General features: G+C 42.1%; 1 protein-coding gene across 2 annotated transcripts; it reads left to right on the top strand.

The window, feature by feature from the left end:
* Positions 1 to 25,232: 25,232 nt before the first annotated feature.
* FUNDC1 (FUN14 domain containing 1) lies at positions 25,233 to 44,585 on the top strand. 2 transcript variants are annotated; one of them, XM_051827039.2, is made up of 5 exons: positions 25,233 to 25,451; positions 26,148 to 26,304; positions 31,041 to 31,116; positions 38,975 to 39,103; positions 43,089 to 44,585. In XM_051827039.2, exons 1-5 carry the CDS (start codon positions 25,247 to 25,249, stop codon positions 43,164 to 43,166), a joined length of 645 nt encoding a protein of 214 aa, XP_051682999.2. In that variant the 5' UTR covers positions 25,233 to 25,246; the 3' UTR covers positions 43,167 to 44,585. The 2 variants fall into 2 exon arrangements, with proteins under 2 accessions (XP_051682999.2, XP_051683000.2); XM_051827040.2 differs by lacking the exon at positions 43,089 to 44,585 and adding an exon at positions 41,009 to 41,147 and having other exon boundaries at positions 25,242 to 25,451.
* The last annotated feature ends 27,504 nt before the right edge of the window (positions 44,586 to 72,089 follow it).

Below are 72,089 nucleotides of genomic sequence, written 5' to 3'. Positions count from 1 at the left end.
GATACATCATCTGCAATTTGATCTGAAGGCCCACAAAAGCTGTGGTATAATTAAGAGTTCTGGCCTGAGAACCAGGACAGCTGATGCTGTAACTCTCAGTCCAAGGTCAAAGACGTGAGAATATGGGGAGCTGCTGTGTAAGTTATGACTCTGAAGACCTAAGATTCTGGAGCTCTCTTCTTCCTTTGCTCTGTACAGAACCTCAATGGATGGGATGAGTCCTGCCCACATGGGTGAGAGTACATCTTTTCTTCTCAGTCCACTGAATCAGTCTCTTCCAGAAACACCTCACAGACACACTCAGAAAATAATGTTTTACCGACTACCTAGGTATCCCTTAATCCAATCAAGTCGACAAAGCTAACCATCACAAATCCACTTGTCATCTTGGGGCCTGTACAGGTCACTTTAAGCCATACTTAATCTCCAAATAAAGACAATAGCAAGGTCATGAATTCCATCTAATACTACACAAGTATCCTGCATACAACTGAAAAAGTATGAATCCCTTCTGCCATGCGAGCCCTCAGTGACAGTGCACCCTCCAGGAGGAATGGCCCCTCATTAGACACTGAATCTGCCAGGGCCTTGACTGTGGACTTGTCAGGCCTCAGAACTGAGAAATAAATTCATGCTGTTTATCCACCCAGTTTATGCTATTTTTATTATAGCAACCCAAACAGATGAAGACAGAGGGATAACAAAGGGCTCAAGGAAACCCTCAAGGGTGATAGATATATTCATTATTGCTTGTCACAATATAGTGATGGTTTCAAGTGTTCTTAATTTTGCACATTTTAAATATGTGCACTCTATTATTTCCCAAGAAGGCTGTTACTATCCACCAAAAATCAAACAATGATACTGTTTCAGGCCCACCAATTCGCCCTCCCCCCCAAAATACCAACTGTTGGTGAGGGTTTGAAAAAATGAACTTGCACACTGTTAATGGGAACATGGAATGGTATACACAGTTTCTAGGCAATTCAGCAACAGAGTAAAATTAGAAGTGTTAATCCTCTAAGATCTAAAATCTCTACTTCTATGACTACAACTTAGAGATGCTCCTCATGCAAACACCATGGTGTTCAGTGGTGTACTAGTAAATATGTAGCCATCAACTTTCTGAGATGACAAAAAGCCCTGTTTTCTAGCATTTACCAGTGTTGGCTGTGTACACACTGCCACTGTGGTTGGTGTCTAGCCGCTGACATCTTTGAATTTAGAGTTGAGAAGCGATACAGTAGTTAGTCTCTCTTATCTGCAGGCAGTATGTTCCAGTCCCGCAGTAGAAGCCTAAAATGGGGGATAGTACAGAAGCCTGCATGTGCTATGTTTTTTTCCTGCACCTATGATGAAGGTAACTTGTCAATTAGGCACAGTAAGAGATTAACAATAATAACTTACTGCCAATCTTAGCATCCTCAGCAGACAAGTTTTTTTTTTTTTTATTATTTATTAAGTAAAAAACTTTCACCTTTTCACTTAAGGGAACACTTCATAGCTTCTCTTTGGCAAGTTTGAATTGCCAGCATCACTACTCTTGTGCTTAGAGACCGTTAGGAAGTAAAATAAGGGTTACTTGAACACAAGCAATGAGATATTGTGACAGTTGCTCTGATAACTGAGACACTACCAAGTGACTAATGGGTAGGCAGCACATAAAGCATGGATATTCTGGACAGAGAGACAACTCATCTCCCTGGGAGAATAGAGATGGACAGCATGAGATTTCATCATGCTACTGAGAATGGGGCATAATTTAACATTTCTGAATAGCTTATTTCTGAAATTTTCCATGTGGCATTTTTGGACCGCAGTTGACTTTGGATAACCAAAACTGCAGAAAATGAAAATCTGGATAAAGGAAGAACTGCTGTACATACACCATCTGTATGTCCATCGATAATGGAATGGATAAATAAAAGTAGTGTACTTGTACAATGGAGCATATGGATGGCTCTCAAAAGCAACACTGAGAGAAAAAGGCCAGTTGTGCAATATGTAAGCCATTTATGTAATCCTAAAAACTCATAAAAGAATAGCATACATTATGTTCAGTAAGTATGCAAGAGCTTTAAAAAGTTCATGGAGATGGAATGAAAAGATAAGTTGAGGAGGTGGGCATTTGGCACCAGAGTTAAAATGCCTTTCGGGACATTTGCATCTCCTGTTAGAGTGCCTGGGTTTGAGTCCCGGCTCTGCTCCTGATTCCAGCTTCCTGCTAACTCTCAATATGATGGTTCAAGCAGTTGGGTCCTTGCCACACACATGGGAGAACCAGACTGAGTTCCCAGCTCCTGGCTTTGGCCTGGTGCAGCCTTGCCAGTTGCAAGCATTTGGGGGGGTGGGGGTGGGAGGGGTGAGCCAGCAGATGCATGATCTTTGTCTCTGCATTTTAAATAAATACAAATAAATAAATAAGATTTTTGAAAGATAAGTTTCTTTGGTGCAAAGTATTTTTTAAATCCATTCATTTAGTTTTATCACAATATGCACTTTCGTGATTTTTTTGAAAGACCACTGTTCAGGTAAGAAAGATTTTTCAGGGGCCGGCACTGTGGCGCAGTAGGTTAATCCTCCGCCTGCGGCACCGGCATCCCATATGGGCACCAGTTCTTGTCCCGGCAGCTCCTCTTCCAATCCAGCTCTCTGCTGTGGCCTGGGAAAGCAGTAGAAGATGGCCCAAGTCCTTGGGCCCCTGCACCCACGTGGGAGACCTGGAAGAAGCTCCTGGCTCCTGGCTTCGGATTGGCACAGCTCCGGCCATTGCAGCCATTTGGGGTGTGAACCATCGGACGGGAGACTTTTCTGTCTCTACCTCACACTGTCTGTAACTTTACCTCTCAAACAAATAAATAAAATTTAAAAAAAGAAAGATTTTTTTCAGCATGAGAGCAAAGACATATACCCAGTACATGATAGTACTTAGTTTTGGAGTAGAAGGAGATAGGGAAAGACTGTTGTGTCAGTTATTTGGTATTATGTAGCAATGTTATCATAAACTGAGTGGCATCATACAAGTACACACATTTATTATTTTACAGCCTCTGTGGGTCAGGAATCTGGACAAATATGGGGAGTTCCTTGTTTATGTTTTTAGGGCCTGGGAAAAATTCTCTGTGGCTCTTGGTCTCCCTCAAGGCCTTTGCTTCCATCTCCCTTTTCCAGTTGTGTAGTTTGAGCAGCCTACTTCCTGCCAGTAGAATTTTGCGAGTCCAACAGGCTCCCTTTCTCTGTATTCTCCGTCCATTTCAGTCCAAGATGGCAGTGTTTCTGCTGAAATCATTTCCTCAAGAAGCTGTTGAGACTTGGGTTCATTTGAACGGATTCACTCCTTTAGATAAAAGCCATACCCATGGATCTTGGCTCTCCCTTCTGTGATCCCGTCTTTAGCTTGTTGGATCCCGGTTGAGTGACTGGGCGGCAACACCCTTAAGCTCCCGAGAGGCTCTGTGATTTGATTTAGAAGATCTGAGAGGCAATACTTTTAATGGCATTGAAAGACCCTTTGGATGATCGAATACACACGTTCGTCCAGGTAGGATAGCATCACATGGCAATACACTCATCAAAAGTTGGGCGTATCTTAAGAGGTACAAGCCAGCTCAGCAGCACAGAGCACTGTGGTGACTGCCAGGCTACCTGGGAGCTGTGCTGGCTGCTAACCAACATCACCAGACAGGGACTGACTGTACGGCTCTAGCTGGGACAAGACCCAAGTTTCAAACTCAAAGCACTACTTCTACGGAAAGCGTATTGCTATAGGTCCGTAATAAAGTCAAGAAATCCTCAAACCATTGTACACTGGGACTCTCTGTACTCAGACCTTTTAATGTTTCTGAGGTTTAAGAAAAGGAAGACCCTCAGCTTCTTCTCTAAAGCATTGTCTTAATTAATTTTATTCCCTTTGGCCTGTGGATAGGCTGAGAATTTCCTAAGTCATCAAGTCCTGTTTTTTTTTTTCCTTAAAAAATATGTATTCATTTATTTGAAAAGTAGACTGACAGAGAGAGAGGGAGACACACAGAGAGAGAGAGAGAGAGAGAGAGAGAGATCTTCCATCCACTGGTTCACTCCCCAAATGGCCGCAATAGCCAGAGCTGTGCCGATATGAAGCCAGGAGCCAGGAGTTTCCTCTGGGTCTCCCATGTGGATGCAGGGGGTCCAAGCACTTGGGCCATCTTCCACTGCTTTCCCAGGCCACAGCAGAGAGCTGGATTGGAAGAGGAGTAGCTGGGACTAGAACCGGCGCCCATATGGGATGCCGGTACCACAAGCAGAAACTTAACCCACTATGCCACAGCACCAGCCCCTTCCCTTTTTATTTTAAAAACTTTAAACTGATAATGCAAAAATCATACATGTTTATGATGTGATGTTTCATACATGTATACATTGTGTAATGTCCCAATCAGGGTGAATATATCTGCTTTCTCAAATATTTATCATTTCTTTATGGTGAAAACATTAAAAAAAACCTTTCCTCTAGTTTTTTCTAAAAATACGAGTGTACAGTGTATTATCATGATCTATAATCACACTACTGTGCAATAGAATACCGGAACTTCTTTCACCTATCTAACTACAACTTAGTACCCATTAATCAGCCTTTTGCCATCCCTTCCTTCCTCCTTCACTTCCTTTTGAGCCCTCACAGCAACATCTTCAAAGTTCAGATTTCTGCCAACAATTTGTACAGGTGACTTAGGCTTTCTCCACCATACTTTTTAAAATCCCTCCATTATCCACTCACTACCCAATTCCCACATTTTTAAGGTACATGTTACAATAGCACTCTACTTCTCGTACAAAACTTTGTATTGGTTTTCTGTTGCCTACATAACGAATATATTTAGCAGCCTACAGCAACACCCACGCATTGTCCTGCAGTTGGTATGGGTCAGAAGTCTGGGCACTGCTTAGCTGGGTACTCTACTTAGGGTCCCACAAGCTACAATAGAGGCTCTATTATGGAAGCATTTTGTCCCACATTCCCAAGGTTGTTGGAAACATTCAATTCCTTGTGGTTGTAGCATTCATGGCAGCTGGCTTCTTCAAAGCTGGCAAAGAGAACGAGAGCCACTCTAGTCTAGAGCTAGTTTGCTAGAAAGATGGAGTTCTGTGGCATAATCTAATCATGTAGGTGATATCCATCACTGTTACAGTATTCAATTGCTTAGATACGAGTTGCAGCTCCCACCCACACTCAAGGGAATATAAAAGGGTGTGAATCTCAGGAGGTAGAGATCATGGAAGCCCTGCTAGAATCTGTCTGCCACAACTGGGGTGAGAAACAAAGAGATCTTAAATTTAGTCTGTAAAGATTTACTTTTTAAAAAAAATCTGAAATATAAGAAGAAAACTGAAAATCTATATATACAGTAAAATATAATCAAAGATAGCAGGAATGAGAAAGTAGATGCATAGTTAGTAGAAACTATAAACCTTTGACGTGGCTTAATAAAAACATATTGCTTCCTAAAATACTACTATTTAGAAAGTGATCTCTTAGATTTACCTAAATTTTCTCTGAAAGGCAGAGTTACAGAGGGAGAGGGGGAGAGACAGAGAGAGATCTTCCATCCCCTGGTTCACTCTCCAAATGGCTGCAACAGCCAGACTGGGCCAGACTGAAGCCGGGAGCTTCATCCAGGATTCCCATGTGGGTGCAGGGGCCCAAACACTTGGGCCATCATCCACTGCCTTCCCAGGCACATTAGCAGAGAGCTGGATTGGAAGAGGAGCAGCCGGGACAAGAACCGGCGCCCATATGGGATGCCAGCCCTGCAGGTGGCAGCTTTACCTGCTACGGCACAGCACCAACCCCCAATTTAGCTTCATTTTCTGACACAGCTTATTCATACCACAGATATCTCTGCTTATGTTTTCAGACTGCAATTCCCTCCAGGCAGTGACCATCTCTATTCATTACTGCACTGTTCAAAGTAAGAAACCTTTCATTAGGTGAACCTGTAAAGCAACCGGTATTTTGGATAGATTGCTATCAATCCTTCCAGCCTCTCTCTTTCTCTCTGTCTGTCTGTCTGTCTCTCTCTCTCTCTCTGACTCCCAAATCTTGCAGCTGCTTTGTGGGTTGCAGTTATACTATATATACACATACACATGTACTGGCATAACGTGCGGAATCAGTTTTAAATAAGTTTGTCGTTGCATTTCAATTGGAATTTCATTTTTTCCTTTGGATACAAATGAAACCCTTTACCCTAATAAGCCAAGTGTTGCCACTGCCTTCTCAGGAGACAAATGCAGCATTCTTTTAATTTGTTTACAGTCTGAAACTCACAGTGACAAAATGGATCTTTGTCTCTTCTATGTTTATCACATCTGTTGTTCACGCTGCAGCCTGCATTTGTTGAACACAGCAAACATCTTGTTGTATTAAAGGCAAAACAGCATGACATACGATGTCAGTTCCGATAGAAAATTCTACTGTTTTCAACTTTTCTTCATTAGCATGTGAATATGATCTTTTGTTGGAGAAAAGAGAAATAATGTTTTACCCATCAGTATTTGAAATATTTCTTCGGTAAATTGAATTGGACATAAAAATACAGAAAGCACTATACCATGTTATAAATTGTTAGAATATAGCTCTGCTGTCAAATCTGAAACATAAGATTAATTATTATTTTCACTAAGCTCCTGCGATCTTCTTAATGAGTATTTCCAACTTAGTTCCAGTGCCAAAAGGGAAACAATTACTTAATAAATTTATAATTTTTGATGAAGGAAGGAATCTGTTGTGTGGAGCAGCTGTTTGGTTAAATGGACAGCTAAAGCCGGCGCCGTGGCTCAATAGGCTAATCCTCCACCTTGCGGCGCCGGCACACCGGGTTCTAGTCCCGGTTGGGGCGCCGGATTCTGTCCCGGTTGCCCCTCTTCCAGGCCAGCTCTCTGCTATGGCCAGGGAGTGCAGTGGAGGATGGCCCAGGTGCTTGGGCCCTGCACCCCATGGGAGACCAGGAAAAGCACCTGGCTCCTGGCTCCTGCCAGGATCAGCGCGGTGCGCCGGCTGCAGCGGCGGCCATTGGAGGGTGAACCAGCGGCAAAAGGAAGACCTTTCTCTCTCTGTCTCTCTCTCTCACTGTCCACTCTGCCTGTCAAAAAAAAAAAAAAAAAAAAAAAAAAAAAAAAAAATGGACAGCTAATTAACTAAGTACAGGGCTTTCTAGTGCATTACAGGAAGGCAAAAACCTATTGTACTCTCTCTTACTGGGAAAGCCGCTGCTAACATTTGCTCACGAGGGAAGGCGTTTGGCACAGCGGTTGAGATACCCCTTGGGAAGCCAGCATCCTACACTGGAGTGCCTATGTCCCAGTCTTGCCTCCAATTCTGACTCAGCTTCCTGGGAAAGCACACTTCAGAGGCAGTGGTGATGGCTCAAGTACCTGTGTCCCTGCCACCCATTTGGGAGACCCTGATTGAGTTTCTGCCTCCTGGCTTTAGCCTGACCCAGCTCAGCTGCTGTGGGCGTTTCACAAGTGAACTAGTGGATGGAATATCTGCTTCTGTCTCTGCCTTTCAACCAAATAAAAATAAGTAAATACAGTTTTAAAAATCCATACATATTTGCTCACAGTGTAGTACTCTTTCACCATAGAAACATCTATAACGTTATGATCAATGGTCTTTTTACAAACATGTAGACACTTGACATATAAACATTGAGGGTTTATATAATGGGAAATGTAAATATGAGCGACATAACACCATGTCCTAAAGAAGTTTATAATCTAGCATGGCGGTGATGTACATAAGTAATGGCAACGTCATGAAAACAGCTGCAGGAGTAGTAGAAACAAGAATATTGTAAAAGTTCAGAAGAGAAGCAACACTAGCTACCATATATTTATTGAGTCTTATATGTCATGTGCCTTACAAATTATTATTAATACTAGTACCCCAATGCTAACCATTTGAGTATTAAATGGAAGATAGGAATTAGATACTTACTCTCTGCTGGGCACTATTCTTAGCACAATACCTATAAGACAGTAAACTCTTTTGGTCCTTATAACAGTATTGTGGGCTAGTTATAGTTATCTCCATTTTATGGGGAAAAAAACAGAAGTTCAGACAGTTTTAAGACCTTAACTAAGGTCATACAGCTAGTGAGTGAATGACCTAGGCCGAACCCAGATCTGTATACTCAAAGTTGATGCTCTCTGAAGTGACTTTGGTTCTTGTCTTCACTATGCCAATAATTGTACTGCAAAGCACTATAACATTTAGTGGATCAAATTCAACAACAAGTTATTATTTCTCTTGACCCAGTGGGTTGGCTGGCCAGTCCTCCTGTCAGCGTGACTGGGTCATTCAAGCTGCTGCAGTCACCTAGATGTTCGGCTTCCCTTTACTTTTTATTTATTTATTTACATTTTATTTGAAAGGCAGAGAAACAGAGAGACCCATGCAGAGAGATCTTTCATCTGTTGGTTCATTCCTCAAGTATCTGCAACAGCCAGGCGAAAGCCCGGAGCTGGGAACTCAATCTGGGCCTCCCACATGGGTGGCAGGGACTTAAGTACTTGAGCCATCACTGCTGCCTCCCAGGGTGAGCATTAGCAGGAAGCTGGATCAGAAGTGGAGTAGCCAGGATTCAAACCAGGTACTCTAATATGGGACACAGGTATTCTAACCCTTTCACCAAACACTCACCTTGGAGTTTCCTTTTTAGTAGATTTCTGTTATGCACACCTACCTCCTACCCAACTGCACCCATTCTCCTAATATAGTTATGTGGTCACTTTGGCCAGATCAACTAGGTATTTATATGATTATGACTATGTAAATCCTACTGGCATGAAGTCATGTCATTTTATATATTCCTAATAAACAGAAAAATAATATTCTTTCTTTTACAGTTTGGAAATCGAAAAGAATTTATGCAGGCCACTTTGGAAATGTAGGTATCTCATCTGTTTATTATATGGAAGTTCATGGAATTAAAAGATAAGTTTATTTGAGTGCAAAAAACAGCTGAAATCCATGCATACAAGGGGTCTTCAGAAAGTTCATGGAAAATGTGTATTATGAAAAAACTATGCATGAATTTCAAAAAATTGTTGTACCCAAAGGCAGTTATATTTTAATCCCATTTCTCCACCTAATTTTTGAAGGCTCATCGCATTGCTCAAAGACTGGGAATTTAAGAGAGCTTTTGGCCTGACGGTCCATCTGACACATTGCTGGCACTCAGTAATTAGCTGTAGAATGATTAGCCACAGACGGGCTAGCCCTAAAGTGACATGCTCAAAATGAAACTTGGGTTCTTCCTCTGTCAATCAAGGAGATAGAGCTGAGTTGTGTCTGAGCTCCAAGTGTCACCTGCGATTGGAAAATAGAGGACATGGGTGCACTTGAGGCCTTCCTTCTGCAGCTCAGCTCCATGATCTGTTGACACCCTTCCCATTAACATCTTCCTGTCCCTCCAAGAGAGCCTTCCTCATCCTTCTCAATAAGGTCTGAGACAAAAGGGGCAGTGGTGTCTGTGGATATGTGGTATGGCGGCTTCAGAGGAAGAAGCAAACAACAATGTCATTCTTTCACTTTCATCAGACTTGAAAAATACTATTTTAATTGAGCTCCTTGTGAGCTTCTTAATGAGCATTAGCTGCTTGGTGTAGCTAGGAGAGAAAGAAGTGGTAAGCAGGGAGGATTTCAAAGCTGAGCCTTCAAAAGGTTTAACTTCTTAGCAATGTTTATGGTATTTTGCTGGCTTGATGGTTAATATTGTGATGAAATGCTGTCCTGGCATGTTCATTTTTAAGCAGCTCCCTGCTAAGGCATCCTGGGAAGGCAGCAGGTGATGGCTCCAGTACATGGGCTCCTGTCATCCATGTGGAACCCATGTGAAATTCCTAGATCCTGGCTTGAGCCTGATCCAGCCCTGACTATTGCAGGTATTTGGTGAGTGAACCAGTGGATGGAAGATCTCTCTGTATGTCTGTCTCTCTCTCTCTGTTACTTTGCCTTTCAAGTAGATGAAAATGAATAAATCAATTTAAAAAAAAATTATTATACTGTTAGATGAAGGGGTGGGCAAACTAGACTTTGGCACAGAAGCAGGTAGTTAAAGGGTGTAACCCTTTTCATGTGCACATAGTGTGCTCATTTTCCTACCAACCGGTGATATGGGGTCAACCCGGTACTCCCTCCAGCTCTGCCTTTGGGTCCTCATGTGCTGAACTTGCATGTGAGTACTTCAAAAAGTGTGTGGAAAATGCAGTTAAAAGGAAAGTTTATTGTAGTGCAAAAAAAATTTTGAAACCCACATACAGTTTTTTTCATAATACACATTTTCCAGGAACTTTTGGAAGATCTATCATGTATGTTTGGATAAACACATTCTGCAACTTAGTCAGTTTCTCACTGCTAACATTATCCATGTTGTTGGACTCAGCTTATATTATCTCATATTGTCTCCAAGCTGTTAAGTACATTTGTTCAATTAGCATTTTTCCATGGTCATTATTGTGTTGTTATGTTGAATCCATAACGTACAGAAATGGGTCAATGACTCACAAGTGGTTTATTTAAAAGCAGTGATGAAAAACAGTGATATAGTGATAGGCTCCAATTTAAAATAATATCATAAGTACAATCAACAGGGACCCAGTCTAGTTTTTTACTATGCAACATGATGATTTCAGTCGAATAGCTGGAAAGGAAAAGTTTGAATCAGGAGTACAATGAATAACATCTGAAAAAGGGATTTTTATTAGACTTACGATTTAAACCACCAGGGCGTTGGTATGTAATTCTATTAAATAGTGCAATGAAGGCATTAAAACTTCTGTTATTTCAAATGAGAGTCACCTGCCTGGTAAATTGATTGTGTTTAGTCAAAATAAGCATAAAATAATGCTTTTGCATTATGCAAATGATAATTTTATACCTAAAGATAGAGAAGAGATCAATCTAAAAAAGCATGATTCAAAATTGCTCTTCTTGTGGCAAATGCACATATACATCCCATTATTTCTGGGAGCTTATAAAAGCAAACTCAAAACTGATGAGCTATATCAGGCTCAAAGACAAAGCAGAATTAGCTACTGGCAAAAAATAATGTCATGTGCTAGGTTGATATTTTGCTTTACAGTGAGGTGAAACCGCTGAAGTGCCAAGTATGACTCAGCACTTAGCAAACATGTCACACATACATGAAGAGGAAGGGCTGGATGACAGCTTGTTCTCATTATAACTGAGAAATCACGCTATAGGAGAAGAGGTGTTTTGTTCACTAGTGGTTATTTTACGAGCCATGATGTGCCTGGCAAAAACAGAAGTGTACCTGGGGCAATAATGTGGCTTGGTCTTCAGGTACAACCACCTTTATACATAGAGCAAATTCAAGGTTGATGTCAATTCACACACCCTGCTGTATTCCAGAAAACAACCCACACTAAACAAACCAACCTCCCGACTTTGGTGTAAGAAAAGTGAAAATTGCTTATGATTAAATCGTGTTTTTTTCAGCATCATGTGTGAAGTAATGAGCAATCTGCAAAACAGCAGAAGACTGCTCTCCACGCTACAGCATGCTCCTGCTTGGGGAAAAGGCATCCAGAGTCTACAAAATTCTTTGGCACATTTGTAACCCAAGTAAAGACTCTTTCAATGACCTTGAATGGTTTGTTTGCGTAATGGACCTCAGTCAAACAATCAGGGTCTTGAACAGGTTGAACTTGTCACTTGAGGACCCGTCTGTGTTTAAGCCTTCTATAACTACTTACCGAGTGCCAGCAATGAGCCAGAGAGACAGTCAGCCACAAAGCTCTCTTAAATTCCCCGTTACTGAGTAACATAGTATGCAGATGAGCTACCCACATTTCCAAAGTGGTCTGTGTAAATTTCTTTTCTTCAAATTGTATAACAAAGACTATCATTTTGCTGTAAGGCAGGAATATATAAAATACCATGGCTTGGTGATCAATAGGACTTAAATACCTAATTGCTCTAACCAAAACTGCAACATAGCCATATGAGTACTGGGAGAATGGCTGCAGTGAGATGTGGACTTACCTGAGTGACAGACAGAAATCCGCTTCTACCATAGGGGGAAGCCCACTTACAGGGCCTGCAAATACAAGAACAAGAACATGTGGAAATGCCATGGTAAACAGCAAAGTTGCTGGCTCTAGAGAAATGGGCTTGAGGGATTGGGAGCCCTGCTATCCTTCGTAATGATCTTTATAAAACTATGAAATTACGGGCATGGATCAACTTTGATTAAAAAGTAAAAAAGTTTAAATAAGCATTGTCATTGTAGAACACTTGAAAAATAGAGAAAATTATAAATGAGACAAAAATCCCATATATTACTGAGAAGATACAAAATGGAATTATATAAAATACTCAAACAAAATTAGAGAAGGCAGAAAAAAAACCCTCATATAATCGCTCTACCCAGTTATAAGTGGCTTTTTAAAACCGGCACATTAGTAACTTTATCTTTTTCAGTTTTCAATAGTAAAAAGAATGATACTTTTCATTTCAATATTTGAAATATTTTATGCCAAAAAAATTTAAAAAGCAGTCCCACCACCAAGGTAGAACATCTGTTAAAAACAACCTGCTAACTACCCTCAATGCAGTAAGTCAGATGTTTTTAACATTTCCAATGATTTTTAAAAATTTATGTGTTTATTGTATTTACTTGAAAGGCAGAGAGAGAGCGAACGAGCGAGCGCTCCCATCCACTGATTCACCTCGCAAATGTCCATAACAGCTGGTGCTTGACCAAGGGTGAAGCCAGGAACTGGGAACTCAATCCGGTCTCCCACATGGGTGGCAGGGACCCAAGCACTTGAGCATCACCTGCTGCCTCCCAGGGTGCTCATTAGCAAGAAGCTGGAATGGGAACAGAGCCTGGACTCAGATACTGACATGGGATGCAGGTGTCCCAAGCAGAGTCTTAACAATGATGCCAAACGTCTGGCCTGAAGTAATTGTTTTAAATTCATCAAATGCTAGAAAAATTATGAGTACAGGAAAATAGAAATGTACTCTACTAACTGCACCTTGTGAAACTGGGGAGCATTTTTCTCCAAATTGTCTTTCCAACTTGGAGACTACACCCTGCATAGCTCAGCTCCCTCCTCCCACTCTATGGCCTCCCCTCCCCACCCCATCCCCCAGTCCGCTGTGGAACGCTGGGATCCCTCTAAGTGAAACAAAGACCTTGAAGCTATAATGATTCTTTAAGCAAACTCCCTGTTTAATATTTAGTCGTCCAAGTGGCAGTGATAAGAGCTAAAAAAAAAAAAAAAAAAAACAACAACAACAACAACTTGGGGAAGTTTTCCAACGCACAGGGAGTGAATAAGCTGCCTACTCTGGGTAAGGCATCATCTCATTTTGTTCCTGGCTCTGCAGCCACTTCCTGGGTCTTTGGGGAGCTGTTTTTGGAGCTTTCCCTTGACTGGTCGCTGATCTCATGTTTAGCAATCTAGAGCTTTCTTCGTTCAGAAGAGCTAATTCAAAAATCCTAACAGAAACTCTGCCGCAGGAATTGAAAGCCACCAGCATTCAATGTTTTTAATTTTTCCTTGTAATAAACTCAAGGTTATAATCAAACACAGGCTAGAAGAGTACAGCTTACAGGCACAATCAGGCAGGGGAAGAATGATTGATCTAGGGACAGGAATGGTCAGCACAAGGTGATTAGGGCACAAGAAATTGCAGCAAAGGCTCCTCTGTTTTTACTTGTTTTGCTTCTTTTTAATGGCTTGTAGTTTGGGATTTTTTTTTTCCCATTGGAATGTAGGGTCAGTCTCCAAACTTTTGTAAGAGATGTACTTTCAAAGTACCCTCCAAGAACAGACACACTCCCCACCTCCACCCCAAGAACTGGCAGAATGTGGTAGATAGTTTGGAGTGAGAAATGTTATTTTGCAATCTGTTTATGGGCAGGAAAACTTACATCGGGGAATGGGGCTGTTGGCAGCCTTCCCGGCTCCTGACATACTCGGGGGTTGAGTGGGCTGGCCACGTGTTTGCTTTGTAGTCCCTTGGGGAAGCGGGAAGCCTGTTGAGTTAGAGAGAAAAAGTAGCCAGAAAAAATACAGCTTGGGAGTTTTCCTGGGACCCACCCACAAGCTTTGGATAACCTCTGATCAGCCAGGTGTTGCAACAAATTTTGCCTCTGAGTTTAGGGATCCCTATCTGATTGTGGGTTATTTCCTTCCCTCCACTCTCTGACTCATGGGAACAACTTTCTCCTCTGGGTATTTTTTTTAACAGTAGCATGTTTACTGATCTGGGGTGTCTTGCTTTCTTTTGCCTTTTGTTAAATAATTGGGTGACATTCTTACTAACTTTGTCTCTGTGCCTTTCTTTGAACAGTCGGTTATTTCTCTCATGTACCGGGTTTTCTGGTTACAACAAGAGATGATGGCTTCTGAGTCTCCCCCTTTTTTTTTTTTTAATGGTCCTGGGCTGTTAGAATCCTACTTTTGGAGGGAGAAGTATGGGGCAGTGTGGGTTGAATCTCTCCAGCAATGCTATGTACTCCTGATAGAACCAGGAAAATTCAGTTTTGTTTTTTATTTCATTTATTTCCGTGGACAACTGACTTTCTTCAACCACCGTTCTCCAATGGGAGGTTATGTTATTTTCCATTCCGGAATATTGTAATTTGAGAAATAGCAAGATAATATTATTTGCAATGTTGGGTGCAGTTTACAAGAATCATTACTTTAATATAACATTAGTGGTAAAAATTATCAGCATAATTTGACGTTCCTGTACTTTTGCACATATAAAAAACTTAACACTGTTTTGAATAAACACAAGGTTCTTTTTTTCCATGCACCTTTGAAAGCACTCCTGTAAATAGCTAAGTTATTCTTTACTCACTTTGGACTTGTAGAAATTGTTCATTGACTGGAGACTGGATAACTTCCTATTCACATCTACTTTGGTTTTCGCATCCTGTGTCGGTTTTGAAACCGTAGCTAACAAAGGATCCACCACCCCTTGCTGAATAGCAAGCATTCCCCGGTTGCCCATAATACTAACAGCCCATAATAGTACTTTGCCTACCTGTTGCAGAGTAAATCACCATCCTATAATAGCTGCTTCTGCAAAAAACAAAAACCTCTGAGCTGTCTTTTCAGGGTCCCTGATAAAACCAGAGGGAACCAGCTGAAGCCAACCTTGTAACTGGAGCCTGTCGCAGACTGATTAAGACACGGGAGAGTTACCTTGTGGTTTGCTATTATGTTACATGACACGCCTCCAGTGCCATTCCCGAGCCATCTTTGAACACACTATGCATGGAAAGACAGGATTTGTCAAGGCGCATGATCAGAGGACTTCGCCCTACTCCCACCTTTCCTCTGCACCTATCCTGCCCTGTAGTTCTGTGTCCACCCCGTTCCACCCCAATTACCCCAGCTCCATACATTCTCAAACTTCTCTCTGTACAGGGAGGTTGATTTGGGTCTGGCCAATTTTCCTACGGGCCTGCAGCAATAAGAAGTGTTCTATTTCTCAGATGGTGAACTCAGCGTTGTTGTTAAGATTTTATTTATTTATTTGAAAGGCAGAGTTACAGAGAGAAGACATTTGGGGAGTGAACCAGCAAATGAAAGATCTCTGACTCTTTCTCCCACTACTAATTTGCCTTTCAAGTAGATGAAAATAGGTAAACATTTTAAAAATAAAACCGCTTAAATCAGCAAATTTTACGAGATATATACTTTATCATAATTTTAAAAAAAATCAATAACATAATATACCAAAAATTATGCTCTTTAAATGTATGAACTGTATGTCAGTTATATTTCAATAAGGCTGTTAAAAAATGTAACACAGCGTTCTGTGTCTTTTTTTTCCTTTTAATAACATATGCTAGAGAGCTTTCCAAATCAGGAAACAGAGAACTTCTTCATTTGTTCTTATTTATTTACGACAGCTGTGGTTGTGTGGCTACGCTATGGTTTAGACAGTCCCCCAATGCTGGACACTTGGGTGGTTTCCAGTCTTGCTGTTCTAAACAATGCTACAGGGAATAACTTTGTGTGTTCGTGTGAAAGTATCACATGAAGACATCAAGTCTGTCCTTTTTAAAAACTTTCAGACTTTGGCTTATCTGTTAAGTGAGAGTTATTACGTTGAGTTATTCTGACTGAGGTTGAAGATCTTCCAAGTGCTGAAGAACAATTTATAGTTCTTTTTCTGTGACTTGTCACTATGTCCTTGGCTATTAATCTGCTGGGGTGGTTGATTTTTTTTTATCTGTCTCTTACAGGAGCTTATACAGGTTAGGGAGATTAGGCCTTTGTTTTTGATATGAATTGCAAACATCATTTCCATTTTGTACCTTGTCTTTTGTCTTTGCTTCTTTTTTTTTCCTTAGTGCTTAAGTTTTAATTTTTACATAGTCAAATTGAACTCTTTTGAGTCATTCATAAAAGGCTATTCCCGCTACAAAGTTAAAAAGGAATTTGCTCATGTTTCCTTCAAGTGATTTTATTATTTCAATTTCTACATCTAGATATTTGAACCATTTGGAGTTTATCCTGCTATATATTGTAGGTATGGCCCCAGCTATGTCTCTCTCTCTTTTTTTTTTTTTTTTAAGATGCATTTATTTATTTGAAAGGCAGAGTTACAGAAAGAGAGAGAGAGAGAGCGCGCACTCACACTCCAGATGGCCACAATGGCTAGGGCTGGGTTAGGTCAAAATCAGGAACCCAGAACTCCATTTGGGTCTCCCATGTGAGTGTAGGGGCCCACGTACCTGGGCCATTTTTCACTGCTTTCCTGGACGCACTAGCAGGAAGCTGGAGCGGAAGTGCAGCAGCCGGGACTCCAACTGTCACCCATATGGGATGCTGGTGTCACAGGGGTGACTTAACCAGATGCACCACAACGACAGTACCCCATATCTTTTGCCAGATGTCAAGATATCAGTTCTAGTTTCTTGCCAATAGTTTTTAATAAAGTCTATCTTTCTTAAGATTCCACCTTTTTCATGTACTGAATTCTGCTGTATATTTTTTTAAATTTCTGGACTTTCTATTCTGTCCTTTGTTTATACAGCAGTATCACATTGCTTTAATTAATGACCTTTTAAACATGCTATTATTTATATTTGGTTGGACTAGTCTTTCTTTGCTCTTCCTTTTTAGTCTTTCTGTCTGTCTGTCTTTGCTTCTTTTTCCATGCAGTCCTTTGCTATCACTACCTCATAAACTGTTTAGTTCAGCCCAATGCTGGAAGAAATACAACAAGTCCAGAATCAGGTCCACAATGTAATCCATTCCAGGATCAAGTCTGACTGCATTTTTAGCAGAAATTGAGTAAATAACTTGCAATGAAACCGTATTCACAATTTGCTATTTTTTTCCCCACCTGAGCACTTTCCTGGTATTACAGTTGTTTTAAACATAATGCTTGATAATTTCCTTAACTGTTCATTTATTGTCAGATTATTTCCATTTTTTTCCTATTGTTCTGTTTCCTTTCATTATGGAAAAAAAGAGAGCTCAACACTGCAATAAATGTATTTTTTATGAAGAGCTCTTTATATCATCTTGGGCCCCTGCACCCGCATGGGAGACCAGGAAGAAGCACCTGGCTCCTGGCTTTGGATCAGCACAGCTCCGGTAGTTGTGGCCATTTGGGGAGTGAACCAACGGAAGGAAGACCCTGCTCTCTGTCTCTGTCTCTCTCTCTGTCTCTCTCTCTCTCACTGTCTGCAACTCTACCTCTCAAATAAATAAACAAAAATTAAAAAAAAAAAAGAAAGAGTTACAGCGAGGCAGACACACACACACACACACACACACAGGTCTTCCATGTGTTCATTCACTCCCCAAATGGCCACAGTGGACAGAGCTGGGCTGATCTGTAGCCAGGAGCCTGCAGCTTCGTCTAAGTCTCTCACCTAGGTGCAGAGGCCCAAACACTTGGCTGTCCGCCGCTACTTTCCCAGGCACATTAGCAGGGAGCTGGATCTGAAAGGGAGCAGCTGGGACTCGAACCAGTGTTCATATGGGATGCTGCTGCACCACGATGCCAGGCCCCCACCAGCAACTGGTAACCGATTAACTTTCCTCATCTCCTCCTCCTCCCTGCTCTGGCCCTCGTAATTAAGTTTACAACATTTCACAGTTTTTTTTTAATCAATACACTCCTTCCTCATTGGGAGCTCATTCCTAATGAAATGCTAAAAACTAGAGAAATAAGAGCCTGTGTTGTGACATAACAGGTTAAGTCTCCACCTGTGACATGCTCCTGGCTTTGTCATGGCCCAGGGCCAGCCATTGCAACCATTTGGGGAGTGAACTAGTGGATGGAGGATCACTCTCTCTCTCTCCTTCATACTGTTTCTCTTTATTCCTGCCTTTCAAATAAATAAATCTTTTAAAATTAAAAAGAAGGGGCCAGCGCTGTAGCATAGCAGGCAAAGCCAATGCCTGCAGTGCTGGCATCCCATATGGGCACCCGTTCGAGTCCCAGCTGCTCCACTTCCAATCCAGCTCTCTGCTATGGCCTGGGAAAGCAGTGGAAGATGGCCCAAGTGCGTGGGCCCCTGCACCCTCATGGGAGACCCAGAGGAGGCTCCTGGATTCGGATTGGCACAGCTGCAGCCAGCGCGGCCAATGGGGTATGAACTCAAGGATGGAACACCTCTCTCTCTCTCTCTCTCTTCTCTCTCTCTCTCCCCCCTTCTCTGTGTAACTCTTTCAAATAAATAAAATCTTTAAAAAAATTAAAAAGGAAAATTTGTTTTGTCAGCACAAATAAACATTTTTGTTGTGAACACTGTATCTTATCTATGCCTATACCCAAACACAACTCAGGTACTCCCCAACTTTTCAATGGCTGTTGTTCCACACGGTTATGACTAACTTATTTGAAATAAAGAGCATTTTCTCTTTCATCCACAATGAAGCTGTAGCGAAGACTTATCACCCCTTCCCAATCATCACCTTTCCTGAAGTTCTCCTCTTCGGAATCTTCATTTATTAAGCACAATTTAGGGGCTGGCACTGTGGCTCAGCGGGTTAATGCCCTGGCCTGAAGCGCCGGCATCTCATACGGGTGCCTTTTCGAGTCCCGGCTGCTCCACTTCCGATCCAGCTCTCTGCTGTGGCCTGGGAAAGCAGTAAAAGATGGCTCAAGTCCTTGGGCCCCTACCCCGCATGGGAGACCCGGAAGAAGCTCCTAGCTCCTGGTTTCGGATCAGCACAGCTCCGGTCATTGCAGCCAATTGGGGAGTGAACCATCAGATGGAAGACCTCTCTCTCTCTTTCTGCCTCTCCTCTTTCTGTGTAACTCTGACTTTAAAATAAATAAATAAGCCGGCGCCTCGGCTCACTAGGCTAATCCTCCGCCTTGCGGCGCCGGCACACCGGGTTCTAGTCCTGGTCAGGGCACCGGATTCTGTCCCGGTTGCCCCTCTCCCAGGCCAGCTCTCTGCTGTGGCCAGGGAGTGCAGTGGAGGATGGCCCAAGTGCTTGGGCCCTGCACCCCATGGGAGACCAGGAGAAACACCTGGCTCCTGCCATCGGATCAGCGCGGTGCGCCGGCCGCAGCACGCCAGCTGTGGCGGCCATTGGAGGGTGAACCAACGGCAAAGGAAGACCTTTCTTTCTGTCTCTCTCTCTCGCTGTCCACTCTGCCTGTCAAAAAATAAAAAAATAAACAAATAAATAATTTTTTTTAAAAAAGCAATTAAGTCTGAATTAAGAAAAAAAGCAGACAGGATAACAGAATATTTTCCAGTCCCTGGGTAATCTCACTTCCATGCCTTGGCTACACCTGTCACAGCCTACTAGTTATCTGTACTTGAATGATATACACAATTTAACCAGTTCAAAGCAACTCCCACTTCTTTTTCCTTCCCTTTTCTCCAATAGGTAAGCATCCGTTGAAATTTGCCCCTACAGTGAAGTCTTTAAAAGATGAAGTCTAAAGTTCTTCAGGTAGGGACAGGTGCTTAGCCTAGCAGTTAAGATGCCAGTTAAGATGTGTATGCCCCACATCGGAGTACCTGGGCTCCATAACCAACTCTACTGCCGACATCAGCTTCCTCCTGATGTGTATCTTGGAAGACAGCAGTGATGGCTCAAGTAATTGGGTTCCTGATATCCATGTGGGAGATTTGGATTCAGTTCACAGTTCCTGGCTCCAGTCCTGGCCCAGCCATAGCCATTGTGGACATTTGGAGATGAGCCAGTAAATAAAAGTTCTCTCTCTCTCTTTCTCTTTGTCTCTCTAATTAATTAATTAATTAAACCTCTCCAGGCTGACTTTTGTAAAGGATTAGATAGTAAATACAGTTGGCCTTCTTTATCTATAGGTTCTGTATCTATAGATTCAACCAATCATGGATTGAAAATATTCACAGAATTTTTTTCATCTGTGCTGAACACGGATAGACTTCTCTTATCATTAGTCCCTAAACAATACAGTATAACAACTATTGCACAGCATTTACATTGTATCAGGTGTTATGAGTAATCTGGACATGAGTTGAAGTATCCAGGAAGATGTACATAGATTCTATGCAAATACTATACCATTCTATATAAGAGACCTGAGCATTTGCATATTTTGGTGTCCTTGGGGGATCTTGGAACCAATCCCCTGCAGACAGCAAGGGACAAGGGATAGAATAAACTTGATCTGCAAGTCTTAGTTTACTGACCCCTGGCATATAGGACCCTTCACTGTTTGGACCCAAGTTACCGCTCTGGCCTCTTGTTGCAGTTGGCTCCAAGTTTCTTCCTCTTTTATACTCACTGGACTTTTTTAAACAAATTTTTGAAATTTACTTTGAGAGGCAAAGAGACAGAATGAGAAAGAAAGACACAAACAGACGGCCAGAGAGCACTCCCCTCTGGTGACTCATTATCCAAATGCCCTCAATGACTGGTGCTGTGCTGGGCCGAAGTCAGGGGCTGAGAACTCAATCCAAGTCTCCCATGTGGGTGGCAGAAACTGTTAGTAGAGCTATGTCCCCTATGTTCCAGTGTCTACGTTAGCAGAAAGCTGGAACCAGGAACTCAAGTCCCAAATCACACAGGAATCTTAACTGCTAGGCTGAATGTGCACTCCTGAATTTACCAAGATTTTTGAATACACATTGCTCATTCCAACCTCCGCAACTTGCTTCTTGCTTTTTCCTCTCTGTGAAAACAGTGATTAGTCTCTGTCAGACGATGTTCAGACATGCTTTAAGCCGCATCTTAGGGGCCGGGGTGGTGGTGCAGCAGGTTAAGCTGGTGCCTGTGACTCCCGATTGCTCTGCTTCTGATCCCTGCTAAAGTGCCTGGGAAAGCAGTGGAAATGGCCTAAGTGCCTGGGCCCCTCCCAGCCCTGTGGGAGGCCTTGGTTCCTGGCTTCTGCCTGGCCATGCTGCTACATTGCAGCCATTTGGGAAGTGAACCAGGAGATGGAAGATTCTCTCTCTCTCTCTCTCTCTCTCTCTGCCTCTCCCTCTCTCCATCACTCTGCCTTAAAAAAAAAAAAGACATATCTTAAAAAGCAACTTCTATACCATTTTTTTCTATTTCCTGCAAAGACCTCCTTCCTTTCCTGATCAGGCTTAGTTACAGCTTCATTGTGAACAAAAGAGAAAACGCTCTTTATTTCAAATAAGTTAGTCATAACCGTGTGGAACAACAGCCATTGAAAAGTTGGGGAGTACCTGAGTTGTGTTTGGGTACAGTCATAGATAAGATACAGTGTTCACAACAAAAATGTTTATTTGTGCTGACAAAACAAATTTTCCTTTTTAATTTTTTAAAAGATTTATTTTATTTATTTAAAAGGCAGAAATACAGAGAAACAGTAGAGGAGAGAGAGAGAGAGATTGAGAGAGAGAGAGGTTTCTTCCATCCACTGGTTCACTTCCCAAATATTTGCAACGGCTGGGCCTGGACCAGGACAAAGCCAGGAGCCAGGAGCCAGGAGCTTCTTCCAGGTCTCCCACGTGAGTGCAGGGGCCCAAGCACTTGGGCCATCTGCTGCTTTCTCAGGCACATTAGCAGGGAGCTGGATCAGAAGTGGAGCAGCCAGGTCTAGAACCAGCACCCATAGGGAATGCCATTGTTAAAGGTGGAGACTTAACCTGCTATGTCACAACACAGGCTCTTATTTCTCTAGAATGAGCTCCCAATGAGGAAAGAGTGTATTGAAAAAAAAAAAAAAACCAAAAAAAAAACACTGTGAAATGTTGTAAACTTAATTACGAGGGCCAGGGCAGGGAGGAGGAGGAGATGAGGAAAGTTAATCGGTTACCAGTTGCTGGTGGGGGCCTGGCATTGTGGTGCAGCAGCATCCCATATGAACACTGGTTCGAGTCCCAGCTGCTCCCTTTCAGATCCAGCTCCCTGCTAATGTGCCTGGGAAAGTAGCGGCGGACAGCCCAAGTGTTTGGGCCTCTGCACCTAGGTGAGAGACTTAGACGAAGCTGCAGGCTCCTGGCTACAGATCAGCCCAGCTCTGTCCACTGTGGCCATTTGGGGAGTGAATGAACACATGGAAGACCTGTGTGTGTGTGTGTGTGTGTGTGTGTGTCTGCCTCGCTGTATCTCTGCCTTTCAAATAAATAAATAAATCTTTAATAAATAAATAAAATAAAGTGATTGGGGCAGGCATTTGATACAGCATCCCATAGCAGAATGTCTGGTTCAAGTCTTGGTTCCTCTGCTTCTGATTCAGCTTCCTGTTGAATCACACCCTGGGAGGCAGCAGGTACTTTGAAAGCAAGTACTTGGGCCCCTGCCACCCACATGTAAGACTCCCATGGAATTATAGGTTCCTGGCTTCGGCTTGGCACAGCCCCAGCTGTTGAGAACACTTGGAGAGTTAACCAGAGGATGGATGATATGTCTCTTGTTGTCTTTCTCTCTGCCTTTCAAATAAGATGTAAATAAATACATTTTTTTTAAAAATTAAGTCAAATGAGTGCCAGGATTTGCCTCGTGTTTTCATGACTTGTTATTGTGTATAGATTAGTGAAATTATATTGGGCCATTATTTCAGGTCATAGCAATAGAGAATTTGTTTTCAATTTTAAATGAAAGAAAAGTATATAATTGAAGCTAACAGGCTAACTACTTGCATGGATGTGATAAGAAATAAATACAAGTTGCTTAACAGTTACTAGAAATGAGTTCCCTAAAACAAATTGGTAATGAAGGTAAGTCATTCAATTTACAGGGATATTACATGCTTAGAAAAACTGTGAGCTTTCTTAGTCAATGACTGAAATAATCTTGCAAGCTAAGAAAATGAAAGGAATGTTAATAAGTAAGAATACTGTCAAAAAACTAAAATGCCAGGGTTTGAGAAATCAAGTGCCATTATGCAAGTCAATATTTTAAGAAATGCAATTTGTACAGCATTCTTTATTTTTCCTTTAAAACTTATTTTGAGAGGGCTGTTTTGCTTAATTATGCAACAAATGGGCATGCAACACAAGTTCAAAACAAGTCGGAGGCTGGTTTATGTGAACTTTGGTTGGCTGTTTGGTGATCATCGTGGTTTTTCATTCTACAGAATCTCATGGGGCTTCTGGGTGAGGAGCTTGACCTTATTCCTGTGTCAGATTAAAATAGCAATAATGCTGCTAAAAAATGACATTCTGTTGAGTATTTCCCCTCAGGTCAACTCCTAGAACTTTGTCTACCTTCCTCTGGTTCCTGGCAGAAAATGTGTGCAGGGGCAGCAGGTTCCAATTTCTAGCAGCACGACATTAGAAAAACTTCATCCCTTGGTTAGCCCTTGCCTTTCTAGAAAAGTATGAATAAGAGTTTCTCTTCTTTTTAAAAGTGTTTTCTGGGCTGATGTTGTGGCATGACAGGTTAAGCCACCCACCTCCGACATCAGCATCCCATATCACAGGGCTGGTTCAAATCCTGGCTGCTCCACTTCTGATCCAGCTCTGTGTTAATGTGCCTGGCAGGAAAGCAGGTGATGGCCCAAGTACTTGGATCCCACAGCTCATGTGGGAGACCCACATATGGTTCTGGACTCCAGGCTTCAGCTTAGCTCAGCCCCTGCCATTTGGAGGAGAGAACCAGTTCTGGCCTCCTAGCTCCTGCCTTCATTCTGGCCCAGCCAGGGCTATTGTAACCACTGGGGGAGTGAACCAACAGGTGAAAGATCTTTTTCTCTGTCTCTCCCTCTCTCTGTCGCTTTGCTTTTCAAATAAATAGCTCTTAAAAAATAAAAAGTCCTTTCCTCAGGTGCTGGAATTGTGGTACAGTGAAATACTGTTAAAATTTATTCTGACACTTATTAAAATGGTAAGGAAAACTATATTCAGAACTATTGCAATAGGTGTCAAGACTATCACTATAGGGATAAGGCATTGGGTTCAAACAAATACAGACAACTGGGGATTTGTAGCCAATGATTAAAGGTGAGGGAACCAATGGGTGGACTATTACCCAAAGGAAGCATCAAGGGTAGGGGGATTTTTTTTTTTTTAAGATTTCTTATTTATTTATTTGAGAGGTAGAGTTACAGAGAGAGGTAGAGACGGAGAGAAAGGTCTTCCATCCGCTGGTTCACTCCCCAAATGGCCGCAACTGCCGGAGCTGGGCCCATCTGAAGCCAGGAGCCAGGAGCTTCTTTTGGGTCTCCCATGAGGGTGCAGGGGCCCAAGCACTTGGGCCATCTTCTGCTGCTTTCCCAGTCCACAGAGATCTGGTTCCGAAATGGAGCAGCTGGGACTGGAACCGGCGCCCCTATGGGATTAACCTACTGTGCCACAGCGCTGGCCCCAGGGGCATTTTTGCTAAATGTTTTTAACAGTATTCTTGAGGAAGGCGGGCTTGCTTGCGTGAGCAGATATCAAGGTTGGGGGATGAGGCATTTGAACAGATACTGAGAATGATTAGATATTAAGGACTGGGAGAGCTTCATTAAAATGACTTAGCAGGAGGCCTGACCAAAAAGAGAGCTCTGAGTAGCCTCCAACTAAAGTGTGACACTTTGTCAATGTCAAGCTGGTTTCCCTTTATACCACCACGTGATGCCTCTCTAGCCCATCCTGTCGTCTAGAAGCTCTTTAAAACAAAATCAAGAAATTCAAGTTACAGCAGTTCTTGGAGACGACCCTCACCAGCACGTGAGAATTGCGTAGGGCAACAGACTACAATTCCTATAAGGCCCCGCTGAGCCGCGAGCCCACCATCCCCTCCCCCAACCCGGAATTCTGCGCATGCGCAGAAGGCTTTGCGTGGCGCGGGAATGGGCGGAGACAGAACAACGCGCCCGTTGGGGGAGGAGAAGGAGAAAAAGGAGGAGGAGAAGGAGAGGAGGGAAAAAGAAACCATAGACGTCTACCTCGGCCTAGAGCGGCCCTTACAGTGCTGGGGGAAAGGAGGGCGGGCGGGGACCACCCCAGAACAGGCCGCCGGCGGTATCATGGCGACCCGGAACCCCCCTCCCCAAGGTGAGCGGCCAGGGCCCGAAGTAGTGTCTGGGACGCGGCTCACAGCTCTCGACCTTGCTCTCGGGTCGTCTTTTTTCCTTCGTCTGCCTCAGGGTTCCCAGGGCTCTATTTTTTTTTTTTTTTTTTTTGAGGCAGCCCTTTCGATTACTCCTGCTCCCCACCCCCGCCCCCAACTAGACGTCTCCCTCCCTTGCCTGCGGAACTCGGGCGGAGAGTGACCCTCACCCACCCCCAACACAGCCCACCTCCTGCCCTGCCCTCCCTCCTGCCTACCTTTACCTCTGACCCGTCATTTCTATCTGCACTTTTTTTTTTTTTTTTTGGAGTCTTGATTCTAACGTGGTTTTCTCCACGCTGGTTCCTGACTGGTTTTATGCGAAAGGAGGACCCCCTCCTCCGACTGGTGAAAATGGACCTTACTCTGACCCTGACCCTAGTGAGATTCGTGTGTGATCCTCATTGCCGTGTATCTTGGGTCCTGGCTCCGTGGCCCCGGGCTGAGCCCCGGGCCTTTGCCAGGCCTTTTATTCCTGAGACCCTAGTCCCAGGAATTGAATTCAACTCAATAGTTTCCATTTGGGCATTTTTAGCTGTAGGCCAGAAATTAACAATGAGTTGTAACAGAACAAAAGGTATAGGACATTTCTGACTTTTGATTGACTCTGAATGTATTTTTTTCCATTTTGTATTTTGAAGACTATGAAAGTGATGACGACTCTTACGAAGTGTTGGATTTAACTGAGTATGCAAGAAGACACCACTGGTGGAATCGAGTGTTTGGCCACAGCTCGGGACCTATGGTAGAAAAATACTCAGTAGCTACCCAGATTGTAATGGGTGGCGTGACTGGCTGGTGAGAACATCTTTTTCATTCCATTTCATTGGTAGCCTTGCTGCTGTCCTTTTTTACATGGGCCGAAGTCCCAGTGCACGTTCAGAGGGAGTACACTGTTCATGCCCATAGAGCACTAACTTGAGGCTTTTCTCTGAGCCTCTGCATTCAGAAGCTGCCTGTGAGGTTTGGGTGATCGCCTCCCTCAAAGCCCACCCGATGTTCCACTCTTCCCTTCTCGCTCTGATTCTTTATAGATTTTCCCCTTTCTCACTCTTAGCAAATGTAGTGGATCTGATTCGGTGATAGCTAATTATCTGTCCATTTTTCCTTGTCAGTCAGTGCTAACAGCTGGAAAAAATCTGTGGGCAACTTCCCTCTGCAGAAGTGGCCTCAAGGATTGTCAGCCCTTGTAGAGAGCGTAACAATTGTTGATGATGATGCAGATGAATCTGGTGTCTGTGGGCTGGTGCAGATGGTGATTCCGCTCTACAGAGGAGCTGGAGGGCACTGCTTCTGTGTCAGAATTAAAGGGACTGATTGCGTACTCTAATAATATTGTGCTGTGCATTTAGGAGTGCTCAGTAAGCATTAACCTAAGGAGGTAGCATTTCAGATTACATGATTACACACTTGCTACTCTGGGTCTAATTCTGTTATTCTTGAAATAAAAGATTAGCCAGATAATAAGGAGGCAAAAACAACTTTGATGCTTTATTTTTAGTTTTTTTTTTCTTAGTTTTATTTAAAAGGCAGACAGAGAGAGAGATCGATCGATCGATCAATCGATCTTCTATCCCTGGTTCAGTCCCCAAATACAACAGCCTGGACTGGGCCAGGTTGAAGCCAGGAGTCCAGAACTTAGTCCAGCTCTCCCACATGGGTGGCAGAGGCCCAAGTACTTGAGCCATCATCTGCTCCCTCCTTCCCAGGGTACACATTAGTAGGAAGCTGGATCAGAAATGGAGTAGCCAGGACTTGAGTCAGATATATTTTTTTTTTTGCAAAATCTACAAATAATTTTATTGAAATTGAACAAATAGCACAACAGTTCCTTTGCTGGGTGCCACCCTCCCCAAGTCATTTCCCACACTCTAGAAGCACAGAGCTTACACAGTAAGGAATTTAAAAGAAAAAAGTCATCTCTATAGAAACCGGACTCTGCCTCAACATCATTCTGGACTAGACTATTTACAAACTTTCACATTTTAAGTATTTCTTTATGAGTTTTCCCGCCTTTCTGTCCAGTATTTTCCCTTGCTGATCATGAAGAGCTAAGGACATACAGGGAAGGGGTAGATATTCTAATAAGGGATAAGGGTATCCCTAGCAGAGACCTCACTCCCACCCCTGCTGGCACCCCTGCCCTTTTATTTTAAATGTTCATCAATGGAGAGAATTTTTAAAGTTTGTGAAGGTGCCTAACTTGTGACTAGTCATTTTGTTCCCTTAGGTTCTAAATTAAATTCATGTTACATTGATTTAATTTAATTATTTACATATTTCTTCTTGATAAGTATAAAATTAAAATTTTTGATTTGTGTTGTACAGGCACCTTGGGACACTGGCACATTCAGTGCCTTTTTGTAAATGCCATTTGATGAGAGAAACTCATTGTGAAGATTTCTGTGACACAGAAGTGTAGTTGTTATTCATGATGTCTACTTATTAATAGTACTAAATTTTAAAAAGCTTGCAATTAGAAGAGAGATGCCTGATTAGAGCCCTGGTCGCTCAACTAATTTTCCACAAGTTGTTTATACCTACATCCCCATAATTCAGTGGATGGCCCTTTGCCTAAACAAGCTCACAATTTGGTGTGATAGGTGAGTGGCTAATGGGATTGTAGGCCTAAACTTTTTTTTGTTTTTGTTTTTTAAGATTTATTTATTTATTTGAAAAGCAGACTTAACAGAGGCAGAGAGAGAGGATTTACACCCCAAATGGCTGCAATGGCTGCAGGTGGACCAGTTCCGAAGCCAGAAGCTTCTTCTGGGTCTCCCGTGCGGGTGCAGGGGCCTGAGCACTTGGGCCATCTTCTGTTGCTTTCTCAGGCCACAGCAGAGAGCTGGATTGGAAGTGGAGCAAAGGGGACTTGAACCAGTGTCCACATAGGATGCTGGCACTGCAGGCGGCAGTTTTATCTGCTATGCCACAGCACCGGCCCTAAAGCCTAGACTTATAAAAAATTTTGAAAAATGGGATTATCAAGTCATTGTATGTGTTCTTGTAGACTAAACTTGGTGAGAAGGCCCGTAATTGACAGATGTGTGTTTGGAGAGCCTAGAGACAGAGCAGTGGGAATTAGTAGGTTCGTTGTAGTGACTAATGCCATCAAGCAGTGGACACACATGCTTGTGGAGCTCGCTCCCTGGAGTAGTGTGGACACCCTGCTGCTGCTTGCCTCTTCCCCCTTTTCTGAGCCTTTGTTGCTGACTCCCCCACCTGGGGACCTGGTCTGTATAGAAATACATACATTTGGATTATAGCCAGTTGTCAGCCCAGGAGCTGTGTATTAGGACTCGAATTATTACACGAATTATTTGTTGCAGTGACTTTAGATTCAGTGACATTTAAATTTAGATTTAGATTTTTGCAGTTTTCTAAGGGTATAAAACTGCTGCCATAATGTGTTGTGTGTGAAGGAGAAGTTAATAGGTATTAGCCTAACCAGTTAACGATTCAGGACATGAACGGGAGGCTGAGGAGGTTTGATTTATCTGTAGGTAGCTATAGGTTTTTGATCATGACAAATTGAAACTAAAAATCTGGGTGGGCAATTGCTAGGAGACATGGGAGGTATAAAGAGCAGTTAGAGGCCCCTTCAAGTAGTCTGGAGGTAATGGGAGCCTGAGTCATGCAAGGTAATGATACCCTTGAGAATGGAAAGGAGAAGGCAGAGTCAAATAATGTTTTGGAAATAGAGTGCTAGGGTGCTTCAGAAAGTGTGTGGAAAAATGGTATTAAAAGTGTTCTTGGCTGGCACCACGGCTCACTAGGCTAATCCTCCGCCTGTGGCGCAAGTACCCCGGGTTCTAGTCCCGGTTGGGGTGCCGGATTCTGTCCCGGTTGCTCCTCTTCCAGTCCAGCTCTCTGCTGTGGCCCAGGAGGGCAGTGGAGGATGGCCCAAGTGCTTGGGCCCTGCACCCCATGGGAGACCAGGAGAAGCACCTGGCTCCTGGCTCCTGGCTGTAGCGGCCATTTGGGGGGGTGAACCAACGGAAGGAAGAACTTGCTCTCTGTCTGTCTCTCTAACTCTGCCTGTCAAAAAAAAAAAAAAAAAAGTGTTCTTTTGGTGCAAAAGATTTTGCAATCCATGAATAGTTTTTTTTTTCATAATATGCATTTTCCATGAACCTTTTGGAGACCCCTTATATACAGAATTTTGCAGTCAGTTACAGCAAGGATGTAGGAGGCAGGACCTGAGGTGAGTATGAGGTGGCGATCTTGGGGAAGGGTGCTCTCACATGTATGCTGGGACCTTAGCAACGTTCGGTGTGCCAGGAAAGATGCTGTTTGCTTTGGGACATTTTGATTGTGTGGTTGTGGTGCTTGAGAAGTCTATCATGGCACTGAGAAGGTGAAATTTCCGTTTAGGAAGATGTATTAGTTCCCTAGGGCTAGGTCACGAAGTGTCACAAACTCGGCAGGTTGAAGCAACAGAATTGTATTCTCTCCTAGTTTTGGGGTCCAGAAACCTGAAGTCAAGGTGTCAGTAGCATCGTTTCCCTCTTGGAGGCTCAGGGGGAGAAACTGTTCCCTGTTTATCTCCTAGATCCTGGTCATTGCCAGCAATCCTTGACATCCCTTGGCTTGTCGACGATGTATTACTCCAATCTCAGTCTCGGTCATCACGTGGTCATCTTCCCTCTGTGGTCTGTGCTTCTGTGCTGTGACTCGGGTTGGATTAAGGGCTCACCCTGCCCCAGTATGACCCCATCTTAACTATATCTGCCGTGACCCCATTTCCAAATGAGGTCACGTGTTGAGGTTCAACAGAGGACATAAATTCTGGGGGGACACCATTCAGTGGTGTAGAAGGGTAGAGTTAGGAACCCTTGATTCTTTTGCACAGTATGAATCTTACTGAAGGGAGTGTGCGTTCACTGAAGGAGATAATTATTCACAACTGAAGTATGGGCTGATACTCTTTGACAGGATAGATGAGACAAAACAGGTTTAATACAAAAATAGGCATAGATAAGGAAGCTGTGAGAAATGTGGGCTGAAGTGTCATCAAGGTGGAACTGTAGCTGGACCTGGAAGGGTTGGAAAGCTTTGGCAGAGCTAGGCGGAAAGCAGAGAGATTAATCGCTTGAACAAAGGTGATGACCTATTTGGAAAGTACTTGCATTGGAGCAGAAGGTTTGGGTAGGGTGAGGGTCAGTCAGGCGTATGGAACATCTTGATTGTATTAGGCAGAACAAAACAAATCGTTTTTATTGTGGAAAATTTCAACTTACGCAAATGTAGAAGAAGGAGGATAATGAACCCCTGAGTTTCAGTAGCCACTCCCCCCTCCCCCCATAAATTCTCTTTCTCTATCCTTTATTTTGAAGCAAATCTCATATATTTTAGATTGTGCATTTGACTAAGCTGTATCACCAAAGGAAAACACTGAGGGTTTCTGAGCAGATAAGGGGCATGGTCAGAAGAAATGGGAAAGCTTTAAGATTTTATTAGGGAAGTAACGAAAAGTGGAAGCGGTTTAGTACACCATTGATTGTTCTCATCTTTTATTATCTCTTTCACTCAAGGTGTGCAGGATTTTTGTTCCAGAAAGTTGGAAAACTTGCAGCAACTGCAGTGGGTGGTGGTTTTCTTCTCCTTCAGGTATGTCCTAGGTTTACATACTTGCCTTTGCTTACATAGGTAGCCCTTGGGAACTGAGAAAGTCAAGGCTAGCCATTTTACTTCTGTCCATTTTATTTTTTGTCCATTTTAGTAGAAGGTAGAATTTTCCTTTTAGACATGTTTATGGGAACAAAGTATAATGAATTTTGAAAGCTGGCTTCTGTCATGAAAGACAGTAACTTAAATACTTCCAAGTTCACTAAGCGTAGTTTGATCCCAGCTATTAAGACAGCTATTACAATTCAAAAATTAAAATGAATTTTAAAGTCCATTTTTATTACTTATCCAGATTTCCCTTGAAGCCTCTCTCTAGCAGATTAAACATTTCAATAATATAACTTACTCATTCTGACCATTTTAAACATAGCATATAAAATTCAAAAGGTTTCTTTTTTCCTGTTTGTTAACCATTCAGTTTTTCCTCAGAAGAAACTGCTATCAACGATTTCTAACAATTTTTTTAAAAAACCGGAAGAACCGTAATAATATAGAAAGTGGAAAGTTGGGTTTAAAAAATCATCCATAATCCTATTTCTGAGGCAGATGGATTTGAAATTTTAGTTTCATTCATCTCCCTTTTAGAGTAAGATCAAGAAATGCTTTGCCGTTAGAAGATGTTTATCAGGACATTATCTGGCATTTATGTCTGTTTGGCATATATTTTCTCAAAAATATCATTCCTTGAAGATCAAATCTAGTAAATGCCAAAATTGAAAATCTCTGGGAATGAATGTTAGCAGTAATTTTGAAGATACAGCAAACTGTCAGTTGTACCAGATTTAAAAAATGATTGATGTTCACAGCAATCAGAATCTTACTTTAGCACCTAAGCGACTGATCATGCAATAATCAGTGTAGGTGCCTTAAGTACAAAGGGACTGGAGTCGTACGTGTCAAGTATTTTCTTGATTTTATATAAATCCAAGTCAAAATCAGCTTAGGTAAAATTCAGTTCTGTACAAATGCTGGGATATTCATCCAAAGGATTAAATTTGGATGTTAATCGTTTTCTTTTTCACCTCTTACCACAAGGAATAACATGATTACTCCTAATGATGTCACTGGTAGAAAGAATGTGTCTTTAAAAAGGCTGATTAGTAAACAGCTCACAATCTACTTAATTCTATAGCCGTTTTGAAAACTGTTGTCCTTTCTGTTAGTGTAGAAGGGTACAGAACTAAAGCAGACTTTCCAGAAATGTTAATAGAATAGAGAGCATTGTGTATGTGCACGTGTGTATATATGTGTGTGTGTATTTATATATACACACATATAAATAAAAAGATTTATTTATTTATTTGAAAGGTGGAGTGGGTTCACTCCCCAAACGGCTACAGTGGCCAAGGCTGGGCCAGGCTGAAGCCAGGAGCCCTGAACTGCATTTTGGATCCCTCATGTGAGTGGCAGGGGCCCAATGCTTCTCCAGGTGCATTAGCAGGGAGATGGATAGGATTTGAACCGGGACTCTGATATGGGGTGCCAACACTGCAAGCTGTGGCTTAACCTGCTGTACCATAACACTGGCCCCAGCATTATATATTTTATTCTACTATATATGTCCATTTTTCAATAGTCCGTTTCAGTGGCCCTCAATGTGCATCACTGAAATCCAGTTTGCCATTGCACCTGCTGCTTTTCCACTTAGTCCACGTGTTCCTTGAAGCCTTTAAGGTAGAAGAACCTGTCTGCGTCAAGCCAGTTTTTCCCACAAATATAACTAGCCCCGAAAACACAGGCTAGTTTTCTAGTAGCAATACTGTTTTCCAGTAGTTGTTTATCACAATGCTGTCTTAAAATAGACAATGATAGGGGCCAGCATTGTGGTGCAGCAGGTTCAGCTGCCACCTCTGATTCTGGAATCCCATGTGAGTGCTGTTTCAAGTCCCAGCTGCTCCACTTCTGATATAGCTCCCTGCTAATACACCGGAAAGCAGTGGAAGATGGCCCAAGTCCTTGAGCCTCATACCCATGTGGAAGACCTGGTGGAGTTCCTGGCTCCTGGCCATTGTGGCCATTTGGGGAGTGAACTAATGGATGGAAGAGACCTCTCTCTGTCTGTCCCTCTCTAACTCTTCCTTTCAAATAAATAAATACATCTTTAAAAAATAATGATATGTCTCTGTTTGTTTGTTATGAATATATACATAATTCACAGGGTCAGATAGTTGTACAAGGCTTAGAGTCATCCTCTGCCTTGCCTCAGTACCCGTTTCTACCTCTCTCGAGGCAGCCACCTTAAACTCAGCTGATTCTCCTTTCCCAAAACAGGTTAACTGGGCATTTCTTAATCTTTCAGTCTTAGATGGTAACTGTTGGAATGTGGAACAGTTTGCATTATGGAATATGAAAATTTGGCTATTGTTTATTGAACTGTCCTCTCCATACCTGCCCTCCATCTCACACACCTGAATGCTTTCTGCTCCCTGCATATTATTATTTCATAATTGTGTTCGATCACTGCCTGGAATTTACTGAACAACTGTTGGTTGTCTGACTCTCCTGTCATTGTGGTCATATGCGTGAACTAGCCTGTCAGTTGAATCTTGGGGACAGACTTGGTGCCAGAGTCCTGTGTCCTGCTCCCTGTCTAGGCTTGGTGTATATCTCTTATCCTGGAATCTCCCTTCAGTACTGTTCGTGGATATTCCCTTTGCTTTTGTCATGGATTGTTTCCTTTACTGTATCTCATATCTTTTTGATCTGTTCTCTTATTTGAGAGGAACACATCCTCCAGTAACTTCTGGAGAAACTGTGCATGGGGGGTATCGCTTTTAAGACTTTGCATGTTTGAATAATTCTTCATTTCATTCTTACATTTGATTGATAGTTTACCTGGGTTTAGATACTGCTCCATTGTCATTTGAGTTCCAGTGTTCCTGTTAAGTCTAAAATAATACTTTAAAAAAATTATTTATTGGCTGGCGCCGCGGCTCACTAGGCTAATCCTCTGCCTAGCGGCGCCGGCACACCGGGTTCTAGTCCCGGTTGGGGCGCCGGATTCTGTCCCGGTTGCCCCTCTTCCAGGCCAGCTCTCTGCTGTGGCCAGGGAGTGCAGTGGAGGATGGCCCAGGTGCTTGGGCCCTGCACCCCATGGGAGACCAGGAAAAGCACCTGGCTCCTGGCTCCTGCCATCGGATCAGCGCGGCGCGCCAGCCACGGCGGCCATTGGAGGATGAACCAATGGCAAAGGAAGACCTTTCTCTCTGTCTCTCTCTCTCACTGTCCACTCTGCCTGTCAAAAAAAAAAAAAAATTTATTTATTTATTTGAAAGGCAGAGTTACAGAGAGGAGAGGGAGAGACAGAGATCTTCCATCTGCTGGTTCACTCCCAACATGGGTGCAATGGCCCAAGCTCAGCTTTTGTCCCCTGTTTATAATTGTTCACATTGATATGCTTTGCTATGGCCCTATTTTGTTCATTGCACTGGAAACTCAAAGGGCTGTTTCAGTTTGGGGGAATATTCTTGATATTTATTTAGCTAATGATTTCCTGCTTTTTTGTTTCTTCTAATTTTTCCTCCTGTACTTGCTGATATATAGATCCCCTGGACAAGTTGTTGAATATAAATTATATAAATTATTAATTTATACTATAATTTATCTAATTCATTTACAGCATTAACTAATAGACATTTATTTTATGCCTTGGTTTATAATCTAATACTATTTTGTTCCTCATATTATTCCAGCTTTGGCCATTGAAAGTTCTTTCAGTTATACATTATCTTTTTAAATCTATGTGAGGACATAAGTGATTGTTTTTTTAAATTTATCCCTACATAGTCTCTATTCTTCTAACTCCCCCCTTACCCCCTCCGTGTTTGTTTATCAGGGTGCTTCTAAAAGTTCATAGAAAGGGGCAGGTGTTTGGCCTAGCGTTTAAGCCACTGTTTAAGATGCCTGCATCCCATGTTGGAGTACCTGGGTTTGATTTCTGGCTCCAGCCCTTAACTGTAGCTTCCTGCTAATGCAGATGTTGGAGGCAGCTGTGATGACTCCACTAATTGAGTCCCTGCCACCCCTGTGGGAGACCTGGATTGAATTCTGGCTCCCATCTTCAGCCTCCTTGCATTGTGGGTATAAGATTTATTTATTTATTTGAAAGGCAGAGTGACAGGGAGAAAGACCCAGATCTTCCATTTGCTGATTCAAAATGGTCACAATCGCCAGGATTGAGCCAGGCAGAAGCCAGTAGCCCAGAACTCCATCTGGATCTCACGTAAGTTCTTGGGCAGGCCATCTGCTGCTGCTTTCTGACGAGCAGCGGAAGGGAGCTGGATCAGAAGCGAAGTAGCTTGGGCTTATACTGGTACTCTGCTGTGGGCTGCTGGTGTCCCAAGTGTTGGTTTTACTTGCTGAGCCACAACACCTGCCCACCACACATAGTTTTTTCTTTTTTCCAAAGATTTATTTTATTTATTTGAAAGAGTTAGAGGGAGAGAAGAGAGAGATCTTCCATCTGCTGGTTCACTCCCCACATGGCTGCAACTGCCATGGCTGGGCCAGGGCAAAACCAGGAGCCGAAAGCTTCTTCCAGGTCTCCCATGTGGGTGCAGGTATCCAAGCACTTGGGCCATCTGCTGCTGCTTTTCCTAGGCCATTAGCAGGGAACTGGATCACAAATGGAGCAGCTGGGACTTGAACCAGCACCTGTATGGGATGCCAGTGTTGCAGGCATTGTCTTTATCTGCTACGTCACAATGCTGGCTCCTGATTTGTTCATAATATACATTTTCCATGAACTTTTTGAACATCTTGCATGTTATAGTCTTTAGTTGCATATTAAGTGCCATTTTACATGCTTGATGATCCTGGATTGCTTATGTTTAAGATTTGGGCACTAAAAACTAATGGAAGCTCTAAATGTGTAATGGGGCTTTCCCTTTTCTGGGAATTCTGACCAGTCCAAGAAAAATGATTTAAAGATCTGGATTTAAGGGTGGAGGGAATTTTCCCCATGAAAATAGCCTGGTTAGATCACCATATGGTGACGCTTACAAGCCAAAAACCCTATGTACTCATTTATAGCTTTCTAGCAGACATGAATCTTTGCTTGATAGACTGGCATTATTTTTAACTTGGAAGCTTTTATTCTGATGATGCCTCTTTACATAATCTCATTAAATATTTTAGTGTTAGAACCAGTGTTGTGGCGCAGCAGGTTAAGCTACCGCTTTTGATGCCAGCATCCCATATTGGAGTACCGGATGCTTCTGTTGGTTTACATTTCCCTTAATTACTCAGATGAGTTCTGGGTGGACAGACTGAATTGGGTCCCGTTTGGTCAGTTCTTCCAAAGTATTCGGGAGTTAGGTTGGATGTACCTGAACCCCACCGAGTGTAGAGTGCCTGTCTTGGGGCATCTTTGTCCTGGAGCATGCTGCCCCGTTTGGACTGGTAAACTTCAGTCTGACCAGATTGACCTCTAAATGAAGAGAGCCGTGAACTTCTCCAGGAAATCTCCTCAGGGATAGTAGGTCAGTTCAGCATCAGACAGAGATCATCCTCTCACTCGCTCGTAGACCAGAGAGGGCCCTTTGCGCTAATCTAGCTCATCCACTTTGTTGCGGAGAGTCACTATTTGAGTCAGGTTGGATAACACAGCTTCAGGGCTTTAGTTTTTATTCACTGTCTTTGTAACAGTCATCCAGTGTGTGTCATTTGTCTATTTGACATTCGGGTGGGACTCTAGGGACATAAACATTCTCAATCCCTGGTACTGACAAATTTAGTGACCTGGTCAGCGCCGAGCTGAGCCAGAAGGGTGTATTTGGAGCTGAGAGAGTGCTCCCGCTCTTTGCAGAAATCAGGAAACCCTAGAGAGGCAAGTAGTATTTCAGAGTTTTTCTTTCTTTCTTTCTTTTTTTTTTTTTTTGACTTTCCTTGCAACTGTTTGACATTTTATCCCAAAACATAGGTCATTCTGTCTATTTCAGATAACCTCAAATTTAGTAATTTTCAGTGACAAGTGGCTATGATGAAAATATTTTTAGATATTGTGTAGAATACTGCTGATGAGAATTGGTTTAATCCATCTTATTAAATAGCTTCATTAGGAGGTTAGGTAAGGGTTTTAGCCAGGGAATGTAGGTAAGTTTTTTTCATTACCAGGATAATTCATGGCATGAAGATGAATTTTTTGAAAAACTTTGTAACTTAAAATGTTGAGTCTTGAAAATGACAATTACATTGGGAATTGCTGATGAGTTGCGGCATAGATAACGTTTTTGGTTTGCTCTAACTAAAAATAAAGCCATATACATACATAAAGATCTTTGTACTTCTCACAAGCTTTGGATTAAAAAGATATGTTAGAATTGACAAAAAGTTAAATTCTGTAAAAGCTTCAAAGAAATCAGCCAGTTTGATTACTTAATGCAAGTAAGTGAGGAGTCTTCAATCTATATGTAGAAAAGGCTCCTTTTTCTAAGGTTCATCGTTACCTCCAGAGCTGCAATCCAAACTGCTGGGTCAAGTACTACCAGAACAAGCGTGCACTTGCCATTCGATGTGTTCACCACTCTGTTCAGCTGAGTCTGGAGTTTGCAGTGGTAGTAGGTGAATAAATACAGGAAGAAATGCAGACGAGTTGATAAGTTCTTCTCTGGAGTCATGCACAGAGAAAGTAGAACCCAAGATTTCCATTCTACCTCTTTATGTAAAACCAGATAGTTTTATTATTTGAAATATTTTGTGGGTGATTTAAAGTCACAGTGATACATAAAAAGGTGATGAAGCATAAGCTCAGTAGGGGTGATTTGCAGTGGCATATGTGGCTTAATTGTTTACTACTCGTGTGATTATATTTTGATTTTATTATTTGGAGGTGCTAACTTCCTGTACCAGTCTAGACACACACAGTTGTTCCTGTGCAGATTTTGCAGCGTCTCAGTAGCACCATGTGAGGGCTTTCTCATGATTCATAGTTATTTAGCTGTAATTTTATTGAAAGGATTTATGGTATGGAACTTGGGTAGAACCTATTTCTCTTATACTCTACTTTCAGAAGCAATTATTAGAAAATATGATTATTCAGTAAAGGGTCAGAATTAGTGAAGGGCTACTTTAGACTTTTTTTTTTTTTTTTTTGACAGGCAGAGTTAGAGAGACAGACAGAGAGCAAGGTCTTCCTTCCGTTGGTTCACCCCCCAAATGGCCGCTACAGCCAGGAGCCAGGAGCCAGGAGCTTCTCCTGGTCTCCCATGTGGGTGCAGGGCCCAAGCACTTGGGCCATCCTCCACTGCCCTCCTGGGCCACAGCAGAGAGCTGGACTGGAAGAGGAGCGACCGGGACAGAATCCGGAGCCCCTGCTGGGACTGGAACCCGGGGTGCCAGCGGCGCAGGAGGATTAGCCTAGTGAGCCGCGGTGCCGGCCAAGACTTCTTTTAGGGACCCAAAAACTGTTGGGTTTCTGATTGCTAGTAATTAAGCATCTTTTTAATTAAAAGGTACTTTTTTTAATCAGCTAAATAATTTGTATAGTCTATCTTTTTAGCAGATTCTCTATTCCAAAAAGGTGTGATAGAATTATAGCACAGTTATATTTCAGATTTTGCAATTTTTTCCCATCATGCACTATACTTCTCTTACTGTGTTCATCACATCTAATGAGAGACTAAGTCCTTTAAGGAGAGCAGACATGAAGCGTAAATAATTAGTGCTTTGCACAGAGTAGACATCAGTGTCTGTTGAATGAATAAATTCATGAGTAAGTAGTAATGTCTTACCTATAACTTCCGTACATCTCTTGAAATCTAAATGTTCATATGTTCCTGGGTAATAGATTAGTTAATAACCTAGCCGGTTTAGAATTAATCATTTTTACTACATTTTTCAGATTGCCAGTCACAGTGGCTATGTGCAGATTGATTGGAAGAGAGTTGAAAAAGATGTCAACAAAGCAAAAAGACAGATTAAGAAACGAGCAAATAAAGCAGCACCTGAAATCAACAATATAATCGAAGAAGTAAGATGATTCGTAATTTTGGCTGTTTGGTGGTGGTGGTGGTGGTGGTGGTGTTGAATGGGTCTCACTTAGCAGCAAATGTGACGGGATTATCTTCTTTTAAAAAAAATTGGTGTTTTTAGTCCTATATCTAGAGTGCTAGTAAAATGTGGGATCAAGCCACAGTTTAAATTGGTCATTAATTTTCTGGCAGTTAACAGGTTCCTCTGCCCATCTCCTACCTACTTTGATCTGCATATAAAAGCTGATACCTTTTGTTTCCACATTCTTTCCTCTGGGGACTGGGTTTGTGGTGCAGCAGATTAAACTGCCACTTCGGACACCTGCGTCCAATATTAGAGTGCTTCGGCTCTGCTCTGGGTTCCAGCTTCCTGCTGGTGCGAACCATGGGAAACGGCAGCTAATAAAGTACTTGCGTCCCTGCCACCCGTGTGGGAGACCAGATGTTCTGGGCCTTCAACTTTGGCCTGACCTAGCCTTGGCTATTGTGGGCATTTGGGGAGTGAACCAGCAGATGGAAGATGGATCTCTTTCTCTCCCTTTCTCCTTCCTTCCCCCTCTTCCTCTTGCTTTTCAAGTAAGTAAATAAATAAAACTTTAAAAGGGGGCTAGTATTGTGGTACACTAGGTTAAGCCACTGCTTGTAATGCCAGCATCCCGTAATGGATGGTTTGAGTCTTGGCTGTTCCACTTCCACTCCAGCTTCCTGCCACTCATGTGGGAGACCCAGATGAAGGTCCAGGCTCCTGGTTTCAGCCTGGCTAGCTCTGGCTGTTGTAGGCATCTGGGGAGTGAACCAGTGGATGGAAGCCCTCTCTCTCTCTCTCTCTCTCTCTTTCTCTGTTTCTCTCTCTCTCTCTTACTCTGCCTTTCAAGTAGAAGAAAAAAACATTAAAAAAAAAAAGCACAAATCTTTCCTGTTTTTGTAAATGTGTATGTGTATATACGAGGTATAGTAAAACTAAAACTCATTTCTCCTTTTTTAAAGATTTATTTATTTATTTGAAAGGCAGAGGTAGAGAGGCAGAGGCAGAGAGAGAGGTCTTCCATCTGCTGCTTCACTCCCCAGTTGGCTGCAACAGCCAGAGCTGTGTGATCCGAAGCCAGAAGCCAGGAGCTTCTTCTGGGTCTCTCACGTGGGTGCAGGGGCCCAAGGACTTGGGCCATCTTGTACTGCTTTCCCAGGCCATAGCAGAGAGCTGGATCAGAAGTGGAGCAGCCGGGACTCAAACTGGCTCCCAGATGGTATGCCGGTGCTGCAGGCGGAGGTTTCACCCACTGTGCCACGAAGCTGGCCCCTCATTTTTCTCTAGAGGTAGAATAGTTTGAAAATGTATTCCTTCTGTTTATCAATATGATTAATATATCAGTTTTAACATTTTTGTGCATCTCGTATTCTATTTGGAAGTGAATTTGATGTTCCCTAGCCTTTGTTTGTATTTCATCATTTGCTTTCCCCCAGCCTTTTAATATGAAAAATTGAAACCAATTGAGAAACTTAAAGATAAATGCACTGAATACCCAAATCACCAAATTCTTTGTTTTGCCACATGTGCTTTATCTGTATCTGGGTGAGATTTATGCTTTTTTTATTTTGACAAGCTATTTAAGACACCATGGTTCTTTATTCCTAAATAACTTTAGCATGTTTCTCCTAGGAATACAGACATTCTTTTGCATAACTCCAAATACCACTGTTATTAAAAAATTTAACATGATACCATAATACTTTGTAATGAACAGTCCATATTAAAATTTTTCTATAAAATACTTTTAATGAATTTTTTCCTAGTGAAGAATTAATTTGTTGCTTTTGGTTGTCGTGTCTCTGAAGTCTCCTTTAGTCTTAGATTAAACCGTTCTCTCATCTTGTTGTTTTTTCCCCATCTTTCCTGGCACCGGCAGGCATCTAGGCAGACTTTCTCACACTCTGGCCCTGTCTGATGGCTTCCTCGTGATCTTAATTAGGTTAAACATTTTACCAAGGTGATGTTTCTTTTGATCCTGCACATTTTTTCTAACTGGCTAAATGAACTATTAACAAATATCTTTGTGCCTGCTGTGGCAATGTATTAAATTATCTGTGTTAATAATTGGATGAATGGACCATTGACATCTGCCCTACAGGTGCCCATGAGCTTATAGCTGCCCATGTACTCACTATCTTGGTAGCCAGGGAACTTCCTGGGTCCAGCTATGAGTGCAATGGGCAGCTTCCTTCAGGTTGCAGTGGGCAGCTCTGGGATCTTATGTGGTGTTTGGCACCTGCTAAAGTAGGTGCATAGAATTTTTTGTTGAATATTGAATTAAGGAAAATAGTTGAGAATGTTACTTAGCTCCAGGTTCAATATATTTTTAAAATTTGCATTTTTATTGTGGTAAAATATATATAACAAAATTTGCTGTTTTAGCCATTTTTAAGTGTGCAGGTCAGTGGCATTCAGTATATTTTCTGCAATCATGACCAATATCCATTTCTAGAACTTTATCACTCCTGTCATTCATTCCCTGTGCCCATTAAACACCAATTCCCACAATTTTTCCCTCTCTCCAGCCCTTGGTAATCTCTCTTTTTTAATTAAAATTTTTTAAAAATTTATTTATTTTCATTTATTTCAGAGACAGAGATTTTGCATCTACTGATTCACTTCCCAAATGCCCACAACAGTCAGGGCTGGGCCAGGCTGAAGCCAGTAGCCAGGAATTCTATTTGGGTCTCCCATCTGGGTGGCAAGGACCCAAGTACTCGAACCGTCATCTCCTGCCTCCTAGGGTTTCCATTAACAGGAAACTGAATGGGAAAGTAGAGTAACCATGATTTGAATCAGGCACTCTAATATGGGTTGCAGGCAGCAAATGCTTGTCTTTTTTGAAATTCTTTTTACTGGGGTTGGTGCTGTGGCGTATCGGAGTAAGCCACCATCTGTGACACCGGCATCCCATATGGGCACCAATTCAAGTCCCGGCTGCCCCACTTCCAGTCCAGCTCCCTGCTGATGCACCTGAGAGAATAGCAGAAGATGGCCCAAGTGCCTGGGCTCCTGTACCCACTTGGAAGATCCCGAAGAAGCTCCTGGCTTCAGTCTGACGCAGCCCTGGCTATTGTGGCCATTTGGGGAATGAACCAGTGGATGGAGATCTCTGTCTGTCTCTCCCTCTCTCTGTAATTCTGACTTTCAAATAAATAAAATAAATCTTTTAAAAATTCTTTTTATTTATTTATTTGAAAGGCAGAGACAGGGTTTTCATCTGCTGGTTTATTCTCCAAATGCCTACAATGGCTGGAACTGGGCTAGGCTGAAGCTGAGAGCTGGGAACCCAATCCAGGTCTCATTCTTGGGTGGTAGGAACCCAGTCACTTGAGCCATCACCACTGCCTCCCAGGATCTGCATTAATAGAAAGCTGGAGTCAGAAGCAAAAGTGGAGATTTAAGCTCAGGTGCTCTGATGTGGGGTGCAGGCATCCTTTTTTTTTTTTTTTTTTTAAAGATTTATTCATTAATTTGAAAGCAGAGCTACAGAACGAGAAAAAGAGTGATCTTCCATCTGCTGGATTACTCTCCAATTGGCCACAACGACCAGGGCTAGGCCAAGCTGAAGCCAGGAGCCTGGAGCTTCCTCCTGGTCTTCCACATGGGTGCAGGGGCCCAAGGACTTGGGATATCTTCCAGTGGTTTCCCAGGCCACAGCAGAGAGTTGGATTGGAAGTAGAGCAGCCAGGACTCTAACTGGGGCCCATGAGGGGTGCCGGTGCTGCAGGCCATGGCTTAATCCACTGTGCCACCATCGCCGGCCCTGGATGCAGGCAGTCTTAATTGCTAGGCCAGATCCTGTCTTATACTTCCTGACTCCATGAATTTGACTGTTCATGTAAGTGGAATCATGCAATATTTGTCCTTTTTTGTTTGCCTTATTCCGTTTAACATGTTTTCAGATTTCATCCATAATTAAGAGTGTTTGTGTTTAAATGTACTTCATGTTTCAGGCAACCGAATTTATCAAACAGAACATTGTGATATCCAGTGGCTTTGTGGGAGGCTTTTTGCTAGGCCTTGCCTCTTAAGGACATGAAGGTTCTACCACAGTGGATTCAAATGTGAGAACAGGAGTGGAGGCGACGGGATGCTCTCTCAACAGTACGTGCTGCCAGAGTCTCCTGGGCAAGGAGAACCAACTAGCTGGACAAAACTGAACTCACAACTTAGCATCTTGCCATCTGAAGCTTGACAAACTAGTATCTGCTGTAAAACAACCTATGTGGTATGTGAACAATAGTATTCCTGAGCAAGACATGGCTTTCATTATTTTTAAAAAATTTGTGTCTCTTTAGAAACTAGCCTATAAAATATCACCATTAGTTGTAGATTTGAAGAGAAAAAAGAATCCGTTGGACTTGTTGCCCAGTGTTAGCCTCTGTTTAAATAAGGTGTTATTCATTGTGCTTTACAGTATAATACTGATAATTAAAATTGTATTATAGCTTCAATAGTAAGACTTTTCGTTTTTAAAGATATCCTTGCAATAAACTGAAGAACCACAATGCCCTTGTGTGGAAGGCTTTAGAAATAATAGAATTATTAAAGATGTTAAATAGATTCTGCTGATGGAATCGAAAACCAATTTTTAGGTTTTTCTTGCAATTCTTACTTTGCTTATTTAATAACTGTACATTTCAAAGAAGGCTCTTCTAAGGAAAGGTAAAACATGGTCTAAAGCTCTTTGTCCTTTTTTGATGTCTGTCATTTTTAAAATATCTTCTTGTGTGTCAGCTTCTAATTTGTTTATTTGTTTTATTTGTCTACAGCCCGAGTCAGACTCATTAGTTTGAGGGTACATATAGTTGGGGCATTGGTTTAGACTATTAACTTTGAAAACACCTCCATTTTCATTCTGAAAATCCTAATTAGTTTGGCCCCTTCACCAAGAGGTAAAAATCACTTTAAAAGATTTAGTAGTGTAGTATGAATTTACTTTCTCAAGAACATTAATTTTCTGCGTAACCATGGCATTGTAAGAGAATTGTCTCCTTGATCTAGTCTGAGATGTAACTACCAAGGCTTTCAGGCTTTTGGTAGCATTATGTTACTTGAACACTAGGCCAGCTTACTTGTTTCTCAGGGCCAATGTCACACTCTCTTAAAGGTTCCTTTGCCCAGAAAAAAGCTTTCCGGATTTTAGTTTTGTCCACACAGTTCTAGGTTGAAATTAGGGAAGAAGGTAGAGAGAAATGTAAATTGGAGTCTTTAGACTGAAAAGAGACTTGGCAGGTTTTCAGACCATGTACTTGTCATAGGCAATTCCCCCAGTCTCTTTTGTGTATTGTAAACATACAACATTTCATACTTTCAAGATTGGTTACAGACTATGTGTTTTCATTATCATGAGACTCCTTAAAATTAAATGTGAACTCAAATTTGTTTCTTTATTCTCATTAGTGCCTCAGATATAATGCTGAATAAATCTCAGACTTTCTTAATATGAAGTGCTTTTGCTTATAAATACTTGTTGGTTCTTCTTCAAGGCTATCTCTTTCTAGTTTGCTAAGCTTTTCTTGGCTGTGGATGAAAAGGGACAAATATTCACGAGTCTGGTCAAGTCGCTTTAGGTAGAACCTTTACCATGCTTCTGTGCACCACACCTGTCTGATGTGATACAGTGAAGCAGGCTACAATGGAAAGCTCTTACAGCTGGTTCAGTTTGTTCAGTTTGAAAATGCTCATGTGTGTTCTGTGCACGATTCACTCAGAAAGGGTGTGTGGGGGGGGTACAACATGTCTGCCCTCAAGCTTTCAATTGAATAGATATCCAGATATTCTTATGAAGAATTTTGTAATAATACTAGAATATGAGGACCTGACAAATGAGGGGTACCTGGAAAGATAGGCACTTTGAGAGTCCTTATATAGAAATGAAAACTTTGAGAGAGAGCACTTTATTTATTTATTTTGCTATTGTAACTTCTTTTTACAATATTTACAAGAATAGTCACTCATTTGTTTTAGCCTTAAGTCAATAAAAAGTTTTATTTGAAAAACAGACTTGGGGCTGGCAGTGTGGCATAGTAGGCTAAGCCTCTGCCTGCAGTGCTGATTCATGTCTGAGCTGCTCCTCTTCCAATCCAGCTCTCCTTATGGCCTGGGAAGGCAGTAGAAGATGGCCCAAGTGCTTGGGCCCCTGCACCTGCATGGGAGACCCAGAAGAAGCTCCTGGCTCCTGGCTTTGGCCTGCCCTAGCCCTGGCCATTGCGGCCATTTGGGGAGTGAGCCAGCAGATGGAAGCCTTTTCACTTGCTTGCTCTCTCTCTCTCTCTCTTTGTAGCTCTACCTTTCAAATAAGTAAATAAATCTTAAAAAAAGACTGTTCTAGCTATTGCAAATGGAATCTACTCAAATTGGATTTTGACTGTTTTTTCCTTTTTACATTTTTCTCAAGCACTCAGTGAATAATGTATCATCAAACTTAAAGAGAGTGTCCAAACAGAATTTCTCTCTTGCCAAGGCAAATAATCAATCAGTTCTCTAGCCAGTGGGATTAGAGCACGACAGTGGGAGCATAGCAAGAACCTTGGCTGCGTTGTACATCTCACAAGAAATGAATTCATCTGCCGAATCATTTGATCCAGAACCTTCTTTAGTAGAACATGATCACAGCATCAGAATGTGTTAATTTGGCAAGAAAGAAATGAGCACACTATAGCTTTACTTTTTTTTTTTTTTTTTTTAGATTTATTTATTTGAAAGAGTTACACAGAGAGAGGAGGAGAGGCAGAGAGAGAGAGAGAGAGGTCTTCCATCTGCTGGTTCATTCCCCAATTGGCCGCAATGGCTGGAGCTGCGCTGATCCAAGTTAGAAGCCAGGAGCTTCTTCCAGGTCTCCCTCGTGGGTGCAAGGGCCCAAGGACTTGGGTCATCTTCTGCTGTTTTCCCAGGCCATAGCAGAGAGCTGGATTGGAAGAGGAACAGCCGGGACTCAAACTGGTGCCCATATGAGATGCTGGCACTGCAGGTGGCAGCTTTACCCGCTATGCCACAGCACCAGTCCCTGTTTGCTGTTAACAGCAGTAAACCATTTTCCTGTTAGTCACTATGGTATCTTTCAGGTGATATTTTCTCTTAGGGTTAAACATAGATCTAAAATATTATCAGAACTAACCACAAAAGGTATCAAATGAGCTCTCTGATCCAAGGAATTGATCAGTAAATAACTGGAAGCCCAAGAATTTGCTACTTTTCAACAAAGTCATATATTAGTCATGTGAATTATTTCATCTTATACCCTAATAAAAGGATTAACCAAGTAAGATCTGAAGAATGATGCCTTGGGCTGACACTGTTACTCAGCAGGTTAAAATCCTGGTCTATAGTGCTAGCATCCCATATTGGTGCCAGTTTGAGTTCTGGCTACTCTACTTACAATCCTGCTCCCTGCTAATGTGCCTGGGAAAGCAGGGAAGGATGGCCTAAGTCCTTGGGTCCTTGCATCCACCTGGGAGACCTGGAAGAAGCTCCTGACTCCTGGCTTTGGCCTGACCTAGCCCTAGCTATCGCAGCATATTGGGAGTAACCAGAAGATGGAAGACCTCTCTTGCTCTCACTCTCGCTCTCGCTCTTTCTCTTTCTCCCTCTCTCTGTAACTCTGTCCTTCAAATAAATAAAATAATCTTTCTTAATGATGCCTCGTGCCTCACATTCATTCAGGTTTTACTGTGAACCAGGCAGTGTACTAGGCATTTGTGCTTCATTTTTATGTATACATTTGTAAGTATCTGTTGCAGTGTTTGAAAATACTTGTGTGCAAATGTGAGATCTTACCAGTGCTCTCGCTAATTCTGCCATTCCTAGTAGTACTACTTGTTCTGCCTCCTGTTCTTGCAGTTTTCTCCCACTGCATTGGACATTACTTCAGGTAGTCTACATGTTAAGCAATCTTAAACACATAAAGCATGTAGTTTATGGCTTTGCCCACAGTAGATGTTCAGTTCATGTGAATGAGTACAGAAGCATGTGAAAAGCATATTACAGTGCTAAATTTAATGTCAACCTAGTAAACTGTGTTTCTTCTCTATATAGCAGCCCAATAAGTCAGAGACTCCATCAGAAATGAGTTGGTGAGACCTGGTTGCTGTGAAAAGCCTATATAGCTTACCTTTGTCTAAAATGAGGATTTTTATGTTTGCAGCCAGAAAGATTGTTCCCAAGATTTATTCATTATATGAACTATAGCTATCTTGTGGCTGGGTTTTGGAAGATATATAGGGACATTTTGACATGTTATTTTTTTATTGCTACAGTCCTCTCCACCCCTCTACACATAAATGGATTATTTTTTATAGTGCTTTCTTATTTCAAATACAATACAAATGAAATATGTTAATTATAGAAAAAGAAATCACCATGAAGGTTGCCTTTATTACTTTAAATATTATACTTTAATTTTTCTGTCTTCATTTGCCAATGTTAGTTAATATCTTCTAATTATATCCAATGAGTTAAAGGCAGTAGGGGCTGGTGCTGTGGTGTACTGGGTAAAGCTGCTGCCTGCTAGTACCAGCATCCCATATGTGCACCATTTCATGTCTCGGCTGCTCCACTTCTGATCCAGCTCTCTGCTGTGGCCTGGGAAAGCAGTAGAAGATGGCCCAAGTGGTTGGGCCCCTGCATCTGCATGGGAGACCTGAAAGAAGCTCCGGATCCTCGCTCCTGGCTTTGGATAGGCCCAGCTCCAGCTGTTGTGGCTGCTTGGGGAGTGAACCAGTGGATGGAAGACCTCTTCCTCTGCCTCTCTGTAACTACCTTCCAAATAAATAAATTTTTAAAAAAGATAAAGGCAATAAAGCATCTCTTCCCTCCTAATTTTTGTTAAATTATTATTTTAATGGTAAATTCAAATGATAGAATTCTATGCAATTATTTTTTCTGAAAAGAAACCTTTTATTTAATGAATACAAGTTTGATAAGTACAACTTTAGGAATAGTTATACTTCCCACCATACCTGCCCTCCAACCCACACTCTCACCCCTCCTCCTCCTCCTCCCTCTCCTATTCCCAGTCCCATTCTAAAGAGTCATTTTCAGTTAACTTTGTACACAGAAGACTAACTCTATACTAAATAAAGATTCAACAAACACACACAACTGTTTGAGAAAAAGTTTTATAGTTAACTCTCATAAGACAACTCATTAAGGACAGAGTTCCTACATGGGAAGTTAGTGCACAGTGACTCCTGTTGTTAATTTAACAATAACACTCTTATGTATGTTATCAATGACCACCCGAGGCTCTTGACATGAGCTGCCTAGGCTATGGAAGCCTTTTGAAACCACAAACTCCCTCAGAACTTAGGTAGGGCCATAAGCAAAGTGGAAGGTCTCTTTTCCCTTTAGGGAAAAGTACATCCTTCTTTGATGGCCACTTCTTTCCACTGGTGTCTCACAGAGATCCTTCATGTAGGACATTTTTTGCCACAATGTCTTGGCATTCCATGCTTGGAATGCTATCATGGGCTTTTCAGCCAGACCAGGATGCCTTAAGGACTGATTCTGAGGTTAGAGTGCTACTTAAAGCGATTGTCATTCTAAGAGTCTGCTGTGTGGACTGTTCCCATGTTGGAACATTCTCTCCTTTTTAATTCTGTTATTATTATCAGACACTTGATCCTATTTATATGATCCCTTTAACACTTAATCCTATCTATATGTTCACTTTAACACATTGTTAACATTTAACAATACGATCACTTTAGCACATGACATGGCATTTTTACCACCCAGCTTAATGGGGTTTGAGGTCCCATGACAGGTTTTTAAACTGTACCCTTAGAAGTAAGTTCATTGGAATATATGCAGAACTATACAGCTTTACAGTTCCAAACTTCCTCCTCCCTCTCTTATTCCCACTCTTTTTACTGAGATCAATTTCAATTGACTTTATATACATATTATGTTAAGTAAAAAGTTCAACAAATATTAAGAAAAAAAAACTCTTCCTCAACAGTTGAGACAAGGGCTATTCAACTCATTGCTACTCAAAGTGTCAATTTCACTTCTACAGATATCACCTATTAGTTATCCTAGATCACGGAGAACATATGGTAATTTGTCCCTTTGGGACTGGTTTATTTCACTAAGTATGATATTGTCCAGATTCATTCATTCTGTTGCAAATGACCAGATTTCATTCTTTTTTACTGCTGTGTAGTATTCCATAGTATACATACCCCTTAATTTCTTTATCCAGTCTTTGGTTGACAGGCTTTTAGGTTTATTCCATGTCTTGGCTATTGTGAATGAGCTGCAATAAACATGGGGTGTGCAGATAACTTTGATATGCTGATTTCATTTCTCTTGGGTAAATTCCCAGGAGTGGGATGGCAGGGTCATATGGTAGGTCTATATACAGATTTCTGAGGTATCTCCAAACTGTCTTCCATAGTGACTTTACCAGTTTACCTTCCCACCAACAGTAGATTAGGGTACATTTTTCCCCACATCATCTCCAGCATTTGTTGTTTGTTGATTTCTGTTTGAAAGCCATTCTAATGGGTAAGGTGAAATCTCATTGTGGTTTTGATATGCATTTACCTGATGGCTAGTGATCCTGAGCATTTTTTCATGTGTCTGTTGGCCATTTGGATTTCCTCTTTTTTTTTGAAAGATTTATTCGAAAGAGATACACAGAGAGAAGGAGAGAGGAAGAGAGAGAGGTCTTCCATCTGCTGGTTCACTCCCCAGTTGGCTGCAATGGCCAGAGCTGTGCTGATCCGAAGCCAGGAGCCAGGAGCTCCTTCCAGGTCTTTCACATGGGTGCAGGGGCCCAAGGAATTGGGCCATCTTGTACTGCTTTCCCAGGCCATAGCAGAGAGCTGGATCAGGAGTGGAGCAGCCTGGACTCGAAATGACACCCATATGGATGCCAGCACTGCAGGCGGTGGCTTTACCCACAATGCCACAGCACCAGCCCCTGGATTTCCTCTTTTGTAAAATGTCTATTTACATCCTTTGCCCATTTCTTAATTGGGTGGTTTGTTTTATTGCTGTGGAGTTTCTTGATCTCTTTGTAGATTCTGGTTATTAATCCTTTATCAGTTGCATAGTTTGCAAATCATTTCTCCCATCCTGTCAGTTGCCTCTTCATTTTCCTGAGTGTTTCTTTTGCAGTACAGAAACTTCTCAATTTGATGTAATCCTATTTGTTAATTTTCACTTTGATTGCCTGTGCCTCTGGAGTCTTTTCCAAGAAGTATTTGCCTGTGCCAATATCTTGCAGGGTTTCTCTGATGTTCTCTAATAATTTGATGGTGTTGGGTCGTAGATATAGATCTTTAATCCATGTTGAGTGGATTTTTGTGTAAGGTGTAAGGTAGTTATCTTGCTTCATACTAATGCATGTGGAAATCCAATTTTCCCAGCACCATTTGTTGAAGAGACTGTCCTTGCTCCAGGGATTGGTTTTAGCTCCTTGGTCAAATATAAGTTGGTTGTAGATGCTTGGATTGGTTTCTGGCATTTCTGTTCTGTTCCATTGCTCTATCCATCTGTTTTTGTTCCAGTACCAGGTTATTTTGATTATAACTGCCTTGTAGTATGTCTTGAAATCTGGTATTGTGATGCCTCCAGCTTTGTTTTTGTTGTATAAGATTGCTTTAGGTATTCGAGGTCTCCTGTGTTTCCTTATGAATTTCAGCCCCATTTTTTCCAGATCTGAGAAGAATGTCTTTGGTATTTTGATTGGTATTGCAATGACTCTGTAAATTGCTTTCTGTAGTTTGGACATTTTGATAATATTGATTCTTCCGACCCATGAACATGGAAGATTTGTCCATTTATTTGTGTCTTCTTGTATTTCTTTAATGTTTTGTAATTCTCATTGTAGAGATCTTTAACATCCTTGGTTAAATTTATTCCAAGGTATTTTATTTTTTTGTAGCTATTGTGAATGGGATTGATCTTAGAAGTTCATTCTCATCCTTGGTATTGTCTGTGTATACAAATGCTGTTGATTTTTTTGTGTTGATTTTATATCGTGCTACTTTACCAAACTCTTCTATGAGTTCCAATAGTCTCTTGGAATATTTTGGATCCTCTGTGTATAGAATCATGTCATTTGCAAATAGGGATAGTTTGCTTCCTCTTTCCCAGTTTGTATCCCTTTGATTTCTTTTTCTTGCCTAGAGGCTCTGGCTAAAACTTCCAGGACTATATTAAATAGTAGTGGTAAGAGTGGACATTCTTGTCTGGTTCCGGATCTCAATTGGGAATGCTTCCTACTTTTCCTCATTCAATAGGACGCTGGCCTTGGGTTTGTCATAAATTGCCTTTATTGTGTTGAATTTTCCTTCTACACTCAATTTGCTCAAGAGTTTTCATCATGTATGGATATTGTAATTTATCAAAAGCTTTTTCTGCATCTATTGAGATAATCATATGGTTTTTTTTTAAAGATTTATTTGAAAGGCAAAGTTACAAAGAGGCAGAAGCAGTGAGAGAGAGAGAGAGAGATCTTCCTGCTGGTTCACTCCCCAGATGGCCACAACAGCTGGAGCTATGCTGATCTGAAGCCAGGAACCAAGAGCTTCTTCTGGGTCTCCCACGCAGGTGTATGGTCCTAAGGGCTTGGACCATATTCTACTGTTTTCCCAGGTCATTAGCAGAGAGCTGGATTGGAAGTAGAGCAGCCAGGACTTGAACTGGCTACAATATGGGATGCCTGCACTGCAGATGTCGGCTTTATCTGCTATGCCACAGTGCCGGCTGCAATCATATGATTTTTGTTCTTCAGTTTGTTAAAATTATGTATCACGTTGATTGATTTGTGAATGTTGAGCCATCCTTGCATACCAGGGATAATTTCCGCTTGGTCTGGGTAGATGATCTTTCTGATTGTTGTTGGATTCAATTGGCTAGAATTTTGTTGAGTATTTTTACATCTATGTTCATCAGGTAAATTGCTCTGTAGTTCTCTTTCTCTGATATATCTTTTTCAGCTTTAGGAATTAAGGTGATGCTGGCTTCATAGAAAGGATTTTGGGAGGATTCCCTCCCTTTCAATTGTTTTGAATAACTTGAGAAGAGTTAGAGTTAGTTCTTCTGTAAATGTCTGGTAGAATTCAGCAGTGAAGGCATCCCATCCTGGGTTTTTTGTTGTTGTTGGGAGGGTCTTTATTACTGATTCAATTTCCATCTTGTTAGTGGATCCTTTTAGGTTTTCTGTGTCTTCATGGATCAATTGTCCAGGAATATATCCATTTCTTCTAGGTTTCCCAATTTGTTGGCATACGGCTCTTTGTAGTAATTTCTGATGATTCTTTTTATTTCTGTGGTGTCTGTTGTTACATTTCCTTTTTCATCTCTAATTTTATTGATTTGGGTCTTCTCTCTCCTTTTTTTGGTTAGTTGGGCCAATGGTGTGTCAATTTTGTTTATTTTTTCAAAACTCCAGCTCTTCGTTTTGCTGATCTTCTGTATTTTTTTTTTCAATTTTGTTGCTTTCTTCTCTAATTGTAATTATTTCTTTTCTCTTACTAGTTTTGGGTTTTGTTTGTTGTTTTTCTTTTAACACTGCTTTTGGTGTCTCCCATAACTTTTGATATGTTGTATTGTCATCTTCATTTGTTTCCAGAAATTTTTTGATTTCTTCTATGACCCACTGTTCATTCAGGAGCATGTTGTTCAGTCTCCACATGTTTGCATATGTTCTGGAGATTCCTGAGTTGCTGATATCCAGCTTCATTGCATTGCAGTTTGAGACGATACATAGTATGATTTAGATTTTTTTTGAGTTTTTTTTTTTTGTTGGATCCTATGGCAGTTTTATTTTAAATGCTTGGAGGAACAGTTTTCCATAATGCTTGTACTCATTTACATTCTTTGCAGTAGCAAGATCTATGTCTTTTTTAAAAGCTTTTGTTTAATGAATGCAAATTTCACAGGTACAACTTTAGGAATATAGTGTTTCTTTTCGTCATACCTTCCCTCCCACCCTAACTCCCATCCCATCTCCTACTCCCTCTCTCATCCCAATTTGCTGTGACTTGCTTTATGGCCTAGCATGTGGTCATTTCTAGAGAAAGTTCCATGTACTGGTAAGAAGGATGTGTATTCTGCATCTGTGGGATGAAAAGTTCTGTAGATACCTGTTAGGTCCATTTGGTCTGTAGTGTCGATTAAATCTGTTGTTTCCTTGCTGATTTTCTGTCTGGTTGATCAATAGTTACATCTTGCTGTTGAATTGATCCCTTAATTATTACATAGTGTCCTTTGTCTCTTTCAACAGTTTTTGTGTTAAAGTCTATTTTGTCTGATATTAGGATGTCTACCGCAGCTCTTTTTTGGTTTCTGTTGGCATGGAATATCTTTTTCCAACCTTTCACTTTCAATCTGCATGCATCTTTGTTGGAGAGATGTGTTTCTTGTAGGCAGCAAATAGATGGGTCTTGTTTTTTAATCCATTCAGCCTGTCTGTGTCTTTTAACTAGAGAATTAAGGCCATTTACATTCAAGGTGACTATTGATAAGTAACAACTTTGCCCTACCATTTTCCCAAAAATATCTCTATTTTCTATGTTGGATTTCCTTTTTATTTTTACTGGGAGATTTTCTTCCTTTACCTTCTTCTGTAATTATGACCATATTTTGTATTTCTGTGTGCAGCACATCCTTAAGCATCTTTTGTGGGCTGGACGGGTGGTGACAAATTCTTTCAATTTCTGTATGTTATGGAAGGTCTTTATTTCACCTTCATTCATAAATCAAAGCTTTGCAGGATATAGTATTCTGCGTTGACAGTTCTTTTCTCTTAAAACTTGGCATGTATCTTGCCATTCTCTCCTAGCCTGTAGGGTTTCTGAGGAGAAGTCCACTGTAAATCTAATTGGAGATCCTGTGAAAGTAATCCGGAATTTCTCTCATGCACATTTTAGAATATTTTCTTTATCTTTTACTGTGATGAGTTTGACTACAACATGTCATGGTGAAGATCTTTTCTGTCCCTTTCTTTCTCCAAATTAAGGAAGTTTTCTGGTATTATTTCACTAAAAGGCCTTCTAATCCTTTCTCTCTTTCCATGTCTTCGGGAACTCCTAGAACCCGTATGTTGGGTCTTTTGATAGTATCCTGTAGATTACCAACAGTGTTTTTTAATTTTTCTTATTTCCTCTTCTTTTCTTTGGTCTGACTGTATAATTTCCTGTGCTTTGTCTTCTAAGTCAGATATTCTTTCTTTTGCATCACTGATTCTGTTTTTAAGCCTTTCCACCACATTTTTTATTCACTCTATTGAATTCTTCCTTTCATTTTGATTTCTCTTTAGGATCTCAATTTTGTAGGAGAAATTTTCTTTCATGTCCTGTATGGATTTCAATCTTGGGCCTCTGCACCTGCGTGGAAGACCCATAAGAAACTCCTGGCTCCTGGCTTCGGATCGGCTCAGCTCCAGCCATCAGGGCCAACTGGGGAGTGAACCAGCAGATGGAAGACCTCTCTTTCTCTGTCTCTCTGCCTCTACTTTTCTCTCCATGTAACTCTGACTTTCGAATAAATAAATCTTTAAAAAAAAATGGAGAGAATGCATTCCTAGTTCGTGCATTTGCTTCTGATTACTTCTATTTAATCTTATGATCATTTTTTTTTAATTCCATTTCTGGCATTTCTTCAATCTCATCCTCTGAACAATCTGGTGTGAAGTGTTTTATTCTTCTGGGGGCATCATGTTGTCTTTCTTATTCTTGTTTCTTCAATTGGTGCATTTGTTGTTTGTCATTTGTAGACATACTCATTGGTTTCTTCTTTGTTTTTTCGCTGTGGTGGCTTTTATCTTTGTAATATGCCTCTGCTGATAAGTGGAGTGTCTGCTTTCAGTGAATATCAAGAGGCCTGTGGTGGGTGTGGGCAGGGAGCTCTGTTCAGTTCTCCAGTGTCAAGGGCATGTCTAAGGTGACACATCCAGATTTGGCATGGTAAATCCCCCCCCCCCTTTTTTTTTTTTTTTACTCAGAAGGGAGGTTTACCTTTGCTCAGCTGATCTCCTCTCTTCAAAGGAGACTGGTCCCTGGACGCTAGCCCCAGTGGGTATAATATTTGTCCGTTCTGCCACAAGAACCACACAAAGGATCTGTACAGTCCTCAGTGTATGCTCAGATTCCCCAGCAATGTCCCCCTCAGCAGGTAACCACGGAGCCCTGAGCATGTGGAGCCTCCCACAGTGACTGCCGAACATCCCAGCAATACTGTGAACCCTCCCACACAGCCTCAGTGTTTTCACAGTATTGAGCACCCATCCCCTTGTCTGTTCTCCCCACCAGACTCAGGAGTCTCCACTTGGCTAGTTGCTAGGCGCGGACATAAGCTGGTACAGCTGTTACGTATGTCCAAAATGACGCCTGCTATATCGGCTTGCTACAGGATGCCATTGCAGGGTGATCAGGGAGAGAGAAATGTGCCCCTCCTTTTTTTTCTCCTCTAGTTGGGCAGGTACACTATCCCCCACAGGGCTCCAAGCTGGGTTCCCTCTAGGCTATTCCTGCATTTTTATCATCAGTGGCTCGGGCTGCTGCAGTCTGGTCTCCCCTCACTCTCCAATGCTGCTGGGGAAGCTGTTGGCATTTGGGGTCCTGAGTTGTGCAAATCCACACCCTCCGCATAGGTCCACTGTGTCCTTCTAATTTGCATAGAGTTTCCTTTGCTGTTTTCTCCCTCTTACCTAGGATTGCATTCTCTCCACTTTTTTTAAAAAAGATTTATTTATTTTTAAGTCAGAGTTACACAGAGAGAGAAGTAGAGGCAGAGAGACAGAGAAAGAGAGGGTCTTCCATCCACTGGTTCACTCCCCAATTGGCCACCATGGCTGGAGCTGAGCCGATCCGAAGCCAGGAGCCAGGAGTTTCTTCTGGGTCTTCCATGTGGGTGCAGAAGCCTAAGATTTGGGCCATCTCCCACTGCTTTCCCAGGCCATAGCACAGAGCTGGATAAGAAGTGGAGCAGCCGGGACTTGAACCGGCGCCCATATGGGATGCAGGCACTGCAGGCGCAGCTTTACCCGCTACACCACACTGCTGGCCCCCTCTCCACTTTTTTAAAACTATCTTCTAGACTAGAGCAGTAAGCTCCCTCCCTACTCCACCATCTTAGAAGTTGCCTCTATACAGTTATTAAGAGCAATGTAGAGCTATATAATTGATCTACAAAGATGTACACATATTAGTGATAAAATCAGATGGCAAACAAATGTGGTCACAGTTTTTGGAAAAATATTCCAGCAAACATCAATATACACAGAAGAGTTGTTAATATATGGTCAATTTTTAGAGCCCCAAATAGGAATTTAAAATTATTATTATATTACTATTTTATTGATTTGAGGGTCAGAGAGTTCCCATCTGCTGGTTCATTGCTCAAAATGTGCACAGTGCTCCCTTTCCCCCATCTACATTGCAAGTTGGAACTTAACCCCCGTGTCCCACGTGAGTGGCAGGATTCCAGTCACTTGGGATATTACTGCTGCTTCCCGGGGTGTTTTATCAGGTGCTTTATCAGGAGTATAGTTGAAACCTGAACCCAGGTACTCAGATAAGGGATGCAGGCTTCCCAAGCAACATCTTAACCACTGCCCCCCACCTCCCGCTAAGTTGTTCTTATCAACATAATACACATAGTTTAAGAAGTCAGATATAGCCGGCGCCGTAGCTCAATAGGCTAATCCTCCACCTTGCGGCACCGGCACACCGGGTTCTAGTCCCGGTCGGGGTGCCGGATTCTGTCCCGGTTGCCCCTCTTCCAGGCCAGCTCTCTGCTATGGCCAGGGAGTGCAGTGGAGGATGGCCCAGGTGCTTGGGCCCTGCACCCCATGGGAGACCAGGAAAAGCACCTGGATCCTGGCTCCTGCCATCGGATCAGCGCGGTGCGCCGGCTGCAGCGGCGGCCATTGGAGGGTGAACCAACGGCAAAAGGAAGACCTTTCTCTCTCTGTCTCTCTCTCTCACTGTCCACTCTGCCTGTCAAAAAAAAAAAAAAAGTCAGATATTGTTATAATTCTTCTAAAGAAAAAAGAGCATTTCTTTGCTCTCTCTCTCCAACTTAATGGCTTTTCCCTAGAAAAGTTTCAATGATATTACTTATTTCTCCATATTTACTACAATCATATTTTTTAGACTTTCTGTTTTGATCAATGACTCACCTTCAGAGTTCCTTTTATGGTAGATGTAGATTTAGCTCTATAATACCTTCCTTTTCACATCCTTGTAACAATTTATGAAATTCTTATAAAATTGTGTATATTATTATGACAAATACTGTTTACGGTTGAACAGAGACACAATTTCCTACCAATCCCCTCCTGTGAGTTCAGCTGGAATCTAGCTGCACCTGATCCTGCATATAGCTCTGGAGCATGAAGGGCACCGTAGTTGGCGGAATAATAACCCTGAGTGATATCCACATCCTAATCATCAGAAACTGTGAATATGTTGGGCTACATGGCCAAGGAGAATTAAGGTTGCAGATGGAATTAAAGATGCTTGCAGACCTCAAATCAACAGATTATTCAGGTGGGCCTAGTGTAATCCCTAAAGTCCTTACAAAAGAAGAGGGAGGCCCAAGTCAGAGAGATGACTTTGAAGAATGCTCAGACAGATGCTGTGTTGCTGTCCTTAAAGATGGAGGAAGGGGGCCACGTGCCAAGGAATGCTGGTGGCTTCTTAGAGTTGGCAAAGGAAAGCGAAGATTCTCCTCTGCTGCCAACAACACAGCTCTGCTGACACGTTGATTTTAGCCCAGGGAGGTGCATGCCAGGCTTCTCACCTCCAGATCTGTAAGATAATAAATTTACATTGTTTTAAGCCACTAAGTTTGTGGTAATTTGTTAAAGCTGCAATGGAAACTGTATACAGGCACCCAAGTTTTCCCCCCTGGAACATTGTGGGGGCTGACTTTTTCTGTTCGGAATCAGTAAGGCGTTAGATGCAGTGTACTCTCAGGGACTGGCATGGGTAACCTACGAGTCAGGAAGGCCCTGTCCTCAGGAGAATGGAACCACTGCTGGCCTTCAGCAGCTCGTACTTGAGCTGGCTTGTGGGTATAACTGTCCCAGTAAAAAAGATCTGGATGGGTCACCAGTGATGTCCACTACAGTGGGCAAAGCTAAGCCAACACTGTATGTGTCAGGCAATAGTTCTGGCCACTTGAGTCGGGGAGGAGAGGGCACTAAAACAGATCTAGAACTAAATATTTGGAGCTGTTGTATAAAGAACGTGTATTGTTCCAGAACATATTGATTAACCTCACCCTTGGAGTGTGCAGGCATGGTCAATTCTAAAGGCAGTTCCTAAATGTGTTCCCATTAATGTGAACAGATAGGTTTCAAATATATAAACAAGCAATCCAATCTAAACGAAGACTGGAAAAGGAAGAAAGAAACAAAAAAGCAAGATAGAGAGGAAGCGTAAAATAAGTTGGCAAAATTAAATGCAAATAGTAACATCCTTCAAAAGAAAAAAATGAACAGAATTCACAATGTGATGTTTTCATAAACATCTTTGTGTGTGGAATGAAGTAGTGGGATTAGCTCATAGAAAAGGAAATGTTTATAAAACTTCACCATTCAATGCAGAATTTTCTTGGCGTTGAGATAGAATAAAGCCTCTTACTTTTTTTTTTAATCTTCCTGTCTCTACCCCTAGTTTGGGACAGACCCAGTACCTACTGTTTCTTAAGTCTTATATCGTCTTTCTTGGATTACTTGTATTTTTGTTCAACTATTTTCAAGAGTAATTCTTACAGAGTGTGGGAGGTAAACTTGCTGAATTCTTGTGTGTCTTAAAATACCTTGTTCTCTTGCAATTCAAGATTGACAGTATTTTTCCCCTTAGAAATTTGAAGGTATCACCTCATTATATTTCCGTATCTTAGTATCTGATGTTATGTGATGTCAGTCTGATTTGAAACCTTTCTCAGTAACCTTTTCTTTTGTTTCTTTTTTTTCTTTGAAAGCTTTTGGATTTTTCCTTTTGCTTTGAAGTTTGAAACTCAATATGTTTATTTCTAAGTGTGAGCTTTAAAAAACTGAATTAGAGAACTTACAAAACTCACATTAGTGTCCTTTCACTGGGCATTTTTTTTTTTAAGATTTATTTTATTTATTTGAAATGCAGAGTTACAGACAAACGGAGAGATAGAGAGAGAGGTCTTCCATCTGCTGGTTCACTCCCCAAATGGGCACAATGGCTGGGGCTGGGCCAGGCTGAAGCCAGGAGCTTCATCTGGGTCTCCCAACACTTGGGCTATCTTCCACTGCTTTCCCAGGCATGTTAACATGGAGCTGGATCCAAAGTGGAGTAGCTGGGACTCAAACCTTTTCCCATATGGGATGCCAGGTGTCTCAGGCAACAGCTTTACCCACTACACCACAGTACCAGCCCTGGGCATTGTGATCATTCCAAAGAACATACATATAACTAACATTGAAAAGCGTTGAAAAACTGCAGCCAAGTGGGAGGGTCAAAACTGACTCCCTGGATTGCCAGGAGTCCAAATATAAGCATTTAGTAACTGTAAGAGGGAGGGACTCAGAATCATGGAAGTAAAACACATAATAATTTCTGAGTGTTTTTCTTTTATTATACTCAGCTTTCCTTAGGTTCTTTCATTCTGAAGATTCATGTCTTTGCTTTTTTTAAAAAGATTTACTTATTTATTTGAAGTCAGAGTTACATAGAGAAGGAAAGGCAGAGAGAGAGAGGTTCTCCATCTGCTGGTTCACTCCCCAGTTGGCCACAATGGCCAGAGCTGCGCTGATCCAAAGCCAGGAGCCGGGAGTTTCCTCCAGGTCTCCCACGTGGGTGCAGGGGCCCAAACACTTGGGTCATCTTCTACTGTTTTCCCAGGCCATAGCGGAGATCTGGATCAGAAGTGGAGCAGCCAGGACTTGAACTGGCGCCCATATGGGATGCCAGCGCTGCAGGCAGCGGCTTTACCCGCAACACCACAGCACTGGCCCCACCATAATTTATTTAGTGAACAGTTGATGGGCATCCGGGTTGAGTCCATATCTTAGCAATTGTGAGTTGTGCTGCAGTGAACATGGGGGTACAGATAACTCTTTCAGAGGCCGATTTCATTTTATTTGGGTAAATTCCCAGGAGTGGAATGTCAGTAATCATTCATTCATTCATTCATTTATCCATTTTCAAGGAAACTTCTGTCTCTCTGGATGTTCCTTTTTTATTGCAGCCTGTATTTTTCATTTCTATCTCCAAAATCCCTGTTTCTTCTAAGGATTAGTTCTGTTCATCATTCGTATTGAGACTTTTATGGTATGAGTTTTTCTCCAAGATCTGGCAATTCTTCATTTTCTGGTTTTGTTTATGAATTGAGAGACTGCTTTGGTTACTGTAGATAGCCAGGGTGCATTTCCTTGACAGCTGTGCTGGTGTGCATCCCTAACAGGTGGCTCTTTTCCCTTTTTTTTCCAATTTATTTTTTAAGATTGACAAGTAAGGGGCCAGTGTTGTGGCACAGCCAATTAACATGGCACCTGTGATGCTGGCATCCCAATTGACTGCCTGTTCAAGTCCTGGCTGCTCTACTTCAGGAGGGGTAAGCGAAGGCAACTCCAGGGAAGCTTCCCATTCCCTGTCTCTAGGATAGTGCCAACTCTACATTCTCAGGTTTTGGCACTGCATTTTCCTTAGAGACCATTCTTAGACTTTTGCTGCCAGCAGTTTTGTTCGGGTAAAGGAAAAACAAGTAGGGTGGAGAGAGAGCAGTCTATGCTGAGTATGTCCCTACTTCTGCCATTAAGCTTTGAAAATAAATAACTAGGTAGTCCTACATCCCAGCGCCCCCTTCTCCAAGGTCCCTTTGGTAAAAACCCTTTTGATGAGTTGATCTGAGGTTTCCTGCCCTCTACCTTCTCTTCTGTTCTGAGCCCACGTGTTTTCAAATGTCCTTGAATTGCACACAATTTTTGGTCTATGAATGCTACCTTTGTTTTCCAACACTGTTAAGGTTTTTGAAAACCTTTTATTATGGTAATTTCCGAGCATATCTAAGTGTACGAGGCATAATATAATGAAACCCCATGTACGTGTCACTCAGCTTCAACAGTGATCACCACAGGCCAGTCTTATTTTAGCAACACTCCCTAATTATTTTGAAGTATGAGGGTACTTCCAAAAGTCTGTGGAAAAACAGAATTAAAAGATGTTCATTTTGGTGGAAATTTTTTTTTTACTTTTTTTTTTATTAGAGTGAGAGAGAGAAAAAGAGGGAAAGAAGTTGTCCATCTGCTAGATTACTCTCCAAATGCCTGCAGCAGCCAGGGCTGGGCCAAGCAGAAGCCAGGAGTGAGGAACTCCATCCAGGTCTCCCACATGGGTGGTAGGGACCCAAGCATTTGGTCCATCATCTCCTACCTCCCAGGCACATTAGCAGGAAGCCAAAATGGAAATAGAATAGCTGGGATTCCAACCAGGCACATTGATATGGGATGTGGACACCCCAAGCAGTAGCTTCACTGCACCACAAGCCCACTTCATGCAAAACACTTTGAAATCCATGTGTACAAGGGTTCTTCAAACAGTTTGTGAAAAGATGTGTATTATGAAAAAACTGCTTGGAATTCAAAATTGTTTTTGCACCAGCACAAACTTATCTTTTAGTTTCATTTCTCATGAACACTTTTTAAAAATCTTTCTTTTCATCTACTTGAAAGAGTGAAAGAGAAAGACCTTCAATCTCCTGGTTCACTTTCCAAATGCCTGCAACAGTCAGGGCTGGGCCAAGCCGAAGCCTGGAGCCTAGAGCTCCATCTGGGTCTCCCACATGAGTGGCAGGGACTCAAGCACTTGGACCATCATCTGCTGCCTCCCAGGATGCATCAGCAGGAAGCTGAGTAACTGGAACTCTAACTAACATCTCAAGCAGCCACTTAACTTGCTGTACCACAACAGTCACTGTGGTGGAATGAGAAGGCCATGCCAAGATGGCCACCAGCAACAAAAACTGCCTGGCATCAGGCTGTGATTGGATGGTTTTGGAAACCACATGACAATGGAGCCTGACTGACAACAGGCTGTGATTGGATGGCTTTGGAAAGCGCGTGACAATGAAGCCTGACTAACAACAGGCTGTGATTGGATGGCTTCGGAAACTGCCTGGCAACAAGCTGTGATTGGTTAGGGCATAGACCGCCCCTTGACCAGATTGGCTGCCTTGGCTATATAAGCTGCTATACCAACTGAAATAAAGGAGTCTACAGGCTGCTTGCCTCTGGCCCGCTTTCACCTGGCTCCCAGGGCCTGTGTGGTGACTCCGTGCCTTTTGTCCCTACCATGCTCCTCCTCTCAGAACACATCCACAACAAGTCACCGCATGAACTTTTTTTTTTCCCTAAGGAGAGATGGCTTTAAAAGAAAAAAAGATTTATTTTCTTTTATTTGAAAACCAGAGTGACAAGGCGAGAAGGAGAGCTTCCTTTGCTGGTTCATTCTCCAAATGAGGGTAACAGCCTGGGCCTCCCATGTGAATGACAGGGGTTTCCAGTGCTTTCCCAGATGCATTAGCAGACAGCTGGATTGGAAGTGGGGCAGCTGGAACTCAAACCTGTGCTCCAGTATGGGATGCCAGCATCACAGGTAGTGCTTAACCTGCTGCACCACAGTGCCGACCTCTGCCTCATGAGCTTCTTGAACTGCCTTGGTATGTCTCAGAGATATCATTTTTTTTTTATTTGACAGATTGAGTTAGTGTGAGAGAGAGAGAGGAAGGTCTTCCTTCCGTTGGTTAACCCCCCAAATGGCTGCAACAGCTGGCGTGCTGCACTGATCCGAAGCCAGGAGCCAGGTGCTTCCTCCTGGTCTCCCATGCGGGTGCAGGGGCCAAGCACTTGGGCCATCCTCCACTGCCTTCCCAGGCCACAGCAGAGAGCTGGGCTGGAAGAGGAGCAACCGGGACTAGAACCCAGCACCCATTTGGGATGCCTGCCTGCAGGCGGAGGATTAACCAAGGGAACCACGGTGCTGGCCCCGAGAAATCATTTTTTTAAAAAAGAGATTTATTTATTTATTTGAAAGGCAGAGGCAGCGAGAGAGAGAAAGAAGTCTTCCATCTGCTGGTTCTTTCCTCAGATGGCTGCAATGGCCAGAGCTGCGCCGATCCAAAGCCAGGAGCCAGGAGTTTCCTCCAGGTCTCCCATTCGGGTGCAGGGCCCAAGCACTTGTGCCATCTTCCACTGCTTTCCCAGGCCACAGCAGAGAGCTGGATTAGAAGTGGAACAGCTGGGACTTGAACTGGTGCCCATATGGGATGCCGGCACTGCAGGCGGCAGCTTTACTCGTTACGCCACAGAGCCAGCCCCTCAGATATATCATGTTACTAGTAAGTATTTCTGTATGCATCTTTAAAAGAGAACTCATTTTTTTAAAAAAGAAAACTGTTACTGATATAACATTAAAACATTAACATTAATCCCTTAATAGTAGTAAATATCCTCTCAGTATTAAAATTTTCCCAATTATCTCAACTTTTTTGTTTTCATTACAGTTGATTTTTTCAAATCAGTGTTGAAACGTGGTCCACACATCGTATTTGGTTGCTATTAACTGATAATTCTCTCTTAATTTCTTGGATCTATTCCCACCCTCACCCCCCTTAAGGAACCAGGTCATTTTTCTACAGAATTTCTGACATTTTGGATATTGCTGATTGTATCTTTGTGATTTTTTTTTTTTTTTTTTTTTGACAGGCAGAGTTAGACATTGAGAGAGAGAGACAGAGAGAAAGGTCTTCCTTCCGTTGGTTCATCCCCCCAAATGGCCACTATGGCCGGTGCATTGCGCCGATCTGAAGCCGGGAGCCAGGTGCTTCCTCCTGGTCTCCCATGGGGTGCAGGGCCCAAGCACTTGGGCCATCCTCCATTGCACTCCTGGGCCACAGCAGAGAGCTGGAGTGGAAGAGGAGCCACCGGGACAGAATCCGGCATCCCAACCGGGACTAGAACCCCAGGGTGCCGGCGCCGCAGGCTGAGGATTAGCCTAGTGAGCTGCGGCGCCGGCCTCTTTCTGATATTTAACATGTCCTTCTGCTGTCCCTTTTATTACCAGTTGTAAACTGGTAAATCCATAGACAGGGGCCAGCACCGTGGCACACTAGGTTAATCCTCTGCCTGTAGCGCCAGCATCCCATATGGGCACCGGGTTCTAGTCCTGGTTGCTGCTCTTCCTGTCCAGCTCTCTGCTGTGGCCCGGAGGGCAGTGGAGGAGCCAAGTGCTTGGGCCCCTGCACCAGCATGAGAGAACAGAAGGAGGCACCTGGCTCCTGGCTTTGGATTGGTATAGCTCCGGCCAGAGTGGCCATTTGAGGGGTGAACCATTGGATGGAAGCCCTTTCTCTCTGTGTCTCTCTCTCACTGTCTGTAACTCTACCTTTTAAATAAATAAATAAATAATCTTTAAAAAAATCCACAGACATAATCAAATTCAGGTTTAGGGTTTTTTTTTGGGGGGGGGTGGCATTTCCTAGGCAGTAGTATGTACTTTGTTGTATCACAAGAAGTAACACGTAAAGTCTGGTTATTTCTCTTTTGGAGATGTTAGGACTGATCAGTGGCTTTAGGGGTGGATGTTTGTCATAGCGGTTAAGGCACAGCTTGGGACACCTGCATCCCTTATGGGAGTACTTGGGTTTGTGTCCAGTCTCTGCTTGATTCCAGCATTCCTGTTCATGCACTCTGTGGGAGATAGCAGGTGATGGCTCAAGTATTGAGTCCCTGCTACCCACATGGCAGGCCTGGATGGAGTCCCTGTCTCCTGGCTCCTGAGTTGGCCCAGCCCTGGCTGCTGTGGGAATTTGAGTAGAGAGCCGGCTGATAAAAGATTTCTCTGCCTCTGTCCCTATCTCTGTCTTTCGTGGTGAGGAATTCAGCAGCAGCCAGAGAGACAAGAGTGAACAGAGTTAGGTTTATTAAATGTACTGCAAGGGAGCAGAGGGCAAGCAGACCAGCTGGGAGCTGACTACTGCTGCAACGTGGATTATAATCTGGAAGGTACGTATCTGAGGCAGATTGCCGCTGGCTGAGGGCTCTTCCATCACCAGTGGTTTATTACTGCTGGGCATTTTCACTAACGACTTCTGGATTGCCAGGTGCCTAGGTGACCTCACGTGTCTGTCACACTGCCTTTCAAATCAAATGAAAATAATGTAAATAAATAAGAAAAGATTGATCAGTGGCTTCAGATGATGTCAGTTTATGTCAGTCATAACATTTTCTTTCAGCTTATTACTTGAATGTTTTGAGCAGCCATTACTGATCACTGCCTAAATCTATTACAAGGGGACTTTAAAAAAATGCATGGAAAAAGTGAAATTAAAAGATAAGTTTACTTTGGTGCAAAATAAGGAAACCCATGTATACTTTTCTCATAATGCATTTTCCATGAGCTTTTTGAATACTTTTTATATTTCATTTGGGACTACAAAACAACTGTGTTCTAAGTTAATTCTTTGCTCTTGAACAAAGAATGTATGTGCTTGAATTCTTTTATAAAAAACATTTCCTTATTAGCTATCTGGTTACTTCTAGGTATAGTTAGTACAGGAAGGGCAGGTTATGGACATTTGCAGGAAGGATAAATTTTCAAAAACTATAATTTACCAAAATTTACTCAAGGAGAAATAAAAAATATGAGTAATATTTATGGATTTTTATATTCAATGAAGAAATTTCAGTGCACAATTTCAAGTCTCTATTAAAGAAAACTCTAGGCCCAGATGGCTTTAATGATGAATTGTTCCAGACATTTAAAGAAGAAATAAGGTCATTTTTTTTTCTCTGCGGATCACCTGGACAAGTCCCATGTATTGTTCACTATGCACGGAATACACTATCCTCTACCAACCCCTCAGATGCTTTTCCTTTTTTTTTTTTTTTTAAAGATTTTATTTTATTTATTTGAAAGGCAGAGTTACACAGAGAGAGAAGGAGAGGCAGAGAAAGAGAGGTTTCCCATCCCCTCGTTCACTCCCCAAATGGTCGCAACAGCTGGAGCTGCACCGATCCAAAGCCAGGAGCCAGGAACTTCTTCTGGGTCTCCCACACAGGTGCAGGGGTCGAAGGACTTGGGTCAACTTCTTCTGCTTTCCCAGGCCATAGCAGAGAGCTGGATCAGAAGTGGAGCAGCCAGGACTTGAACCAGTGCCTTTATGGGATGCTGCCACTGCAGGCGGCAGCTTTACCTGCTACGCCACAGTGCTGGCCCCAAGGTCATTCTTAGTAAAATTTCTCCAAAGAATAAAAATAACAGAAACACTCCCAGAGCTATTTTATCAGGTCATCTTGATTTTAATACCGAAACCTAACAAGGACACTACGAGAGAAAAACTAAAGGCTAATATCTCCTAAGAACGTAGACTCTTAAATCCTGAAAAAATATTACAAATGAAAATGTAAAAACAGGATAATACATCATGACCAAGTGGGATTCATTTCAGGAATGCAAGATGGGTTTAACATTTATAAAACAATCCGTGTATTTCACCTCATTAACAGAATAAAGGGAAAAGCCACATTATTTGTTAGTGAAATGATGCCATTATTTGAGGCGCCATCTTAAGCCCTGGATGCCATCTTGAGATCTGGTCCAGCCACCACCTTGTACACTAGGTTCGGCCTCTCCAGGACCCAGCCTGGTTTACTAGGAGTCAGGGACCGAATGGCCCAGCCATAAGCGGCAACCCCATCCCCACTCTAACGGGATTTGCTGTTCCCACTCTGTCATACCCGCAAAGCTGTAACAAGGTCTGCTTTTACACACAGGCTCTCTCTTTTTCATTCTCTCCCTCCAGCCTGTTGGGTTTCCCCCAACCTGACAATAAACCTTTCCTTTAGACTGCAGTGTTTGGCAGTGTTTGGTGTGTTTTGTAGTGGCCTTTCATTATTATTATTCTGTAGATACAAAAAAAAGCATTTAATTAAATTTAAAAATTATTTATAATTAAAAAATATGGATTCAACAAACTAAGAATAAAAGAGAGCTTCTTTAATATAGGCTACCTACAAAAAGCCTAGAGCTAGCATCATACTCTGTGGTGAAATACTGAGTGGATTTGGAACGAGATCAGAAAATCTATTTTGACCACTTCTATTCAACATTGTACTGGAGGCTCTAGCCAGTGTGTTATTAAACTTGGGGACTTTGCCAATCTGATAGGTGAGAAATGGTATCTTAGTGTAACTTTAATTTGCATCGCTTTTATTACCAGGGAGGTAAGCATCTTTTCATATGCTTAAGGATCATTTGCATTTCTTTTTCTTGAAATGTGTGTTCATTTCCCTTTCCCATTTTTCTGTGGAGTAGATGGCCTTTTTGTTCTCTATTTTTAAACAAAATTTAAAGGAAATTAAACCTTTTTTCTGTGATGTGAGTTGCAAATTTTTTTTCAATTTGCCATTTGCTATTTTCTTTGATTTCTGGTGTTTTTTGGCATGTGGTTTACTTTTTCAGTTTTAAATAGCTAAATTTAACATTATTTTTCCTTTCTTGCTTCTGATTTTGAGTCCTAGTTAAGGTTTTTTGTTTTTTGTTTTTTTGTATTCTTGAGTTATATAATTCACCCATGATTTCATGTAGATGTGTGGCTTAATTTTTTACTTAAAATTTTTCAAAAATTGATTGAAATGCAGAGAGAGAGAGAGACAGAGAGAGAGAGAGAGAGAGAGAATCTCCCATATACTGGTTCAATCCCAAATGCCGGCATTGGCTGGGGTTAAGCTGAGCCAAATGTGGTAGCCAGGAACTAATCCAGGTTTCCTACATGGGTGGCAGGGAACCAAACACCGGTTGCCTCCCAGGGTACACATGAGCAGAAAGCTGGCGTTTGGAACCAGAGTCTGGACTCAAACTCAGACACTCTGTTGTGGGATACAGGCATCCCAAGCAGTGTCTTAACTGCTGTAGTAAATGCCTACCCCTAATTTTAAAAAATTTTAAGTCTCTTTTTTATTTGGAATATATTAGCTCATGTTTTCCTTTTCTATTTAGCTAACAATTACTGTAATACTATTTATTAAGAAATCCATTTTTCTTCCACAATATTGAAATATCCCTTTAAACAAATGCTAAATTTCTGTATGAGTCCATTTTTGGATATTCTGTTCATGTGGCACCTTAAATTGTTGAGGCTGTTAGGTAGGAAGTCAGATATGAGCTTGTGTGTGTGTGTGTGTGTGTGTGACAAAGGCCTAAAGTGGAGACATCTATGTCCAGCATATGCATCTCAAAGTCAAACCTTTCAGGAGCAGCCCAGTATTTGCATCCTGCCCTGCCCCTTCTACCCAATAACCTGCCAGGTGGGGGTCCCCACCACTTCTGTCTGATAATCTTCCAGGTGCAGCCCAATATCTGCATTTCAAATATCCTGCTCCAGATCCTGATCCTCCAGGGGGTCCTGCTCACCCTTCCTCTAACTGGGTGGACGCCAGCCTCCTGTCTGACAACTTCAGGGGCAAAACTCAGATAGGAATTTTTCATATTTACATCCAAAAAGTCCTTTGTTCCATGAGGAGCAGAGGCAGGAAGGCAAGGCCCATCCCCTTAAAAAACCCCGGCCTCAACCGGACTGTGCACTCAGCCCTCTGCCTCTCTGCTGAGCCGCCTGCCTGGCCTGGCCAGGTGTACTCTCTCCACTCAACCATGTAACCTCGCTCTCCCCCAGTCTGAGCGACTGGGTACTCTCTCTCAGGTTCTGTCTGGAGAGGTGCCCATCCGTTCTTACATATGTTCCTAGCCTAATAAACCTTGCTATTTTGCTTTCCAATACTCTCTGTCTCACGCCTGAATTCTTTCTTGTGCAAAGACAAGGACCCTACCATTCTCTGGTAACAAGGCTTTATGATTTTTTTAAAAAATATTTTTTTAGGTGGAAATGTAGGGGGTACACTATATTGTTCAGTCAGATGGATTTCTTGAAGCAGCAATAGAATGTATATACCATAAAAAAAATACTGATGTATTTGATTACATCAAAGCAGGTTGAGTGTCTCTTGCCTGAAATGCTTGGAACCAGACAGAAGTGTTCCAGACTTGAGAGTTTTCTGGATTTTGGAATATTTGCATAGGCTTTACTGGTTGAACATCCCTAACCCCAAAGTCCCAAATCCCAAATGTTCCCATATCTGAAATTTAACATTGTTTGAAAAGCCTGAGATTTTAGAGCTTTTCAGATTTTGGATCAGGCATCTCAACCTGTATTTAAATGTTTGGTGTCATAAAAGGCACCACCATAGATGTGGGTGTTGTTATGGGTGAAATGGGTGGCAGAGAAAAGATTACCTCGGTTCTTTGTCTCACATGGAAGAAGAATTTCCAAGCAGACAAGGCAGAGAGAAAGCATTTTAAAGTATTTAAAAACAAGATTTATTTAAGTCAGAGACCTCCAGCCAGAGTGACATGTAGGGGGGCTCCAAGAGAGGCAAAACCCAAAGGGGCTGGTGGTACTGGGGTTTTTAGCACAATTTTGGGGAAGAAAAAAACTTACCAGCTTGATATTCAGTTACAAGGAGGGGACAAAACCGATCAAAAGACCTGATTTGCAGTCCTTTACCCTGTCTGCCTTGCTCAGGATAAAACAAAAGAGCCATCAGAAGGGTGGGATACCTAATTTGCTTTACAGTAAACTGGGAGCTTAGAAGGGCTTACCACTCCATTGCTATACTCATGATAAGACTGGAGATTCTGAAAGAAGTAAGGCAGGCACTTCTGATCTTGCTAATTCCATTTTTCTATGAACTTGTTTAAGTACCTTAGTGTATCTTGCTTTTGAGGGAAGAAAGCAGTTTGCACCCTAAATTTCCACTGGGACCAATCTGACTGCCTATTAACCCATCTGACTCCTCACATTGTGGCACAGTGCATTAAGCTGCTGCTTGGGATGCCTGCATCCCATATTGGAGTGCCTGATTCCAGTCCCAACTACTTCATGCTACCAATGCAGCTTCCTGCTACTGTGCCTGGGAAGCCATGGATCATGGCCAGATACTTGGGTTTCTGCCACTCATGTGGGAGACCTGGGTGGAGTTCCAGGCTCCTGAGTTCTGCCTGGTCCAACCTTGGTTATTACAGGCATTTGGGGAGTGAACCAGCAGATGGAAGATCTCTCTGACTCTACCTCCCTCTGTCTGCCTTTCAAATAAATAAATACATTTTTTTTAGAAATACAATTTTAAAAAAGACCATAAGCAAGGTTTAAAATCAAGGATATGAAAAAACATTTGACACATATACAAATATTCTAAAATACACCAAGATAGTTAAACAAGTTCATAGAAAAATGGAATTGTAAGTTTTTTTGGTGCAAATAATTTCTGAAGTCCATGAAATTTTTAAAATGATATGCATTAATCTTTTGAAAATCCCTTGTATGCATGGATCTCAATTTCTTTTACACCAAAATAATCTTATCTTTTAATTTCATTTCCACAGATTTTTTTGAAGTCCCCTTGTTACAGGAAAATGGCAGCAGAGAAATTATTATTATTATTATTACATCAGTTCTTTGTCTCACATGGAAGAATTGCCAAGCAGACAAGCAGAGGGATTTAACAAGCAAAATTTATTAGACTCAAAGACCTGCAGCCAGAGTGGCATTGAGTGGGGCTTCCAAGAGAGGAAAAAACCTGAAGGACTCCCTGGCATCACAAGGGCAGGACACCTAATTTGTTTTACAGTAAACTGAGAGCAGGGTGGAGTCACCACTCCCTTGCTATTCTCATGATAAGACTGGAAGCTCCCAAGGAGTGGGCAGGCAGGCACTTCTGACCTTGCTAAGGATAACTTTTGGGGGGAACATTTTCCACCCTCAATTTCCAGGGGCTGCCTATCAACCCATCTGACTCCTCACACCCTCTTAAAAGTGTGAGGAGTCAGATGGGTTAGTAGATAGTCAGGGGATCCCAATGGAATTTGGGGTGTAAAATATTTGCTTCCTTCCCCAAAACATTATCTTTAGCAAGAGCCCTCCTTCCTTTGGAATCTCCAAATTTACCATGAGAATAGTAAGGGAGCTCCTCCAGAGCTCACAGCTTATTGGAAAACAAGTTATCTACCCCAAACTTAGCAGACCAGATAGGATGGAGAATTGTAAATGAGGTATTTTGATTTTATTTTTGTTCCTGCCTGATAACTGAATGTCAATCTAATTCTCAAGTTTTTTTCTTCTTTCTTCAAAATTGTGCTTAAAGCTGACTGACACCAGTCCCCTTGGGGTTTTCCTCTCTTGGATGCCACCCTCCATGCTGCTCTGGCTGGAGGTCCTTGATTCTAATAAATATTTTGAATCTCTTTGCTGTCCGCTTGGAAATTCTTCTTCCATGTGAGACAAAGAACCAAGGTAAGGATAATTTCTCTGCCGCCATTTTCCCATAACAAAAGGAGCTCTTAGAAATCAATATGAAAATGACGCTAGACAACCCAGCAAATAGGAACATGATCAGCATAAAAGAACAGGGAGACATAGAAGAGGAAGGCTTAATGTTCAATAAACAGTAAAAGATAATTACCTATACCAGCAGTCACAGAAATGCAAGTTAAAACAACTATCTGTGTCATGTTTTCACCTTGAACATTTGCAAAAAATCGAAAGCCTGAAAATCATAAAACTAGTAAGGGTGTATGTGTTATTGGGAAAGAAGTGGAATTACATTTCTCATATGCTGATGATGTAGATGAAAAGTGAGAGAAGAATTTTAAGATCAATTTGACAACATCTAGCAAAGTTGATCTGTGTGTCCCAGTGATTCCACTTCTAGGTCTGTTCCCCAGTTAAGCTGTAGCACAGGCCACAAGGTGACATCTACAAAAATGTTCCATGCAGAATTTTATTTTTTTTTAAGATTTATTTATTTATTTGAAAGGCAGAGTTACAGAGAGGGAGAGGCATGGCTGCAATGGCCAGGGCTGGGCCAGGCCAAAGCCAGCAGCCAGGAGCTGCTTCCAGTTTTTCCA

This window comes from Oryctolagus cuniculus, chromosome X, assembly GCF_964237555.1.
Source record: "Oryctolagus cuniculus chromosome X, mOryCun1.1, whole genome shotgun sequence".
NCBI classification, from domain to species: Eukaryota; Metazoa; Chordata; class Mammalia; order Lagomorpha; family Leporidae; genus Oryctolagus; species Oryctolagus cuniculus.
This window is presented reverse-complemented; position numbering and strand designations above follow the sequence as displayed.

Bases quoted from the DNA above. Each gene is read 5' to 3' on its own strand.
- FUNDC1 (XM_051827039.2), top strand. From the start codon at position 25,247: ATGGGCGGAGACAGAACAACGCGCCCGTTGGGGGAGGAGAAGGAGAAA. The intron at 25,452-26,147 runs GTGAGCGGCCAG...TGTATTTTGAAG, and splicing joins CCGGAACCCCCCTCCCCAAG to ACTATGAAAGTGATGACGAC. The intron at 39,104-43,088 runs GTAAGATGATTC...TTCATGTTTCAG, and splicing joins TCAACAATATAATCGAAGAA to GCAACCGAATTTATCAAACA.